Genomic DNA, 72,089 nt, shown 5'->3' with positions numbered 1-72,089 from the left:
AAATCTCTCTGTAAATAGATTTACGCAAGATGTGGCCGATGCAAGCATGAATACATGTTGTAAGCTGCAGTTTGTATTTTTGGAAAAGCGTCTTTAGTTTTCGGGCAGACAGTATTTTGAAATCAGAAGGGGATTTTATATCAAACTGAAATTTTCCTGACTGCCTGCATTTCCTTGGTACATGAGCCAGACAAGCCGTAATCGAGATAATAGCCTTCGTGTACAAGCGCAGGAAAGGACTCAGGAGATGTGTTCGCTGATTGGGCACAATAATACAAAGCATTTTTTGTGCCCAATCAGGAGCCGGCATCCGCTTAAATCTTTGGAAATGGTCCGGTGAGAGTGGGTACCTAGGGGCTCTTCCGCCCTTACTTGAAAACTTTCGTGCCGCCTTTTCTCCTGACCCGACTGACTGCCCCCCGGTCTCCGAGGATGAGTCATCCCACTCACCCTGGTCATCACAGTCATCCCAGTCACCCTAGTCATCACAGTCATCCTATGTCATCCTAGTCATCCCAGTCACCCTAGTTATCACAATCATCCCAGTCATCTTAGTGTCCCAGTCATTCCAGTCACCCTAGTCATCCTCGTCATTCCAGTCATCCCAGTCATCCTAGTCATCCCAGTCATCTAAGTGATCTCAGTCATCCCACTCACTCTAGTCATCACAGTCATCCCAGTCACCCTAGTCATCAAAGTTATCCCATTCATCCTAGTGATCCAAGTCAACCTAGTCAACATAGTCATCCCAGTCATGTTTGTACTCCCACAAATCCCAGTCATCTTTGTCATCCCAGTCATCTCAGTCATTCCAGTTATTCCACTCATCCCAGTTATTGTAGTCACCCAAGTCATCCTAGTCATCCCAGTCATCTCAGTCACCCTAGTCATCCCAGTCATCCCAGTCATCTCAGTGATCTCAGTCATCCCACTCACCCTAGTCATCACAGTCATCCCAGTCAACCTAATCATCAAAGTTATCCCAGTCATCTTAGTCATCCAAGTCACCCTAGTCATCCCTAGTCACCCCTAGTCATCCCTAGTCATCCCTAGTCATTCCTAGTCATCCCTAGTCATCCCTAGTCATTCCTAGTCTTCCCAGTCATCCCAGTGATACTAGTCATCACAGTCGTCCCAGTCACCCTTGTCATCAAAGTTATCCCAGTCATCTTAGTCGTCCAAGTCACCCTAGTCACCCTAGTCATCCCTAGTCACCCCTAGTCATCCCTAGTCATCCCTAGTCATTCCTAGTCTTCCCAGTCATCCCAGTGATCCTAGTCATCACAGTCATCCCAGTCACCCTTGTCATCAAAGTTATCCCAGTCTTAGTGATCCCAGTCATTCCATTCGTCCTAGTCAACATAGTCATCCCAGTTATTACAGTCATCCTAGTGATCCCAGTCATCCCAGTCATCTAAGTGATCTCAGTCATCCCACTCACCCAAGTCATCACAGTCACCCTAGTCATCACAGTCATCCTAGTCATCCCAGTCACCCTAGTCATCACAGTCATCCCAGTCATCGTAGTGATCCCAGTCATTTCAGTCACCCAAGTCATCCTAGTCATCATCCCAAAAATCTCAGTCATCTCAGTCATCCCAGTCAGTAGTGTCATCCCAGTCATCTTATTTATCCCAGTAACAGTAGTCAACAAAGTCATCTTCAGGGGTTTCAATAAAAATTGAAGTATCCAGCAGGTTTGAATAGAGTAACCGACTGTATCAAAAGGGGACCATCAGTCCCCTTTTTCAAGGGGAGGGGGGGCGATGTCTGGGGACGTGCTTCCCCAGAAAGTTTTGAAAATGCGATTTTGAGCATTCTGGGGACTAAACTGAGGACAAAAGAGCGTGTGTTTCATTCAAGAAAATGTACCTTTCATTCAACTTTTGATTTATCAGTCACAATTGATCAATTCCTACACGCAATGGACAAAATAATGATGAAAACTAAATTACGTACTTTTGTCCGTTGACAAATTCTGCATAAACCTACATGTATTAAGAAACTTGTGAAAAACTGACTGAAATATAGGGTTTACATGACTAAAGTTTGACATAAAACCAGTGGGCCTTTATGAAGACACATCATAATTACGTTTTCATTCAGATTTTACAATATATATTTTTGTTCACAAAGTTGTTCAAACTAGTTCCTTCTTCCTTCTAGATAAAAAGTAACCGACTTCTATGAGCAAGTAGCCGACGCATTTCATCGCCCGTCGGTGCTTATTGAAACCCCTAAATCTTATTCATCCTAGTGGCATTAGTCATTTCAGTCATCCTAGTTAATTTAGTCAGCCCAGTGATCCCAGTTATCCAATTCATCCTAGTCATTTTAGTCATCCCAGTCATCCTATAGTCCCTGTCATCCCAGTCACCCTAGTCATCCCAGTCGTCCTAGTTGTCCCAGTCATCCTAGTGATCCCAGTCATCCCAGTCAACCAGTCATCCCCGTTTTCTTAGTTGTCTTATTCATTCCAGTTAGCCTAGTCACTCCAGTCATCCTAGTCATCCCATGCCAGTCATGTTAGTAATCCCAAAAATCCCAGTCATCCCAGTCACCCAAGTCATCCTAGTGATCCCAGTCATCCTAGTCACCTTAGTTATCCTAGTTATCCTAACTATCCCAGTCATCCTAGTGATCCCAGTTATTCCCTAGTCATCCCCATCATCCTAGTAATCCCAAAAAATCCCAGTCATCTTTGTCATCTCAGTCATCCCAGTCATCCCAGTCATTCGAGTTATCCCAGTTATAGTGGTCATTCAAGTCATTCCAGTTGTCCTAAGTCATCTCAGTCATCTTATTCATCCCAGTCATACCAGTCATCTGAGTCATCTGAGTCACCCTAGTCATCTGAGTCACCCTAGTCATCCCAGTCATCTTTGTCATCCCAGTCATCCTAGCCATATGCATGTTAGTAATCCCCAAAATGCCAGTTATCTTTGTTATCCCAGTCATCCCAGTCATAGTAGTCACCCCAGTCATCCCAGTCATGTTATTCATCCCAGTAATTCCAGTCATTCCAGTTATAGTAGTCATGTTGGTTATCCTTGTCATTACAGTCATCCCATTCAATTGTTAAGTTAGTCATTTGAATAGATAAATGTGGTAAGAAATTTTAAGGGTACAATATGGATTGCATATCTGCACTAACAGGTACTGTACTATAATAACAACCTTATAATAACAATTATTATAATTATAATAATTATTATTATAATAATTAATATAATAATTATAATAATAATATTATTATTATAATTATTATTTATATTATTATTACTATATCAGCAGAACTTGGCTATTGGTTTAAATGTTGTGACACAGTTGAACAAAGCCGATCAATGCTAATCCAGGAGAAAACTAATAAAGACCACAGTTTTTGCATTTAAGTTTTCTGATCATGAGTACTTCACCAACAAGTGCATGTCTCTTGGAATTTTCAATCAAATCAATCAAATTATTTTTGTTCCTGAAACCAAAAAGATTTCAATGCGTTTCAGCTGTCCTTGTATTGTGATTCCCTGCAGCCATACATTGTAAAACTGGTGATTGTAACCATTTATTTAATGTAAAATGTCTGATTCATACAAAGTTCAACAGAAATGCTGAATGCATCTCTTAAAAATAATGATTTTATTTGCTTGGTCATAAAAATCTTGAAGTCAATCATAAAACATTTTGTTCGACCCTGTTGATTCCTTTTATACACTATTGACGTGCCAGTCACTGAATCACCAACAGCTGTAGCTGTTTAGGACAACACTCAATTGGATGATCATATTCTGCAACTTTCTCACTAATAATAATATCTGATGATCCTGGGCTCAATTCAATAATGTTGATCAAGCTGTACAACTGTACTTGATTTAATTTATTTTGGAATTTTGCTCTCCTACATTGTATATTGCATTCTATTTTGTACCTTTTTTGTTTAGTTTTTATTGTTGTTGTTGTCATTGTTTTATTGGAAAATTAGTAAGATTGATAAATTTCTACTCCTAGAAGTGGTACACTTGATGGTGAAATAACTGTGAAATGAAAGAACTTAGGTAAAATATAATCATGTTACAACAGCTTTCCCTGGACTAGCTTCATCAAACTTTGAAATCACCTGGCCAACAATCCTATTTATCTGGTTCACTCAAGAGCTGGATTACAAAGCAAAACATAAAGCACATACAGTAATGAAGATAACAGAGGCTCTTTGCTCGTGAAAGTCCTTGTCCAGTCTTTCTGTGGCATCTGATCTGAAAACAAAAGTTTAAAATATTCAATGAAGTTCATCAGTTATTTTCAGAACAGACAAATTTCCTATTACATTCAAACCTTGCTTAATTTACAGATGCCCGCTTAGTTCGGAAAGCTTATTATTATGGACAGTTTTGCTACTGTCAGGTGTGAGTGTTTTTAATTCCTTTAGTTTATTTATTTAGGTTTTTCCCTACAGTGTAAATTTCTTTGTTTTGTATTTATTATTTGGTATTTATCTTTTGGTTTAATTGTGGTTATCAGAAACCTCTGTACAAGAAAACAGACAATTAAAGTACATTGGAATGGAGTACAGAAGTTCATTTGTTCAGGGTGTGATTAACACAGACTCTTAACAATGGATACACTTGTTATTACACTTCTAAAAGTTTTATTAAATTGACCCCTGCTTTACAGACCCCAGTCAGTCCCTAACTCAGTCAGTCAGTCAGGCAGTTTGCCACTCAGTTCTAAGTCAGTCAGTTGCTTGCAGTTAGTCAGTAACTTGGTAAGTTACTCAGTTAGTCAGTCATTCAGTCAGTTGATTAATCAGTCACTCAGTCAGCCAATCAGATACCCAGTTGCACAGTTAGTCAGTTGCTCAATTAGTCAGTATCTTGGTACTGTAAGTTGCTCATTCAATCAATCAGTCAGTCAGTTATATTATCAGTCACGCCATCAGCCAATCAGTCAGTTATAAGTAGACAAAGGAGCTAGATATTACCATGTCTTCCTGTCATGCATTGTGATCAAACTATATTATCAAAGGCCGAAACCCAGAGCGTGACTTATTTCAAAGTGTTGCCACACAGGAAACACAAGGGCACAAGAGAGATACATGAAATAATCCAGTATACTCCACATAAAGTGTCTCAATCGAACGTGATAGATTTCACAAGATAGCTACGAATGCCCTTCTCAGGTCTAAGATTTTGTTTACCGTTTAAATTCTCCATCAGGATTGTTTGACTGCTTGTAAATAAATGCTGATAAACCCTTTTTACGGGAATCAATGAAGAAATAAAAATTTAATAATACTTTCTCAAATACTGGCTACACAATAGTGTAGTAATAAAATATGCATTGAGTATCAAAGGTATCAAAGAATTTGGCTGTGAGAAACTCAGTACCTGATTTTTAATACAGTCAAATTAAAATGACCAGTAGATATCTTTTTCTGAGCTGGTTTATAAACTGACATGTATGCACCTTTCGCAACTTCAAACACTGTTGACTTCCAACACTATAACTGCCGCGAAACAGTAAACTAAAGATACAGTAATTTCCTGTCTGAATATATGAAAAAGTAAATTAATGCTTTTTCATTGGAAACGTGTTGAAAATATTACAAAATGCACTCCGCGCACAATGGGAGCTTCAAAAATACCATGACTGTATACAACAGATAAGCAGTGACACATGACAAGAGAAAGGTCACACGGTCAAATCTTACAAAAAACAGGATAATTTATCACAAAATCATTCTGTCATCCTAATGAAAGATGCGAAATTACGCTTAGTCCTACTTTACAGGTCTCTGAATCTTATCCGTAAAGCAGCAAACATTTCTCCGAAACTTTAGGTAAAATTCATGTTTTCATCTCACAGACAGAAAAAATCACCCCATAATAGGCACAAGGCACGCTGGGAAGGTGGTAGTATCCTCCTTTCAAGTAGACAGTCAGCCAGTAACTTAGTTGCTCAGTCAGTCAGTCAAAATGGTTAGCAAGCAAATTAATCAGTTGATCAGTCAGTCAATCAGTCAGTTGGTCAGTAAGTAAGTCAGACAGTCACTTAGCTAGTTACTCAGTTAGTAAGTCGGTTGCTCACTCAGTCAGTTAGTTAGTCACTAAGTAATATTGATTTGTCAGTCTGTCAGTCATGTAGCCAGTCAGTTAGTCAGTGCATTGCTTGGTTCAGTCAGGCACCCAGTCAGTTGCTCTGTCTGTCAGTCAGGTAGCAATTCAGTTGCTCAGTTAGTCAGTCAGTCACTTATTCAGTTGAGCATCAAGATCATTATTAGTTACCCTTAAAGGCAAAATTTATTATTTTAATTTGTTCCTGCAATTTGTATAAACCAGTCTGACTCTTCTTTTTCATTAATGAGGGTTATACGGGATAACAAGGAAGTAGAGAGGGTGAAAAGGGGTTATGAGGGGTTACAGGGGGGCACAAGAGAATACAAGAGGTTACAGAGTGTTACTGGTTGAAGGGGGCTACTACATGTACTGGTGGTTACAGGGTACTGGGAATTAACTGTTGGTTTTATCTATTTTGGAATTATTGTCTTTTATTTTCCATTTTAGTTACAAAAAATTTATATATTCAGTTATTAAAGATTGATAAAATTCTAATCTTCCAACAGTGACACACTAGATGCTGAAATAACTGTTAAATGAGAAAATTTAAGGTATATGGTATAGCTTAATGAAACTTTTAACCAAACAGTTCTGTTTCTCTGGTTCACTTGAGAGCTGGATTAAAACACAAAACATACATGTACAAAGTCATGAGCACTTACCGTACTGAAGATAACAGAGGCTCTTGGCTCATAAAGGTCCTTGTCCAGTGTTCCTGTGGCATCTGATCTGGAAACAAAAGTTTCAAATATTCAATAGAGCACACCAGTTGTTTTCAGAATGGACTGATTTCTCATTACATTCAAATCTTGTCTTACAGACGCCCCCTTAGTTTGGAAAGTTTATCATTACGGGCAGATGGTTTGTCCCTGGGGAAAGAAAGCCATTACACTTTCTCTAAATTCAACAAACTCAATACCGACAACCATGAGTTAATACGGACACTTTCTTAGTGCCCATATTAAAAAGGTTTGACTCCATCACATTTCATGAGTACCAGTGAGCAACCATGTTGGAATATTTTAGCACATACTGTATGATTACCCACCCCTTGACAGTCCTAGCAAAGGGCACTCCTGCTTTGATTTCTTTACCCTCCCCTCCTTACACAATAACTTAGTCAGTTGATCAGTCAGCCTGTCAGTCAGAGGAATAGCCAGTCAATTGCTTTTTCAGCTCAGTCAGCTAGTTGGTTTATTGCTTGAGATTAGTCAGAGACTTGATAAGGTGTTCAATCAGTCTGTCATTCTGTCAGTTATTCAATCAGTCATTCCATCAGCCAGTCAGTCAATCACTTAAACAATCAGCCAGTAAGTCAGTTACTCAGTCAGTCAGTAAGTTAGACAGTTACTTAGCCAGTAACTAATTTGCTCAGTTAGTCAGCCAGTTAGACAGTTAGCCAGTTAGCGAGTTGCTCAGTTATCTTGTCAGCTGATTAGTAAGTAAATTAGTCAGTTTCTCAGTCAGTCAGTAGTTCAGTTTGTATGTCAGACAGTCAATTAGCTAGTTTCTCAGTTTGTAAGGCAGTTTCTCAGATAGTCCTGAGTCAGTCAGTCAGGAGGTCAGTTACTCAGTTTGTCAGTTTGCAAGTTAGTCAGGTACTAAGTCTTGGTACATGTAAGTCAGTTGCTCACTCCGTCAGTTAGTAACTGTTACTTAGTTAATTTGTCAGTCTGTCAGTCAGGTGGCCAGTCAGTTAGTCAATGTGTCACTTGGTGAGTCAGTCTGCCAGTCAGTTGTTAAACTAGTCAGGAGGTCAATAAATCAGTCAGTTACTCAACAAGTCAATCAATGAGTCAGTCAGTCAGTCAGTCAGCCAGCAAGTCAGTCAGTCAACACGTTAGCCAGTCAGTCAGTCAATCAGCCAGTCCATCAGTAAGCTAGTCAAATTGACAGCCACTCAATTGGCAAGAAAGCCATCCAGTCAGTCAGTAAACCAAGTCAGCTGATCAGTCAGTCAGTTTTCCAGTTTGTCAGTCAACTGTAAGTCAGTCATTCAGTAAGTAAATTAGTAAGTCAGTCAATTACAGTGTACTCAGTCAGTCAACAACAAGTGAGCCATTTTGTCAGTCAATGAGTCAGTCAGTCACCAATTAAAATAAGTCAGTCAGTCCATCAGTCAGTTATTCAGTCAGTTAATCCATCAGTTAATCAGTAATATAATCTGCAGTTAGTTGGTTAATAAGACAGTTAGACAGTCTGTCAATCGGTCAGATAGTCGGTCATGTAATCAGCAAGACAGTCATTCAGTAAGTCAGCTATTCGCTCATTTGGTCAGTTGGCCAATCAGCTAAGGACCACTCCTTCAAGGAAAAGGTCAATCAGTCAATATTCAAATCAGTCCACTCAATTGGCATCATGTAGCTATAGATAGATTGCAGAACTATCATAAAATAAAAAATGATTAAAAGAAGAACTTGGCATTATTATACCAACATTGTAGAACAGCTTGTTCAAGGCAGATCACGTATAATTGGCATTTGTCAGAAAAAATCTAATCATTTTAAGATTTGATTATGACTCGGTGCATGTGATTATTTGAAACAATTATGCTGGAAACAAAAAAAACCGAAGTGCTTAATACTATCATAATGCCAATAATACAAAATAATTTCTAAGTGAATTTGAAAATGATCAATTTCTTAAGTCCCATTTGCACATGTCCTACTTGTTGGAAAGAACTGTACACTCTGACCTCAAACTGTCCTAGAGTTTTTAGCTGTCCTTCATGAAAAAATCAAAACAAACATTCATTTGATTTCAATAAATGCATTTAAAAAATATGAGCAATATTTTTAACAAAACTGTTTTATATTCTTCCTTTGAGTTTGAAAATTGTTATGAATCTTTGTCTTCTCAGTAGTAAACAACAAAACAGCTTGCCAAATATTAACAACAACAAGAAGCCAAGCCACTCAATTAGTAGTGTTTTTTCTTTCACTTGTCTATTATATTAGACATGTATCTCTCATTAATAGAGACATTCAATTTGAAACAGTTTTGACTTTGTGTGAAATTAGGCCAGGTATGGCCACTAAAAGCTGATGAAACTGTACGTCTATCTTTCTTTAAACAAGCTGCAAAGTTTATCTGGTTCACTCAATAACTGGGTTACAAAGCAATCTATACAGCACTTACAGTACTGAAGATAAGCTCAAAATCCTTGCTGTTGGAGTCTTGACACATCTTCTGGACAAATCTGATCTGAAATGAAATATCAGTCATTTTGATAAGCAATCACAGTAATCTTGATTCACATCATGAAGGCATTGAAATTAATGCCTTTTCTTAGCATGAATCTCAATATAATTTATATCAGCTAGCAAGAGAGTCAAGCAGTCTATCAGCCACAGTCAGTCAGTCAGTCAGCCAGTCAACTGGACAGTAAGTTGGTAAGCAGAGAAGTCAGTAAGTTAGTCAGCAAGGTGAAGTCAGCAACCAGTTAATCAGTCAGTTGGCCAATTAGTTGGAGTTGTGTGAAAGTTAATGTTGCTCCGCAGACATATCTAACCTAAGTTAAATTACATCTACAACACAGGCTACAGTCCACCAAGTACTCAAGTATTAGTGAAGTATTGGCGGAATGTCAGTAAGCCTATTGCTCAACATTTTGGCCGACAATTGGACAAGCATAATCAGCTAACATATCGACCGACACTCGACCGACCAATATAACCAATATGTTGGTCGATATATCAAACGACACATTGGGGTCACTTTTCAGTCAATATATCGTAATAGACCAATATGTCAACCGAGTGCCGGTCGATATGTCGACCGAGGGGTGCACAAAATGCAAGATCCAGAAATTGTCAGTCAGTCAATAAATCAGTGCACTAAAATTTAGGAATCAAAGCAGAACTTGGCATTATATACTTTCGTATCTAACAATGTGTCACAGATTGTTCAAAGCAGATTGTGTCGCTACACCAAGTCCATACTGCTACTCCATATCAGTCAGTCAATAGGTCAGTCAGTCAGTCAGTCAGCAGCTCAGTCAGTATGCCAGTTTGTCAGTCCATCAATGAGTCACTTAGTTAGTCAATCAGTCACTCACTCAGCATGTCAGCCAGTTGGTTATATTAATTTTAGTTAGTAAATAAGGCAGGCATTTAGCAGGTTAGTCATTCAGTCAGTCAGTTGGAGACAATCAGTTTGCAGTCAGACAAAAAGTCAGCCATTTAGCCAGTCACTGAGTCAGTCATCTAGTCGGTCACTCAGCAAGTCAGCCAGTCAGCAAGCCAGTCAGCCAGTCAGTCGGCAAGTCACCTAGACAGTCAGCAGGTCCATCAAAAAGTCAGTCAGTTGGTTGGTCAGCCAACTGTAAGACATCCATTTAGTCAGTCAGTGAATCAATTAGTAAGTCAGCCAGTCAGTCCGTCAGTCAAACAGTCACTAAGTTAGACAGTTAGGGAGTCAGTCAATCAGTCAGTTAGGTAGTCAGAAAATCAGCCAGACAGTCAACCAGTTAGTCAGTTAGTGAGGTGGTCAATCAGTTAAATAAATTGAACAGATCACTCTGAAGATTGTCAGTCAGTAAATAAATCAGTCCACTCAAGAAAATAATATCATGTAGATTTCCAAACTACACTAAAACCAGAACCTGGTAGTATATACTTGTTATTTAACAATGTGGCACAGCTTGTTCAAAGCAGATTGTGTCTGCTACTCCAGGAAAAATTACTATTTGTCAGAAAATCTTTAAAGACTTAATTTTGACAGCATATTATCATTTGAACCTAAATATTTAGTAAGTTTAATAAAAACAAACTTAATGAGCTTGATGCCATCAATCAAGAATTAATTCCACACTGAATTTGAAAAATGTACTCTTTGACCTCAAACAGTCCAAGAGATTTTAGATGTCTTGCATGAAAAGATCAGAAGAAACGTTTCTTTAACTTTAGATAATTATATACAAAAAAAATTGAGCAATTAACAAAAAATCTTTTAGATTCTTCCTTTAAATCTGAGAATGTTGTTGAATATTTTTCCCTTCACTAGTGTATCTTTTGTTTTTCAGATACATTAAATTTGAAAAAGTTCACCCCCAAAAAATCTCATGAAGCCACGCCTCAATCTTACTTTGAACAAGCTGTACCAGCAGTTTAGTTTATCTGGTTCACTCAGGAGCTTGATACATAGCAATACATACAGCAGTGGCAGATCCAGACCCAGACCTTCAGATTTAGGAGGGGGGGGGGGAGGGAGGGCAGTCATCCAGACCCTGAGATCTGCCCTGGATCCGCCACTGTACAGCACTTACATTGCCAAAGATAATAAGCTCAAAATCCTGGCTGTTAAAATTAAAGTCTTGACATATGTGCAGGACCCATCTGATCTGAAAAAAAAATTGATCATCTTCATCAGCAATCAGCAATCTTGCTTCTTCAGGCACAAACTCTAGGGTTGCGTTAGACTGGGAAATCCGGATTTCGATTTTGAAACCATCATTTTGGATTTTGCAATCGCACACTAAATCTGAAAATGGATCTTGATCCCTTCTAGTTCTTATGATCAACTTCATCTCCAAAAATCTCAAACTTTCACCCACTCCCAAGTCAAAGGCCTGGCTACTAAGCATACAAATAAACAATTTGCTACCTTGCACTTTTAATAAGACTTTAAGAAAGGGCTAATTCGCAAATAAACCCTTCATACGCTGTTGGAAACGCACCGGTTTGCCCTTAAAAATCAAAGCGTTGAAAACTACCCGAGGGGTGAGATTGAACTATTGAAAGAGTTGTGCATAAGCCTGATAAGCAATATTTAAAGGACATGAGCTTCGAGGGTGAGGGTCAAGATCTTACCAAATGCAGAGTAAAACATTTCCACAAGCAATCGTAAAACTGTTTTAAAAGATAAATAATACGGGTCTTACTGTCTGATTTACCTATAATCGCTACTAACCTTGCAAAGTAGATGAAAAACGGCAGAAAAACAACCATGCCTTCCGCGCGCCATCTTTGAAAGAGTGTTAGTTTCCAGTGCCCCAAAACGTCTACAGTGCGCGGCCTCCTTTCTCCTTGCGGAAAAATAGGGCCCCGATGGGTGCATGTGTTTGTTGCTAAAATAGCGCAATAGATTTTCTATCTTTTTAGCGACTTTGTAGCTCAAATGTGAAAAAAAAGGTCCATTAATAAATTGGCAGAAAAGGCAAAAAATAGTGGGCGCTTGCTCGTTCTGGTGTTTCCTTTCTTTTTTTGTTTTGTTTTGTTATTTTCTGGGTTTAGTTAGAATAACAATTTAGCGGCGTCAATGAGGATAAAAAACCGTTAATTGAATTGTTTTTTTCCTATTTTGACTTGGCATCTCAGTTGTAGATGCCGCTGTTAAACTAGCGATTGAATCCTACAAGTTCATATCTTTAGAGATTCTGCCATTTCAGTCTGTTTTTCTTTTGCTTTTTACCTTACTGAACTCGAATAAGCGCCCCGGCGCTAATTAATTTTTTTCACACCCAAAATTCGGCACTAATTGGAGGGCGGCGATTATTTGCAAGTTGGACGGGAAAAATAATTGTTTTCACTAGGTATTATAAGTATCCGTATTAAACTTACAGAATTTTAAAACGGGACCAGGTCGCGGCGCATATTCAGGTGCATAGCTTATAAACTAATATTTGTCCCATATGCGGCGCTTATTCGAAGGCTGCACTTAATCGAAGCAAGAGCCATAATGGCTCTTGATCGAAGCGCTTATTCGAGTAGATAAGACATTTTAATTTTGGTTGTCCGAGTTTGTAGTTTTCAATGTTGCAGTCAGTAATTTACTCCGAATGTCATTTTTGCTAGCCTGCACTGATTGTCTTGTCGGCGCAAGAGTCATCCGGTATAGTGTAGACAGTCTTAACCCTTTAAACCCTAAGATCAAAATTTGAATTCTCATTGTTGCCCCCTATTCATTCCTACAGATGTAGTGGGAGAATTTGATGAAATATCAAGCAAATTTATCTTGTGTGATCATGTCAGTAATTCTCATGACCACTTTGTTTTAAAAAGCATTGATATTACAAGGAGAACTTTGATGCTGATCACTCTTAAAGCTTAAAGGGTTAAATCTGTTCTTTGTTCTGTTGAAAATCTGTTCTTTGTTCTGTTGAAAAGCACGCAGGAAGCGGCTTGAGCACGAAAGAATTGTCGAGGGAAACACGAGACGTAGTCTTGTGTTTCTCCCTACTTCGTTTCCTTGATGCTTTTCAACAGAACAGAGCACAGTCAACGCTTCTTTATTTGTTTTATGATAGAGAATCCATTAACGTCCCTACGCATTATTTCACTCTTTTTCAACCAGTCGGAGAGCGTGATTTATCTGAATTGTATTTTATAAACAGATAAAGAAATAGACCTCATACTAAAGGCCGTTTTAATTGGTTTTATTCGTTTAATTGAAATACATATTAACTAATAACCCTTAAAAGTCGATTCATCACAAAGTACTCTTGGGCTATCTGTGCTAACTGCAGTGTTTTTGAGCAACGGCGACGGCAGTGAATACTCCTCTTATAAAGTGATAAGCATTCTTTTAAGCTTATCACTGATTATTTCGACTCGCTCAGTGGAAATGAATTCTTAGAAAATTGGATAATACTACTACTAATAATAAATGCGTTATATAAATTTCTCAATGTACAGTGGGTTGACCCCAGATTTACGAAAGCGTACGTCATCATCCTAGACCACCAAGAGAGGATAAAGGGGACAGAGAAGGCGTCCCCCATACACACCCTATTCCATAGGTAATTCTTCTCGAGTTATTTTCAGAATCGGGATCTGAAGTTACCTCGCGCGCTACGTGGATGTTTCGTGGAGGTTTCGCATGACTAAACGCAGTGCAAAACATGTCGGGCGAAAGGCAATGAAAGCGTAAAGAGATTGAGAGCATTCCTGAATATTGACGCGAAATGAGTCGGCGCTCACCTGGGAAAAGGGAATCGCTAGACTGTTTGACAACCTGTGAAATCAGTTTAACTCGAAGTTGTCGTAACCTCAGTGCTTTAATAAAATGAGAAATTTCGCCGGTCTATTGAAACCAGTCGTTTGCACAATAAAGCAAGTAGGACGGCAAGTGTTATTTTTGTTGAATAATAAAAGACTATTAAGAATAAATATCAAACCAGAAATTGCTCTCTTCAAAGTGTAAATTATAAATGATCCTGAGAGAATATTCAGTGTGTTAAGGATTTCCCTGCTGTACTGTTAGCTCTATACAAGAGAGAAAGGGCGATTCTTTTCTCATTTCCGTTTCGCTGAGAAATCTCTCTGTAGTCGTTTTCGTCGACAAAACGAATAGCAATATCGCTCTCCGCGTCTTCCGCCACTTTGTTCTGCGTCAATTCGTGAGGGACGCGTGGCTCTGAGCGTGGGTCATCCACGCGGAACACATTCGCGCTATGTGATTGGCTGTTGTCTAATCCCACTTGGGATCTGTGGTCTTAAAAATAACTCGAGACGAATTACCTACGGAATAGGGTGTGTATGGGGGATGCCTTCTCTTTCCCCTTTATCCTCTCTTGAGACCACTTAATTCAAGAATTGTGCTCCTTACAACAACAGGCCTTTGTTAAGGGACTATACTTAACAGTGCTTAAAAGGCCTTAGAAAAGTATATCCCGATGGCCTCTATTTACCCTAGCCACAAGGGAATTACCTCTTTCTGGCATAATTCTCGGCAATATTCTTGCCGTTTGAGAACAATAGGATTTCTAGAGGGCTAGTAGTCATAAGCAAAATCACACTCACGTTTTAATTGTCATAATTAAAACCAAAGTTCTTTAACAAGGGTGGTTTCAAATTGAGGTGCTTGTTTAAATTTGCGGGCATTTTCTATTGATTCCAGGTCGCTGACTCTTTTGATTACTTTGGTCAGGAGGCTAACGAGGTGGTCGTGAGCAACATGTGCTCGGAAAACTTTCACAAGTGCACGAACAAAATTGCTTCCTAGGTTAGGAAATCTATATGACACGTATCCCTCAACTGTTGAGTACGCAGTTAGGAAATCTGTTTGCCCAGCCATCCTTTCCGGTGAAGGACTTTTCGTTTGATCGATTGGCGAATCAGGACAGGGAGAAGGCATTTGGACAGAGGGCGAACCAAATGCATTAGTCACGAGGTTAACCCCTTCGTCTTCTTTATCCCCTCTGCATGCTTGGACAAAAAGGAGCTTTGGTTTTCCCCTTAGTGTTGTACAGCTGGCGTTGGAAAGCATGTCTTTTATTGCCTGGATTGGCAACGGAACACCATCAGAGCCAAACACTTCGCCACTCCTTCCATGACTCATGAGCCAGAGCACAAAACAATCGTAGTCACTGTGGTCCTTTTCGTATGCAAAAAAGTCTACCTCGTTCAACATCTCTGTTTTAGTACGATTCTCTCTAATGTGTACCTCAAATCCCAGAGCGCTGAACATTTCTTTTACTTGACGGACATCTTCTTCAGAGCCGTGGCGTGGTGTTTGTTTGCCATGTTTAGTATTATCTGCAAACAACTCGTTATTAATGATCAGTGCAATCCCTCTTGGAAGAGCAGTCATTTTGTAGACAAAGTCTGTTCCAGGATGATGACCTGGGCGAACATCTACATAAAAAAAATGTTTATTAAAATTATAATACTCCAAAAGGGAAATATCATACGCTATAAACTAAGAATAATACAAGAATACTTTCAGCCTTAAATCGGCAAAAAAGTAAGAATATTTAGCCTGAGGGAAACGAAGCAGGGCACGCTTCATGGTGGTTGACTTAAGTTCTGGACCTGGATTCATCCTCTGGCATTATCATAACTGGCGTTGCGACCTTCGCCTTACACCTTGCTGTGAAACAATGTTTGGGTGTACTTATAATTTTCCCTGTCGCTTTTCATTGCGGAGTTTTCGCGGAAGGGTAACATGACCTAACAGAATAACTAGTGGTAGGATTTTTTAGCAAGTTTAATAAAGTTTGTCTTCCGACAAAAGTAGGAAAATTTCAGATTCTTGACTGCGTCATTACAAGCGTTTCCTCTACAATTGCAACGTAACGCCTTTTATCACTCGTCTGTCTGTGTATCTAGACTTTGAAGAAGGGGGGGGGGGGGGGGGGTGCGACTCTCACAATGGCGTCTTGGAAGGACAACCGTGGTAACTGAGGCATCAGCAAAAGGAATAATCTGTTGTTACTGCCCTTGTTGAATTAAGACAGTGCCATATACAACAAAAAGTTCCCGATAGGTAAGCCTGATAAGCAAGAAACTGATCAAGAATATAGTAACTTTGTTCCTTGTGCTACAGACTCATATCCAAATTCGATTTGTTTATCGTTAAATATATATATTATAGGGTGTTGTGTACTGATCCACCAATGGCGAACATCATTATTGAAATATGGGACATCCACATTTAATTTGGGCCTCTACTGTTAATTGTGTACTTGCTTTTAGGGAACAGTTTTATATAACCAAAATAAATTATTCATTGCTAAGACGACCTAAACGAAAAATACCGAGGTATTTGGAGCAATGCAAGTCAGGCAAACATGCAAATTTCTAGTAGTTACAGATAGGTTTTCCTCACCTTTGATGGGAAACCATTTTTCTAGTCCTGGAACATTCGTGGTTTTATTGCCAAGGCTCTTTGGGCAATTATTCATTTGCCCGTCTTGCAGAATTTTAAGAAGGCACGAACAATCATCGTACTTGCATGCCACTTTACCATGGCTATCACACATGACGTGCCCCTCTGAACAGTCGGTACATGCGACGCACCAATTATATTCCAAACTGGTCAAGTAGGGCCACTCATCCAACAAAGAAGTCATTGTCTGTTTTAGAGATCTCCACACGAGAGCGGCCATTTCTTCAATTTCTGTCAGTGGAGCTGCTTGACACGGCTGTGTTTGAAAATGACGCAAGAGAAACTTAATAAAGCTTTTCTTGCGAACACAGATTAGCTGGTAGGAAAAATCCTTTGATAGCAGCGTAAACCTGGCTACCCCATCAAAGAGTCTGGGCGCCTCCTTGAATTCAATTTTGGAACACCATCTGGTACAACGAGATACGAGTTGCGTAAAAAGCCCGTGTGGAACAAATCCAGATGGAAACTGAAGATATAACGGGCAAGGGTCTGTCGGGGCTGGTTTCAAATGGCAAAGTCGTCCAGGTTGTGAACGTAGTTGAGCTGGAACAAAGTACTTCACATCATTTATAGGAAATGCACACTTGGCAATCAAACCAAACTGTTCCATCAAGTGTAAGATGTTTTCTTTTGCAAAACTTTGCTGACAAAATTTGGAAAACACGTGATCGACGAGTTCCATGGAGAGAACACCGGTTATCTCCATTTTTTTCCACAGAAGGGAATGTTTGGATTCCTGCAAAAATAGAACGAATATGTTACCACAAGAAAAAATGAAAATGCAGATCTGTTGTTCTTAAATTTAAAACGCTTCCACACACCATCGCGCGCCTCCTCAAACAACTCCTTTTCATCTGTCGTTTGAAATATTGTTTTTTGAAGAGCTTTAAGTAAGCTCATAGACGTACGGGCACCTTCGGGCTTTGGCTCGGGGGCAGCGGCGTCGGCGACCTTGCCCGAAGAAACTGTACACAATGCCCCAACGTCTTGGTGTTGTTAACTGGATACAAAAGTACTTAGATCGTATGAAAAAGAAAAACGTTTAAAATTTTCACGCTTAATGAAACAATAATAATTTCAAAATAACTTTAAAAAAGCTTAAAAAGTTATTTTGAAACGTCGCATAGTCTATTTGATCTGGCAAAATCAGAAACATACTTCCTCAAACTCATTAATAATTCATTAAGAAAATACAAAGGAAATTAATGTTTAATGAGTGTTTGGAAATCGGATGAAACACTGCTTAGTATTTGCATCCTTAATTTCTCCTTCAAAAATGATTTTGTTTGAGAAGAAATATCAAACATTCGACACAGTGTTTCATCACCAGATGAAACACCGAGAAGTTCGTCAAAAATACTCCGCTGCGCGTCGTATTTTCAACTCTCTTCTCGGTGTTTCATCTGGTGATGAAACACTGCATCTCATGTTTGATATATTACTTGAAAATTAACTCCTCCCGTGGCGTTGTCCGTTTCAGATCTATTCACAATGACTTACACTCATAGGAGTGCTCAATATGAACGTTAGCGAGCACAATCTATTCTGTCACATCGTGCTACGAAGATAAGTTTTCAGTATCGAGCTGATCGCTTTAAACTGAAATGTATCTAGAGATCTCGGATTCCCAGCTCACAATGGACGTCACTGACAGAAATCAATGAAGATACTGGGATAAAGAGTGAATAACAGGTATCCACACCATGCATCTAGATTTGACATGTGCGCATTTAGACTGACGTTTAGAAACGACTGGCGTGGTTACATTAATAATTATCCTTTGAAATCGAGGTAAATATTCCTAAAGCCACTATTCACCGAGATTGAAAAGAATAATTGTTTTAGTATATACACACGAAGTGATCTCAACAACATCAGAGAGGAAACCATTGAAAAGAAGGGTATGATTTGATTGGCAGATCAAATCACGCGAAAGTTTATAGAATTTTCAAACATGGTAATTCACATACAAGCTTATCACTTCGCAAACAACAGCGTAATGGCTTAAATGGAACCGTTAAAAGTTTGAATTGTTTCCTTACCTGAGAAGAAAAGTAAAGCTTTGTGCTTTTCTGTTGACTCGCCAAGTTTATGGCCGAAAAGGTTTGTTGTGTCGTTCTTTTAAAAGATCGTTCTTTAAAAATTAAGAAAAAAAACGAGTTCACACATTATCCAATCGCTAGGAGGTGAATATTGTTGAATAGTTCGAGATAGCGAACCAATCAGATTGCTTAAATCACCAAGATCACTGAGTGTGTATATACTAAAACTCTGTGTTTTGACTTCCTTTTTGTTTTTAAGTCTTATCCCAAGTGCTGTTTTCCCGAATAATGGAGCGTTTTGTGAGGAATCTTGCCCCCTTCCCCCTCCCCCTTAGCCCGTGCGCCTACGGAGATAAGCTGTGTGTTGGTGAATTTCTGCGATGTTGAATAGATTTTTATGTAACCCCAAAAATATTCAAACTAATAAATCCTAAGGAAATTACCCCATTTATCCCAGAAGTTTTACTTTTAAATTACCATATCGTTGAAATGACGGATGGTTATAAGTTTCCTGAAAATATCAATTAGCCATTGGGACTGCAGTATAACTGTGTTTCGGTGTTTAACAATGACGCCAAGGTCATGATAAAAATCAAGCATGGTGTCCATCTCCTTCTCGTCTTCGATGAAGCAGACTTTCCGAACAATGGTTCGTAGATCCTTTAGGCCCAAGTGCTGAATGTTCGCTGCAACCAAGCTTTTAATGACCTTCTCAAAATTGAACCACCTGCAGGAAAAACGAAGTTATGAACGAAAAAGGCATCCAAATGGGTGAAGGAATGTGGGAGCGTCAGAAATATCTCCGCTGAGGTTATTCTTGAGTCTCAGTATCGTCATTTTAACCTGTCCGTAGGTTAGGTTTAGCGTTTAATTGAACGGCATTCTGAATGAAAGTTTGAGACAAGGTAAAAGGCGCATATGTATAGAAAAGCTTTTAAATTGGATGTAACTAAAACAAGCAACGTGGACAGCGGAACGAGCACGGGTAAAGGGACTTGAAAAATGGTAACAAAACTTAACGTCCACCCTAGCAGTATCAGTAAATTGATTACCCATTGTCTGCTTTGTTGCAATTTTGGTTTAATTTTCCCTTTCTCCGTGCTCGTTACTAGTTCTTCGTTCCTCGTCTTAGTAACATCCTAGCAAATCAAGATTGAACATAAAGTTGCACCTGGAATGGTGTTTTGAAGAAGCTACAACCATTTGCAAAAATGGTTGACACACTACCTTGTTTGGCCTGAACATGATCTTGTGCTTGTGATCCTCTTGTAAAATGCTGAAAACTTGGAGGAAATACTTTCAATGGAGGGGAGAGAGGGGCTAAGTGTTATTTCTCGGAGATATGAGCCTAGCAGCCATTTGATGTAAAAAGGCCGGTTTTCGTCGAAGTGCCCCAGTAGCTTTGCAATTGGTTGTAGCTTTCAAGATCATCGAAAAAAATTCACAACGTGGAAATATGATATTATACAGGACGAAACTGCTTTGGAGCAATCTTTTATGACAAAACTTACCGAAGTGGCAACTCCTCTCCCATGTATGGCTCCTGCTTTAACACCTCGATTATCTTGTCTTTGAGATCGACGAGCTGCTTTTCGTCTGAACCTGACTTGTTAGAAATTGAAAAGAAAGGACGAATCACGTGGTTTGCAAAGCTTTTTCCTGAAATCGCCTTCTGGATCTGTGATTCAATATCCTTGATATTACTTTTATATGGCTCATCAGCATGTGTTCCTACAATGAATACTGGAGGACGCAGGTATACGAGCTCCCTCTCTTCCTCTTTACCAGCTTTCCTTTGTTGTGAACACATAGTACTTACTGAAGCAAGCCATGACATGAGGTTGTCTAAATTTGTCTCGGAATTTGGATTCCTTAGACGAACTTCGCAATTTTCTCGTTTAAAAGAGGGTAGTGCCTCCGCTTCAAGTGGCTTGTTCAAGTTGTAGACCAACAGATAAATTGCTCTTTTTGTCAAAAACACAGGATATGAAGCGTAATAAAGATGTTGTCCTGCAAAGTCCCATAGATCTAGCGTCGTGTGTTGTTCAGCTTGTTCCGCATCTTTTTCCAGATTTAATCCCTTTAAATGCTGAACAAGTATTTCTGTGAAGTCTTCTGGAGGATGGGCTGGATCAATCTTCAATTCGGGTATGGAAATTGTAGGTTCTGCAGTCACTACTTCTGGTACGTCTTCTGGAGGGGAAGCTTCTTCCATCTTTCCGTCGATCATGCACCTCGTAGTTTCTTCAACCTCGATTTCCAAATTGCTAGCTATGTGAGAATGAAATCCAGGTTCTTCGGTATCCTTCTTTTTCGTTTGAGTTAAAAAATTCTAAATATACAAAGAAAGAATTAATAAGAGGAGGAAAGGGTAAGTAAAACATTTCGCCAAAAACTATCTTGTTAGTTGTTGAAAGAGGAGCCTCTTTACTATAACCCACATTGATGTGCACGAATGGCGCGCCAAAATTCAGTGAAGCGGAACTGGCAGTTACGTTAATTACCTTTTAGTGATTGTACGTTAATGAAAGTTTAGCGACTATACCCTCGTTAGAAATGGAAAAATAACTAAAAACCTGAAACCAGTGAAATCGGTTAAACAATCTAAAAACGAACGCGACGTTATCATAATGAGATTTTTCTGCGCCCTGATTTTTGGTCATGAGATAAGGACAAAAGGCGATGACCTCATTGGCGTTAAGGTGGCTTAACACAGTTTTGCGAGCAGTCAGCGGTAACTCGCGTGACGGCGCGTGTTTTAAATTAGACAAACAAACATGGCGGCGAAAAAAGCAATGGTACACAGAACACGATTTCTCAAAATCTATTCATCAAAATTTTTGTGATATTTGGCAGGATTTTGACTTTTATCGTATTCTAAATAATGCGAACTTTAAAATGAAAGTTGAACAGACGAATTTTGTGATACATTTAATAATTGTAATACAATTATTAGTTATTGATTATCTGAAAACCCGTCTCTTAAAATTGGGTCAAATAAGTTTCAAATGGTAATGATTAATTATAGTAAGCTGTACGCAAGTTTATAGGAAAATCTAATCAGCGAATTTTATGTAAACTGAGCAAAAGTGAAATTTTAAGGCTGTATTCCATCGTTCATGTTGCCATGGAAACAACGAAAACGTCACATTTTACCTGTCGATCAAAATCTTTCATGAGTATATTTTTCACTTGCCAAGTTTCAGCTTGTGAGCTGCAACCCTTCTCTTGCCATGATTTGACAAATGACGTATACTCACAAACTGCCAAAACTGTGTTCAGCCACCTTAATGTATAATTATACTTCTCTCCAATGAGCACAGATTCCACTTAAAAAAAGGTAGAAAACTGCCTTAAATCTGCGCCCTATACTACTTTCTGGAGCCCAACTGTATCGCTCTTCATAACTAAATATGATGAACACTGATCTGATTTTTTAACGACTGGCGTTTGGCAACATTATATTGTTATTCTTTATTTCGGAGAGAGCAATTTACGTGAGTATCCTTACGTGTGAGGTTTTAATTAGGTCAGGTTTCTTCAACCCAGTACGTAGGACGGCAAATTACGTCAAAAAGTGAAACTAGTTCTTTCGAGATGATTGCAGGACATTTTGCTAACCTTAATATTCTTTTCATCTTGACCTTCCCGGTTCATGTTAGTTTTCTCTTCCTGAAGTTTTCCTGCCACTATTTTTGCAAGCTCGTTGGCAAAATGAGAAACACTGAGCTTTTCATTGGTGATCTTCCAATTCGTAGCGTGGTCGACGTCAAATTCAAATGTAGATGGGTCAACTTCCACCCCGTCTGTACTCTGTTCATCAGGGTCAAATGGCAGGCCAAGAAGATGTTTTTTTAAACTCGTCTTTCCCGCTCGATCTTGGCCGATGAACATGATTCGACCACGATACACCTTTACCTTTCCATTTTTCAAAGCATTTTCATAAGCACGTTTTGCCCCTGGTCCTCTAGCTATGATTTCACTTGGTACTATCGGAAACAAAATCGGATAAAAACAGGTGTTTTAAAAATTTCGTTATTTTCTGTTATGGCGGGAATTATGCCAAATGTGCCAAATTGGTACGAAAAGAAAAAAAGAGAAGGGAGAAACAGAGGAAGAGAGAGAGAAAAGAAAGAAATAGGAACAGGAGCATGTAATTGTGATCGTTCGATTTTTCAAAAAAGAAAAAGAAATAATACAAAACAGAAAGTGCCAAGGAAACCTCGAGAGAACCCAGCGGGCCAATATACAGTCGAACCTCCCTGTGCAACCACCTCTTGTAAGCGACCACCTCCAATAAGCGACCGCCAACCCAAAACACCAACATTTTCCTAGTCAAAGCCTTACAGCTGGAACCTCTAGTAAACGATCACCTCCCGTAAGCGACCGCGACCACTTTTTGGGCCTGAAACTTTAATGATTTTCCATTGTTTTTAAGCTCTTGTAAGCGACCACCTGACGCACTCTCTGATCTCTGTGTACGCTATGTGCACTATGCTACTTGGAATATACGACATGTACGAAGAATATAGTAACAACATGGAACTACACATTGTGTAACTTAGAAATCGCATGCAATAAATTATCTTCCATAAAGTAGATGTGCTTGGACCTCTTCTCGGAAAAGACCCACTGTGGTTCGATTCTTGTAAGGGACCACCACCTGTGAGCGACCACTAAGTCTTTGCATTTTGGGTGGTCGCTTAATATAACAATAAACACAAGAATATTCAGCCTTCTCTTCCCAATCCCCTGCTTGGTTCGCCTCGTTTTTCGCGCTCAACACATATGCCGCCCATTCATTTTACACACAAAGGAGGCCGGTGCCACGTTTTTTGGCTATAGCACCACTGGTTAGTATTACTGCTACCATATGAGAAGGCCCTACTACAGTTGAACCTCCTGTAAGCGACAACCCAAAATGCAAAGACTTAGTGGTCGCTCACAGGTGGTGGTCCCTTACAAGAATCGAACCACAGTGGGTCTTTTCCGAGAAGAGGTCCAAGCATATCTACTTTATGGAAGATAATTTATTGCATGCGATTTCTAAGTTACACAATGTGTAGTTCCATGTTGTTACTAAGTTCTTCGTACATGTCATATATTCCAAGTAGCATAGTGCACATAGCGTACACAGAGATCAGAGAATGCGTCAGGTGGTCGCTTACGAGAGCTTAAAAACAATAGAAAATCATTGAAGTTTCAGGCCCAAAATGCTATTGGGGTATCATTTTGAGGTGTTCTAGAACTGGCTGTTATTCGCATCGAACGTTTAGCTAGTGCAATTTGTAATCGTTTTATTGGCTGGTTTTGCAATTTCTGTTTAGAGAAAGGAAGAAGGTGACATACGCTCCGCGGAATAGGTACGTACACGGCCTTTTCTCCACGACACCGTTGATCTCTTTGCGCTCCTTTTCCTCCACGCGCACGGAAGCGAAAAAAGAAACACTCATAGAACACATGATTGCAAAGGCCTAATGCAAATGCATTCACGGACGTTCAAGCAGCCCTGGAGTCGGCATCGTTCCGGTCATTGGATACCCTGGGGGAGGTCTCCGCATATGAAAGGGGTGGGGATGCTCGTCGTCTCGCTTAGGGGTTTAAATTTCGGATTTTGGTCTCACTTAGGGTGTCCTGGGCAAAACGCCATCATATTTAGCCGTGGAGGTCTCGTTTAGGGTTGTTCTTGAAAAAATATAAAAATATGTGTATCGTCTGTGTTTTAACATAGTCTCTTTTAGGGCTCAAAAAAGCTTGGGCTACGCCCAAATCGGTCTCTTTTAGGGGTTTAATTCAAAATTTTCGACGAGCATCCCCACCTCTTTCATATGAGGATTCCGCCGCGGATTAGATGTGCATTTTGTACAGAAAATAAACATCCAGCTATTTTGCAAACAAGACATAATTTTTCCTATAATGCCTTGTTTATTTTTTGGTTAGTGAGGAGCCATCTCAGTGTAATTGAAATTAAGATGTTGATCAAGGCGTAAATTTTACCTTTTCTGGTTTGTGGAGAATGTTTTCTTTCTGCTGCATGTTCACGGCTTTCAACACCGTCTTTACGTTCAGCTGATATGAAGGAAACTTCCTCAAAAGCTCGCTTAAGCACACTCACTTTACTTGGCTTGTCATTCAAATCTGTTTGGAAACACACACATACAGACATACGATGATGTTTTCTATATTCTAGAAGTAAAACGTATTTACTGAGTAATTTTTTAGCTTTTGTTTTTGTTTTATGTCAATACGACTACATGGCCATCATTCAACTTAGCCAGAAAAGATATTTGGAAACCGCTAAGTCATCGTCAATTTATTATTTCCTGGAGATGACTATCCTGCTAGGTAATAAGGGACATCCCGTTGCAAGTTTCAAGTGGGTAAGTTGAAGGGAAATTAATATCCAGACTGCTATTTTACAACTAGTTTTAGGTCACATTTCCTTTCTAAGCTATATACCTTCGACATACCTGGCGGTACTGACTGACACTTTTTCCGGTATAATACGCGTATGTTGTGCGGCATTTTGAAAAAACTCACGACGCATTTTTTGTGGCAGTTTATAATGAATCAGGGGCACCCAATGGACCTGTTCCTCAAAATATCTGTTCTACAGGCAAATTTTTGCTGGCTGGGAGATTTGGAAAAAATGATAGACGTTTAGATTCTAAGACGAGTACGACTAAGAGTACGAGATTCTCTCAATAGTAAGTAGTGCTCGCGCGTGAAAGAGCGTCATTTTGACGGGAAAACGTCGTAATCGTCGTCACTCTACTACGAGTTTAGGTGTGAATGTCGAAGTAGCAGAAACAGGTTATCAAATGTTAGAAGTTTATCATTTTGCGATCGAGAGAGGGTGTAACCTCCTTCACTAAAGGTAATAGTGCTAACTTTTCTAATGAAAAATGGTAAAATGAAGCTTTCCGAGGAGTCTATATTCAGTTGAGAATATGCGAAAAAACTGTAAGCCAAATCTCATACTCGTAGTCGTTGTCGTCCTTGAATCTAAAAGTCTCTAGTACGTTCTTTGAAGTGTTGCTGGGAAGTGGGAACTAGGCAAATCAGAGTGTCTGAGGGGATTTGATGTCCAGAATAGCTGCTATGTGCTATTTCTCAGACATCCCCCCCCCCCCCCCCCCCCAACTGAAAGGCAGAATTTCGTCCTTTGACCACACCCAAACTGTTCAGTAATGTCTGGATATACGTCTGCTGGGAGAGTTCCCTGTAAGTCGGGTTGCAGGTTGTACTAGATACACCCTTCTGGCTGGGAACCCTTCGATCAGTCTTGCTGGGACTGAGGAACAGATAAATTTTTCCCAGCAATCTCCCAAGATGCTCCAATTTGCACACGGCTTTTTTTGTTGTTGTCATTCTCTTACGCATTAGCTGGTTTTGGAGTAACTTTGCCTTAAGCAATATGAAATACACGCACATTTAAGGAATAAAAGAGAAGTTCATGTTTGTCCATACCCTGTGGTTTAACAGGAGGTTTGCATAAAAGGTAAGGCACACACTCATAGACTTTTACACCCACGGCTAGAGTACAAACGCTTTTCAAATCAGTTACTGTATAGATAATCAATTTCCTCCTGCTATCAGAAAATGGCGTCAGTAGTATACTCACCAGTTAATCGCCAAAAAAGGGACGGTAACGGAGAAGCCCTGATTAGATTTGGCTTTTGTATAATCTGAACAATTATGTACACCGTAATTTTTAGGGAGTTATTATAACTCCAAAAATGGACTAAAAATTTTAGGTACAGGATAACCCCTTTTTTGGGGTTATTTTAACTCCTAATTTAACTCCGAATTTGAGGTCATTTTTACTCCTGAAAAAGAGTTCTTTTTACTCCCAGTCTGGAGTTAAAATCACTCCGAAATGGGGTTACTCGTACTCCTTACATGGGTTGTTTTTACTCTTTTTGGAGTTAATTTAACTCTGAAAGTGGAGTAAAAATTTTAGGTACAGGATAACTCCTTTTTTGGGGTTATTTTAACTCCTCAATATCTGGGGTCATTTTTTTTCCTGAAAAAGAGTTCTTTTAACTCCTTTTTGGAGTTAAAATAACTCCACTGTAAGGAGTTAAATTAGCCCCACTAGAGGAGTTATTATAACTCCCTGAAAATTACAGTGTACCCAGATCTCCATGGATATTAAACCTTCCTCAATCCCCTTATAATTCTTCAGGTCACACGAAAGCAGAATCCAATAATTGCTCAATTGTTTACTCTCCTAACGTGCCTTCTGTATCGAACTGGAAAACCCACCTCACGCCTAGGTCAAACGTCGAACTTTTCATGAGACGAACCAAACTTAGTGAGTCAAGTTCGTAAAAAGTTCGATGTCTGGCTCACTTAAGTTCGCCTGAGTGAGTTTGGTTCGTCCAACACGTTCTACCCGTCTGCTCCTAATTCGAACACGTCGACTTTCACATGCGACGAACTGAACTAATAAATTAAAAATTTGAATGAGAATGTATATTTAGCCTCACTCGGCTAAAATTGCTAAAATTGCTTTTTGGTCTCATTCAGTTGATTGGTTCGACTAAGTTCGCCGTCGTAGTTGTCCTTTTCGTAAACTGTCGCTGCCATTTTTAAGACACTAAGAAAATTTTTGTCCTGTTATTGAAAGTGTTTCTATTAAAAAGAAAGAAAATCGCCAGGCAGGGTAGAACCCGTACCTTTCGTATCCTTATCTCTCTCCATCACCACTACACTACCACTCCGACACGCCACGAAAAATGTAAGTACATAAACTAACAAACTGTTTTTCTTAACTGATACATCAATAACAGGTAACCCTAGCCCTTTCCATAACTTTTAACGTAAATTCAACTTGGGCGTCAACGTCTGTCTTTCTCAGACTATTGAAAAACGTATTATTTTCCTTGTTGTAACTTAATCCCGCGAATATATTGCATCTATCATGACTAAGGGCTTGGTTACCAATGGTGGCATCGACCGTTTAAATGGCAAAGACCGCTTACGAAAGGGAACTGATTATAGGCTTCGCCGTCTGACCCAACAGACGATCTAAACTTAAATTTAGATCGACCCTAATTAGAGTTTGGTTCGTCTCACGAAAAATATGACGTTTGGCCTTAACGTTACTCACCATAATCTTAACCCTATTCAGACTGGGCTTTTTTAGTCAATCTGTGACTGGGGGGGGGGGGGCTCCTCGGACCCCCCCTCTGTATCTCTGGAACCAATAATGCTAGGGTCATGAAGTTTACACACAATGATTATCTCCGTACAAAGAAGCCCCACACCCAGTTTTGACTTGCCACGCCCAATGATGACGTCAAAGTGACGTCATATTCCGATTTTTCAATGTTTCTTATTATTTTTCCACTTAGATACGTAAAATATCAATAATATTGGTAAAGTCATCTCTTTGTTATCCTTTCTTATGAACTAGTAACAAGGAAACACTTGTACAGCGAGAAAAAGCAATAGGAAGCAATAAAATTTAAAATTTGAAAGGGTTGTCCGCCATCTTGGATCCGCCATCTTGGATTTCCGTTTTTTTGCTAAAATTATAATTTAAAGCAACTTTCAGAATGTGTAAAAGAAGTATCAAACTAATGTTTATTACCCAAACAAATAACTTTGGAAGTGTTATTTGGAAAATAGAGCAGCATATTTGTCAAAGCAAAAAAGTGACAAATTTTACCCCACCCCTCCCCCCCAAATATTCGATGTTGAAACATTTTGATGCAATTCAAAAACTAGTCCCAAGCAAAGACCATTTTAACAACAAAAAGCACTATAAGTGTAAAAACGCGATCTTAAAACAATAAAATCACCATTTTCTAAATTTTCCAAAACCTATGTGTCAGAAACTGGTTGCCATGGCAACATGATTAATCGCATGGACATGGTAATTATACCAAAATGTTCCTAGATAAATTTTAGGAAAAGTCAGAAAATTTGAACGTCATAGCTCTTTCGGTGTAGGAGTTGTCACGATTTTGCCGGAGGGGGGGTTCGAAAAGCCACCCCCCCAGTCTGAATAGGGTTAAAATTCGACTCATAAGGCCTGTAATTGATGCCTTTTATTTTTTTATTATATATTTTTCTTAAATTACTTCCTTATTACCTGTCTTTTTATATGAAGTACGTATTCGTTTTGGTGTAAGTTCACGGCTTTCGTCTCCATTTTGCGCTTCAGCTCTTCTGAAAGAACCTTCCTCAAAAACTCGTTTGAGTACACCGGTCCTTGAATGTGAAGTACGTATTCGTTTTGGTGCATGTTCACGGCTTTCGTCGCCATTTTGCCCTTCAGCTCTTCTGAAAGAACCTTCCTCAAAAACTCGTTTGAGTACACTAACTTTACTTGTGTCCTCACGCAAACCTGTTTGATAGAAAGCAAAAAGGAATAGTGTCTTCGATATTTTATTCTAAGGAACCGTTAGCAGAAGATATCCCGGCCCACGAACGTAAATTCAAGGAAGAAATGATTATCTAAGTAGAAAATCCACTGCATTCTAGGTGTGAAGTCGACAGAGGTTCAAGTCAAGGGGACTCGTTTGCTCTCTTTTTTCCCAACTAACGATACATAACTGCCGACTATAATGGCACGTAACTTATTAGACGTCCTGGGATGCTGGAATTCAATAGCCTTTTGATGGGGCTTGTTATGAAGCAAGAGTGTAGCGTGATTGTGAGATGGCGTGATTTTATTCCTTTGATTTTGATATTAATAGTTTCACTCGTCTGTCAGAGCGACAGAGAACTTGATGACAGATCGCATTAAAATCTAAAGCTTATAGATTCAAGAAAGCCACGATTTTGTGTAGTGTGTGAGCGAGCCGTTGTACTGTGAGGATCGAAGCTGTGAAATAAACCCTGTTTGCTTTAAAACTGTGATATCGTGAAGCACGGCCCTTCGGCATTCACGACAGGGCTGTTTCGGCTTAAATTGTGATCAAAGGGCTCCAGGAGGGACTGTAAATACTCCGCAACTTATTAATTGATATTTTCAGGAATTAAAGAAGATGTCTATATCGAAAAGCCCACTTTAATTAAAACAGTAAAATCACCCAAAAATGTCGTAAAATATATAATTTATATATATTTTTTGCTTAATTGATTCTACTTTAATTTACAGTTTGTTATATTTGTTTAATTCTTTCTTCTCTGTCGTGTATTAAGTCCTCAACCATGTTACGATTTTTATTTCATTTGATTGGTTAACTTTAAAATTTTTCTTAGTTAATTAACCTTAACCTTATTAATTTTTTTTGCACGCACCGTTCCGCCTGGAATAGCCTTGCTAGCTGCGGGCAGTGCTTCAAGTATCATCTGCCTTTTAGTCAAAATTGTTGTTGATGTTGAATTAGACTTTGGCCTACAGGCTGAATTGGCACTTTGGGGCTGAAACAGATCTTTTTTTTTAACTTTCAGAGTAATTTTCCTTTTGTCCAAAACAAAATGTCAAATTGTAAAACGATAAAAAAAAAAATTAAAAAGAGTGCTCGATTAAGCTTAACCTATTATATTAACAAGCAGCTCCGTTAACTTCTACGAAAAAAAATACATTTGCATTCCATTTATTTCCTCTGTTGCTGCCTACAAGTCTTGCTTGACAAGGCACGCACAAGGATTAAAACTAAGACACATTTTTAGCATTATTAATATTAGATCAACTGCATTTGGGCTTAACGATTACTGTTTAAAAATTTTTTCGTTATAAACGAAACAAAAATGCTGTCAACGGTTTTTAATAAATCTTTTTACCTGTGCTCTCAAATAAAAATCTTTCGGCCTTCGCTGCTTGTTCTTGGCTTTTACTATCTTCTTTTTCTTGAGCTTGTGGTAATGTTAGTTCGGCTGAAGCAGGGGCCATAATTGAGGTGTAAACCCGATTAAGGCTCCTGCCTGATGCTTGTCCTTGTGAATTTGCCTTACTACTGCTCTGGTGCAAACCTGGGTAGCGGATACACGAACAAACAGATACAAGAAAAATGTTTTTAAAAATGTTTGCCCATACGCTGCATTTGAACAGTGAGTGGGGGAACTTAAATTTGTTTTTGTTATCCCGTGATGAAACATTTTTGTTTTCCATGAATCATGATGTGCTGAAAACCGTTATGTATTGTAATTGAAGTGATTGAAGTGGACTCCCTGAAACGAGAACTGCTGCAATCCTTGATTGTGAACTGTGAATACACATACATTGAAGAAGTTAAGTCACTTAAACAGTTTTTTTTGTTTTGCTTCAGCGCGAAGTTGAGCGTCAAGTGCAACATATATTTTGTAAAAGCATCAAATTAAAATTAATAAGACTAAAAATATGAATCACCTTATTCATTTAAAGTAACTTTTTATAGACTGTAATGCAGTGTGGCCAATAAAGTCAAGTCATACGGATTCTTTTCCTTTTGTTTTTCCCAACTAACGATACTTAAACTTAATCGACTTTTTCACTATAATGGTGCCTATCTTACTAGACGTTCTATATATTTGATGGTGGCATGAGTGTATTCCTTCGTCATGCGTAAGAAATTTAATTCTAAATATGCTGAATACATAAACTGAAATTCAAGTCGCTAATATAGGTATAATCCCATTACCTGTCCGGTTATATCGAGCAGGTCTTCGGTTTTGTGCATGTTCCCGACTTGTATCAGTGTCCTTCGCCTTGTTTTCGAAAGCTAGTCTCCGCCATTTTACGTTTACTGTACTCTCACCTGTCAAGAAACGTACGTGATTTATATGCTGCGAGGGACGTTCTGTCGCAATTTGTAAAAAATCGTGTCGCACTTTGTAATCAAAAAGCTGTCGCAACTTGCAATAACTGCCCATCGCACTTTGTAATAAACTAAGCTGTCGCAGTTTGTAATAATTCCATTGCACTTTGTAATAACTTTTTGAGAGTGATTCAACTAATACTTCTTCAACATTAATGTGATACCAGAAAATAGACGGTACTTCATAAACTTAACAAAGATGATGACGTCTGCAAGCAGGTAACTTACAAAATTAATTAAATATATAATTCACATAGTATCTCCGTTCATTCAAGCTATTTAACTTTATTCATAATTCTAAACATTTTTTTTAATCAATGTTGATTAGTTATCTGACTTACAAACTTCTGTGTTCTTAAACCTTGCTATTTTACTAGGTGGTTTGAATGCAATGGTTACCCGGGCGAGGGAATACTCCCTTAGATGGCCAATATGGAGATGTGCCACTGGACAGAGCACTGTCAGAGAACAGAATCTAGACACACTAGACACAAACTAGCCATTATTAAAATGCATTTAATTTGCACAAATCGTAACATCCATCCTTACATCATTCGAATAAGGGCACCAGGAAAGTTCAAGCTTTCCTTTTTAGATGTTATAGCAGGTCGACACCACACCGTCCTTGAACGCGCAATCTTAAAAGAAGTAATTATAGTTGTTTCCATATTTAACACTTTTGGGGTCACACTGAGCCGGCTGGCCATTTGGTCCATTATTCTCTCTTGATTTGGTCCCATATAGGAACAAAGGAAGTCCTCATTCTATCTTAAAACAATTTTTTTCTATGGGGCCCTCGAATAAAGCAAATACCGTGTGCGTACAACTCGTAAGACCTTGCAATTCTTCCGAGTGTGTTCAGGATTACTTTTTTCCATAAAATGGAAAGGATAATAAACCATCTATTACTACCTGAGTTACCCTATCTAAGGATCAAACCAAAGACACAAAGCCAACATGCATGTTTGACCAAAACCAAAAATTTGGGTCTATAACAAAGTGCGATGGAATTATTACAAATTGCGACAGCTTAGTTTATTACAAAGTGCGATGGACAGTTATCACAAATTGGGGCAGCTTTTTTTATTACAAAGAGCGACATGGTTTATTACAAATTGCAACAGGCATTACAAAGTACGATGGATTTATTACAAATTGCTACGGGTATAACAAAGTGCGGTGATTATTCCAAATTGCGACAGTACAACTGTGAGACGTTACTCTGTAAAGGACAAAAACCTGACTTTATACTTTATATATATAACAACACTGCCCGGTGTAAAAGAGTCTTTCAGTCCAAAACAACATTCTAAATTCAGTAGCCTCGCAGGACTTCAGAACCTCTGATTTAATAGGACCTTTATGGTCCCAGCCCTTTTGTTTTCGGGCTAGGTTCTATTTTAAAGTTTGTTGTCATTGTTTTCTCAGCCAATCCCGTGAGGTCTTTTAACAGCTGTAAGGTCGCCTCATGACTTTGCTACCAAATCGCCTGGCAGTTGTTATTCGTTCTAAGCGGAGAAGAGTCGAGGCAGGTCCAGACAGAGCTATAAAGCTAATTTTGATTCTGATTCAGTCCTAGCAAGAGAGGATAAAGGGGACAGAGAAGGCATCCCCCATACACACCCTATTCCATAGGTAATTCGTCTCGACTTATTTTTAAGACCACAGATCCCAAGGGGGATTAGACAACAGCCAATCACATAGCGCGAATGTGTTCCGCGTGGATGACCCACGCTCAGAGCCACGCGTCCTTCACGAATTGACGCTGAAAAAAATGGCGAAAGACGCGGAGAGTGATACTGCTATTTGTTTTTTCGACGAAAACAACTAAAGATAGATTTCTGCTAAAGCTTTGTCAGCGAAACGGAAATTAAAAAAGAATTGCCCTTCCTCTCTTGTATAGAGCTAACAGTACAGCAGGGAAATCCTCAACACACTGAATATTCTCTCAGGATCATTTATAATTTACAGTTTGAAGAGAGCAATTTCTGGTTTGATATTTATTCTTTTATTAGTCTTTTATTATTCAACAAAAATAACACTTGGCGTCCTACTTACTTTATTGTACAAACGACCGGTTTCAATAGACCGACGAAATTTCTCATTTCATTAAAGCACCGAGGTTACGACAACTTCGAGTTAAATTGATTTCACGGGTTGTCAAAGAGTCCAGCGATTCCCTTTTCCCAGGTGAGCGCCGACTCATTTCGCTTCAATATTCAGGAATGTTCTCGATCTCTTTACGCTTTTATTGCCTTTCGCCCGACATGTTTTGCGCAGCGTTTAGTCATGCGAAACCTCCACGAAACATCCGCGCAGCGCCTAAGGTAACTTTATCCCGATTCTAAAAATAACTCGAGACAAATTACCTATAGAATAGGGTGTGTATGGGGGATGCCTTCTCTGTCCCCTTTATCCTCTCTTGGTGCTAGATGTTTGTCAAGAGGCGAGCGTAGGTTAAACAGGTTGGCCTTCAGTCTTTGGAGGCTGGTAAAAGCCGCGCAACTCATCAAGTGAAAGTTAGGTTCATCAACTAAGGCGAGTTGCAAGCCAGCACCCAAGCCGCAAATTTACAGTGCGACTACTTGAACCGGGTCACTTGGAAAAGATTATCTAATCCCAACGTTTTTTTGAAAACAGAAGATTCTCAATTTTTTTTGGAAACGACCGCGAAAATTCAAGGTTCAGCCATAGGACCGTTAATTAATATTTAACTGTTTTAACTTACCCCGCCTCTGAGGAAGCAGGCCTCAAATTTTAAAAGTTATTGTTCCGTTTGCAAAAAACCTTGAGAATCTTTTGTTTTTAGAAAACGTTGTGATTGCATAATCTACTTCCAGGTGCCCCGGTTCAAGTACTTGCACTTGACTTCCGGCAAATAATGTATCACTGAATCCTGGGTCAGGTTCTGCTCCTTGAACCAGCGTGAAAAACTTAAGAAGGTTGGGCTTTTGTCTCGCATTTGATCGATTATTAACCTCACACTGGAAATCTCTTAACAGGACACTTCACTCCTAATGTTAATGGCAATTTGTAGGATCTTGCATCCACAAGAAGGAACACCCTGAAAATTCAGCTGAATGCACCCACCAAAGCCAAACCGTAATATGGATAAAAAACAAACAAACAAACAAACAAAGAATACTTCCCTTAAAACAAACAAATAAAGTTAATATAGGCTTGGCGAGTCAACAGTTTTTAATAAATCTTTTTACCTGTGCTCTCAAATAAAAATCTTTCGGCTTTCGCTGCTTGTTCATGGCTTTTATTATCTTCTTTTTCTTTAGCTGGTGTTAATGTTAGTTGGGCTGAAGCAGGGGGTATAATTGAGGTGTAACCCCGATTAAGGCTCCAGCCTGATGCTTGTCCTTGTGAATTTTCCTTACTACTGCTCAGGTGCAAACCTGGGTAGCGGATACACGAACATATAAATGCGAGAAAAATGTTTAAATATGTTTGCCCATACGCTGTATTTGAACAGGGAGTGGGGGAAAATATTTTTGGGACCCCGTGATCCAACATTTTATGTTGTCTATGAATCGTGATGTGCTGAAAAACCGTTGTGTATTGTGATTGAAGTGGACTCCCTCAAACGCGAACTGCTACAATCCTTGATTGTGAATCGTGAATACACATACCTCGAAGAAATTAAATCACTTTTAATAAACACTTTTTAAAATCTTTTTTTTTTTTAAAGCTAGCAAGGGCAAGCGCGAAGTTGAGCGTCAAGTGCAACATATAGTTTATAAAGGGATCAAATTAAAAATTAATAAGACTAAAAATATAAATATATCTTTCATTTAAAGTAACTTTTTATAGACTGTAATGCATTGTGCTCAATAAAGTCAAGTCATGCGGATTCTTTTCCTTTTGTTTTTCCCAACTAACGATACTTAAACTTAAACGACTATAATGGTGCCTATCTTACTAGACGTTCTATATATTTGATTGTGGCATGAGTGTATTCCTTCGTCACGTGTAAGAAATTTAATTCTAAATATGCTGAATACATTAACCGAAATTCAAGTCGCTAATATAGGTGTAGTCCCATTACCTCTCCGGTTATATGGAGCAGGTCTTCGGTTTTGTGCATGTTCCCGACTTGTATCAGTGTCCTTCGCCTTGTTTTCGAAAGCTAGTCTCCGCCATTTTACGTTTACTGTACTCTCACCTGTCAAGAAACGTACGTGATTTATATGCTGCGAGGGACGTTCTGTCGCAATTTGTAATACCTGCCGCAATTTGTAAAAAATCGTGTCGCACTTTGTAATCAAAAAGCTGTCGCAACTTGTAATAACTGTCCATCGCACTTTTTAATAAACTATGCTGTCGCAATTTGTAATAATTCCATCGCACTTTGTAATAATTTTTTGAGAGTGATTCAACTAATACTTCGTCAACATTAATGTGATGCCAGAATATGGACGGTACTTCATAAACTTAACAAAGATGATGACGTCTGCAAGCAGGCAACTTACAAAGTTACTTAAATATATAATTTACAAAGTATCTCCGTTCATTCAAGCCATTTAACTTTATTCATAGTTCTAAACATTTTTTTAAATCAATGTTGATTAGTTATCTGACTTACAAACTTCTGTGTTCTTTAACCTTGCTGTTGTACTAAGTGGTTTGCGTGCAATGGTTACCCGGGCGAGGGCATACTCCCTTAGATGGCCAATATGGAGATGTGCCACTGGACAGAGAACTGTTAGAGAACAGAATCTAGACACACTAGACACAAACTAGCCATTATTAAAATGCATTTAATTTGCACAAATCGTAACATCCATCCTTACATCATTCGAATAAGGGCACCAGGAAAGTTCAAGCTTTTCTTTTTAGATCTTATAGCAGGTCGACACCACACCGTCCTTGAACGCGCAATCTTAAAAGAAGTAATTATAGTTGTTTCCATATTTAACACTTTTGGGGTCATACTAAGCCAGCTGGCCATTTGGTCCATTATTCTCTCTTGATTTGGTCCCATATAGGAACAAAGGAAGTCCTCATTCTATCTTAAAACAATTTTTTTCTATGGGGCCCTCTAATAAAGCAAATACCGTGTGCGTACAACTCGTAAGACCTTGCAATTCTTCCGAGTGTGTTCAGGATTACTTTTTTTTCCATAAAATGGAAAGGATTATAAACGATCCATTACTACTTGAGTTACCCTATCTAAGGATCAAACCAAAGACACAAAGCCAACAAGTTAAAGTTCCATGTCTTTCATAAAAGCGATTCTCGTTGGTCACGTGGTTGATCAAGGCAGAAAAATTTATAACGGAAGACATGCATGTTTGACCAAAGAAAAAAATTTCGGTCTATAACAAAGTGCGATGGAATTGTTACAAATTGCGACAGCTTTGTTTATTACAAAGTACGATGGACAGTTATCACAAATTGGGACAGCTTTTTTATTACAAAGTGCGACATGGTTTATTACAAATTGCAACAGGCATTGCAAAGTACGATGGATTTATTACAAATTGCTCCGAGTATAACAAAGTGCGATGATTATTCCAAATTGCGACAGTACAACTGTAAGACGTTACTCTGTAAAGGACAAAAACCTGACTTTATACTTTATATATATAACAACACTGCCCGGTGTAAAAGAGTCTTTCAGTCCAAAACAACATTCTAAATTCAGAAGCCTCGCACGACTTCAGAACTTCTGATTTAATAGAACCTTTATGGTCCCAGCCCTTTTGTTTTCGGGCTAGGTTGTATTTTAAACTTTGTTGTCATTGTTTTCTCGGCCAATCCCTTGAGGTCTTTCAACAGCTAGCTGGAACGTCGCCCCCTAACTTTGCTACCAAATCGCCTGACGGTTGCTATTTGTTCTAAGCGGAGAAGACTCGAGGCAGGTCCAGACAGAGCTATAAAGCTAATTTTGATTCTGATTCAGTCCTAGATATTTCTCAAGAAAGCGGCGAGCGTCGGTTAAACAGGTTGGCCTTCAGTCTTTGGAGGCTGGTAAAAGCGCAACTCATCAAGAGAAATTAAGTTAGGTTGATCAAGGCCAGTTGCAAGCCAGCACCCAAGCCGCAAACTTACAGTGCGACCACTTGAACCGGGTCACTTGGAAAAGATGATCTAATCCTAACGTTTTTTGAAAACAAGGGATTCTCATAATTATTTTATTATTATTTATTTATTTATTTATTTATTGCAAAGGACTACCAAAATTCGAGGTTAAGCTATAGGACCGTTGAAAAGCTTAATATTTAACTGTTTTAACTTACCCCGCCTATCAGGAGGCAGGCCTCAAAATTTTTAATGTAATTGGTCCGTTTGCAAAAAACCTTGAGGATATTTTGTTTTTAAAAAACGTTGTGATTGGATAGTCTACTTCCAGGTGCCCCGGTTCGAGTACTCACACTGAAATACATCTGGCAAACAATGTCTCACTGAATACTGGGTCAGGTTCTGCCCCTTGAACTAGCGTGAAAACTTAAGAAGGCTTGGGCTTTTGTCTCGCATTTGATCGAATATACCTCACATTGGAAACCTCTTAACAGGTATACACTTCACTCGCAATGTTAATAGCAATTTGTGCGATCTTGCATCCAGAAAAAGGAACGCCCTGAAAGTTCAGCTGAATTCACCCACAAAAGCCAAAACGTAATATGGATAAAAAACAACGAGCAAACAATGCTTTCCTTAAAACAAACAAAAAAAGGAAAAATATTCTTAGCTGGTAAACGGTTCTTAATAAATCTTGTTACCTGTGCTTTCAATTTCGGCTTTGGCTGCTTGTTCTTGGCTGTTGTTATCTTCTTTTTCTTGAGCTGGTGTTAATGTTAGTTGAGCTGAGGCAGGGGGTATAATTGAGGTACCCCGATTAAGGCTCCTGCCTGATGCTTGTCCTTGTAAATTTTCCTTACTACTGCTCTGGTGCAAACCTGGGTAGATAGAAAAACATATAGATACAAGAAAATGCTTAAATATGTTTGCCCATACGCTGTATTTTAACAGGCAGTGGGAGGGAAGAGGGGCGGGGGACTTATTTTTGTGACCCCGTGATCTAAGATTTTTGTTGTCTATGAATCGTAGTGTGCAGAAAAACCGTTGTGTATTGTGGTTGATGCGGACTCCCTGAAACGCGAACTGCTACAATCCTTGATTATGACTTGATCGTCAATATCATACATTGAAGAATTATTAAGTCATTTAAAATGTTTTTTGTTTTGCTTTATTTTTTCAGCCAGCAAGAGCAAGCGCAAGGTTGAGCGTCAAGCGCAACATATATTTTGTAAAGGCATCACATTAAAAATAAGACTAAAAATATGATTATCTCATTCATTTAATTAAGTAACTTTTATAGACTGTAATGCATTGTGGCTAATAAAGCCGAGTCATGCGGATTCTTTTCCTTTTGTTTTTCCCAACTAACGATACTTAAACTTAATCGACTATAATGGTGCCTATCTTATTAGACGTTCTATATATTTGATTGTGGCATGAGTGCATTCCTAAATCACGTGTAACAAATTTAATTCTAAATATGCTGAATACATTAACCGAAATTCAAGTCGCTAATATAGGTGTAGTCCCATTACCTCTCCGGTTATATGGAGCAGGTCTTCGGTTTTGTGCATGTTCCCGACTTGTATCATTGTCCTTCGCCTTGTTTTCGAAAGCTAGTCTCCGCCATTTTACGTTCACTGCACTCTCACCTGTCAAAAAAACGTACCTGATTTACATGCCACGAGGGACGTTACTCTGTAAACGACAAGAACCTGACTTTATACTTTATATATATAACAACACTGCCAAGTGTAAAAGAGCCTTTCAGTCCAAAACAACATTCTAAATTCAGAAGCCTAGCAGGACTTCAGAACCTATGATTTAATAGGACCTTTATGGTCGCAGCTCTTTTGTTTTCGAGCCAGGTTCTATTGTAAACTTTGTTGTCATTGTTTTCTCAGCCAATCCCTTGAGGTCTTTTAACAGCTGCAGGTCGCCCCCAGACTTTGCTACCAAATCGCCTGACAGTTGCTATTCGTTCTAAGCGGAGAAGTCAGTAGAAGCAGGTCCAGACAGAGATATAAAGCTAATTTTGACTCTGATTAAGTCCTAGATATTTCTCAAGAAAGCGGCGAGCGTCGGTTAAACAGGTTGGCCTTCAGTCTTTGGAGGCTGGTAAAAGCGCAACTCATCAAGTGAAAGTTAGGTTCATCGAGGCCAGTTGCAAGCCAGCACCAAAGCCGCAAATTTACGGTGCGACTACTTGAACTGAGTCACTTGGAAAAGATTATCTAATCCCCACGTTTTTTTGAAAACAAGAGATCCTCAATTGTTTTTGGAAAGGACCGCGAAAATTCAAGGTTCAGTGTTAGGACCGTTGAAAAGTTTAATATTTAACCGTTTTAACTTACCTCGCCTCTCAAGAACCAGGCCTCAAAACTTTAAAAGCTATTGGTCCGTTTGCAAAAGACCTTGAGAATCTCTTGTTTTTAAAAAACGTTGTGATTGCATAATCTACCTCCAGTTGCCCCGGTTTGAGAACTCGTACTTGACTTCTGGCAAATAATGTATCACTGAATCCTGGGTCAGGTTCTGCTCCTTGAACCAGCGTGAAAAACTTAAGAAGGTTGGGCTTTTGTCTCGCATTTGATCGATTATTAACCTCACACTGGAAACTTCTTAACAGGACACTTCACTCCTAATGTTAATGGCAATTTGTAGGATCTTGCATCCACAAGAAGGAACGCCCTGAAAATTCAGCTGAATGCACCCACCAAAGCCAAAACGTAATATTGATAAAAAACAAACAAACAAACAAAGAATACTTCCTTTAAAACAAACAAAAAATGTTAAAAATCTTCTCATCGGGTAAACGTTTTCTAATAAATCTTATTACCTGCGCTCTCAAATAAAAATCTTTCGGCTTTCGCTGCTTTTTCTTGGCTTTTATTATCTTCTTTTTCTTTAGCTGGTGTTAATGATAGTTGAGCTGAAGCAGGAGCCATAATTGAGGTACTCTGATTAAGGCTGCTGCCTGATGCTTGTCCTTGTGAATTTTCCTTACTACTGCTCAGGTGCAAACCTGGGTAGAAACACGAACATATAAATGCGAGAAAAATGTTTAAATATGTTTGCCCATACCCTGTATTTGAACAGGGAGTTGGGAGAACTTATTTTTGCGACCCGGTGATCCAACATTTATGTTGTCTACGAATCGTGATGTGCAGAAAAACCGTTGAGTAATGGTGATTAAAGTGGATCAAACGCGAACTGCTACAATCCTTTATTATGAATCGTGAATACACCTACATTGAAGAAATTAAATCACTTTTAATAAACAGCTTTTTTTCGCTTTTTTTTTAAAGCTAGCAGGGGCAAGTGCGAAGTTGAGCGTCAAGTGCAACATTTATTTTGTAAAGGCAACAAATTAATACCTAATAAGACTAAAAATATGAATATCTCATTCATTTAAAGTAACTTTTTATAGACTGTAATGCATTGTGGTCATTAAAGTCAAGTCATGCGGATTCTTTTCCTTTTGTTTTTCCCAACTAACGATACTTAAACTTAATCGACTATAATGGTGCCTATCTTACTAGACGTTCTATATATTTGATTGTGGCATGAGTGTATTCCTTCGTCACGTGTAAGAAATTTAATTCTAAATATGCTGAATACATAAACCGAAATTCAAGTAGCTAATATAGGTGTAGTCCCATTACCTCTCCGGTTATATGGAGCAGGTCTTCGGTTTTGTTCATGTTCCCGACTTGTATCAGTGTCCTTCGCCTTGTTTTCGAAAGCTAGTCTCCGCCATTTTACGTTCACTGTACTCTCACCTGTAAAAAAACGTAGTAGGTGATTTATATGCCGCCACGGACGTTACTCTGTAAACGACAAGAACCTGGCTTTCTACTTTATAATTATATATATAACGACACTGCCGCGTGTAAAAGAGCCTTTCAGTCCAAAACAACATTCTAAATTCAGTAGCCTCGCAGGACTTCAGAACCTCTGATTTAATAGGACCCTTATGGTCCCAGCTCTTTTGTTTTCAGGCTGGGTTCTAGTGTAAACTTTGTTGTCATTGTTTTCTCAGCCAATCCCGTGAGGTCTTTTAACAGCTAGCTGCAAGGTCGCCCACTGACTTTGCTACCAAATCGCCTTTCAGTTATATTACTATTCGTGCTAAGCGGAGAAGTCAGTCGAGGCAGGTCCGGACAGGCCAAAACGTAATATGGATAAAAAACAAACAAACAAAGAATACTTCCCTTGAAACAAACAAAAAAAGTTAAAATCTTCTTAGCGTGTAACGATTTTTAATAAATCTTGTTACCTGTGCTCTCGAATAAAATTCTTTCGGCTTTCGCTGCTTGTTCTTGGCTTTTATTACCTTCTTTTTCTTGAGCTGGTGGTAATGTCAGTGGGGCTGAATCAGGGGCCATACTGATTGAGGTACCCCGTTTAAGGCTCCTGCCTGATGCTTGTTCCTGTGAATTTTCCTCACTAATGCTCTGGTGCAAACCTGAGTAGCGGATACACGAACATACAGATACAAGAAAAATGTTTAAATATGTTTGCCCATACAATGTATTTGAACGACGGGGGGGGGGGGGGGGGGGGGGAGGGTAGGAGTTCTGAAGCGGATCTGTTAGCTCCCATTTAAGGGTTAGCTAAATGAACAATGTCTAGTCTTACACTTACACTTCAGCTGATACGTAGCTTACTGCCGATGCCTTCTATACCCCCCACCTGTACAATACAATGATCAGCTGACTAACATTTGGCAGAAACAGGTCTGAGTACACGGCAAGACAATTTACAGCAAACCTATGTGTACTGAAACGCTCTTTAATACCTGGATGTGACGCATATTTATAAAGACTCGTCTCCTTTGATCTTTTTTCTGGTGTAAGTTTTTTACATGACGAAGCAAAAACAAGGTACGCATCCAATTGTGCTTCTTTAACTGACTCTTCTTTTGCTACTCTGAACTCTTCTTTCCCGAATTTAATGCTTTCTTCGTAGTTTTCCAGATAGTAATATGACCAGCCTAAAATTTTACAGGCTTCTATTTCTTCCTGTTTATTACCAACACTTTTACTCCAAAGCAGCCATATTTTGGCATTTTCGATGCTTTTAAAGTACTTCTCCTGTCGATAGTATTGCAGTGCCTTGCTTTTTGCGATTTGCCATTCCATTTTCGTAAATCCGTTGGTGCTGTTATTTTGTGGTCCCTTAATCTTTGGCCTTCACCAATAACTCGAATGATGCTCCGAGGCCTATCGAAATAAAAAAAAATTGATGTTACTCAGTTGCGAATGCTCGAGCCCATAGGTCAAACTGTTGCGTGGGGAAACATATTTTACGGTTAGAAGTAGCTCAGTCAAATATTTGTACACAGTGATGAGTTCCACCGTTCTACGGCAACTTGAACTTTTCTAGTTTTTCCTCTTGGAACTTCGTTGATACGTTTCTTCCTGGTATATTTTATGTGTTTTTTAATATCTTGATTCGAATGCGCAAATCAGTGCTTATTTTCATAGGAGGGAAGGGTGGTGCAAATAAAGTGGGCCTATGTAAAAATTCTCCTGACCCTCTGTCGCCTCATACCCAGTCCCTTCTCAAGAAAATTAAGCCATGGGTCTTTTATTTAATTCCTCAAAAACAGTGGGGGATGATCTAACTTCTTAAGCTTTCAATACAGCACAAAATAACTTAAGGACAGACTTCCTGGGTATAAGTTTGATAACTTTGAATAATGATTAGAGTCATTAATTGTCACGTGACCTATTAAGACTATTTTTAGCACAAAACTGGAATATATTAGGCAATAATTACTTTCTGGAAGTTGCAGTTATCGTCATAGTTATGAGACTAGTGGGTACATCATTTCTGTGTCCGGGCATTTTAAGTTAATCTTTTAAACAGGAACGAAATTCGAAAATCGTTTGATAAGGGGACTGGGTACTAGTAAAAAATTATGTTTATTTACACTTACATAAAATTATTCAACAAAGCCCGGGCACAGATGTCTAGTCGTTCATCTAGGGACATGTTTGGTGCCATCTCTAATTTAAGCTTTTTTCGCGCAAAATAGCCGTTAAAGGTCACGTGACCTAATATATATTTTTTCACCTGGAATCGCATGAACTTTTGAGAGTCATTATTTTACTCAAGTTTTTTCGCTATAGGCCTTAATCCTCAAAATTTAGACCACCCCTCGACTTTTTTAGTGAAATTGGAAAACACTCATCTCAGTATAATTTATGTTTTGATGTTTCTAATTATAAATAGCCTGTGTACAGACGTCCCCCCTCCCTGAAGGGGTGGAGACGTCTGTACACAGGCTAATTATAAAGAGCAGTAAAGTAAAGAAACAAAATATTTCAGTGCAAATAGAAAATACGACTGACGGCTGCAATATTTCCAGAGTTTTTTTTGTCTAAGCTCGTCCCGCTCTCATGTGAATACACTTGACACCATTAGTTCGCTTAAGGTGATTCCCTGGTTTTGCGCTGCGCATCTCTTACTGCGCATAACAAGATGGCCTCCGTAAAAAAGAGCATGTGAAGTAACATTATTAAAATGAAGTTGACCGAAGAGAAACGCTATTTCAATTTTTGCTTGCGGTTGTTTCTTGCCGAGGTGAGACTCAGTGTGGTGGGAATGTGCATAACGTAAGCAGTACGCGTGTTGCTGAGTTCGACTTCCTCACGGAGAACCGCGATAGTGGATGTTTAATTTGTGCTTATTCACTTTGATTTTCATTTAAACGCTTTATTTATCAGATTGTATCCTAAATGTGATATCTAGATGTAAATTTTGTAAAAACGGATTTTTCAATACTTTCTTCCCCCTTTCACGCACATTCTAGGCAAGTATTTCATGGCAGTCTCCATATAGACTCCCTCATCTGTTATCTCTTGCACCTAGTATACCACTATATATCTTATGAGTACCCATGTTTACCCTAGTAATACTGTATACCCTGTATACCCCTATATATCCTGTGTACCCATGTTTACCCTAGTAATATTGTATACCCTGTATACCCCTATATATCCTGTGTGCCCATGTTTACCCTAGTAATACTGTATACCCTGTATACCCCTATATATCCTGTGTACCCATGTTTACCCTAGTAATACTGTATACCCTGTATACCCCTATATATCCTGTGTACCCATGTTTACCCTAGTAATACTGTTTACCCTGTATACCCCTATATATCCTGTGTACCCATGTTTACCCTAGTAATACTGTATATCCTGTATACCCCTATATATCCTGTGTACCCATGTTTACCCTAGTAATACTGTATACCCTGTATACCCCTATATATCCTGTGTACCCATGTTTACCCTAGTAATACTGTATACCCTGTGTACCCCTATATATCCTGTGTACCCATGTTTACCCTAGTAATGCTGTATACCCTGTATACCCCTATATATCCTGTGTACCGATGTTTACCCTGGTAATGCTGTATACTCTGTATACCCCCATCCTGTGTACCCATGTTTACCCTAGTAATGCTGTATACCCTGTATACCCCTATATATCCTGTGTACCCACATCCTCGGAGACCCAGGGGCAGTCAGTCGGGTCGGGAAAAAAGGCGGGACGAAAGTTTTCAAGTAAGGGCGGAAGAGCCCCTGGGTACAGACTCCCACCGAACTATTTCCAAAAATTCAAGCGGATGCCGGCTCCTGATTGGGCACAAAAAATGCTTTGTATTATTGTGCCCAATCGGCGAACAATTTCTCCTGAATTCTTTTCGTGAGTTTGTACACGACGGCTATTTTCTCTCCACACTTGCCCGGTTCGTTCACCAAGCTTCTGCGTGCAAGGGAAACTTTTATTTTCTACTTTCCTAACTAGAAACAAAGGACCTACCGATGAGTTGAATAAACGTTTGGGTTACTATCAGCAAGAGCAATTGAATTTGCCCCGAGAATCTGTTTTCGACGAATCACAATAAAGATTCAGCGGCGATGAGAAATTCAAATGAGTAACAGCTTGACAAGGCAAAACAACAACTTTGCACGTGCATCACGCTTTTTTGTACATTTCTTTGCCGTCAACTGCACGATTACTCGTGCAAATGCCAAATTTCACGTTTTGTGAAGGACGTAAACAAGCAATAACAAAATTCATTCTCTTTTCATGAACTTTGATATGGTTCAGAAGAGTTCGCTTGCATTTGTCAAAGTAAGCGAGTTGGATCAGATGGGGATTTTATATCAAACTGAAAGTTTCCTGACTGCGTGCATTGCATAAGCTACAACAGACAAGCCGTGATCGAGACAATAGCCGTCATGTAAGAACACACGAAAAGAACTCATTGAAATGTGTTCGCCGATTGGGCACAACAATACAAAGCATTTTTTGTGCCCAATCAGGAGCCGACATCCGCTTGAATTTTTGGAAATGGTCCGTTGAGAGTCGGTACTCAGGGGCTCTTTCGCCCGTAATGAAAACTTTCGTCCCGCCTTTTCTCCCGACCCGACTGACAGCCCCTGGGTCTCCGAGGATGGTGTACCCATGTTTACCCTAGTAATACTGTATACCCTGTATAACCCTTTATATCCTGTGTACCCATGTTTACCCTAGTAATACTGTATACCCTGTATAACCCTATATATCCTGTGTACCCATGTTTACCCTAGTAATGCTGTACACCCTGTATACCCCTATATATCCTGTGTACCATGTTTACCCTAGTAATACTGTATACCCTGTATACCCCTTTATATCCTGTGTACCCATGTTTACCCTAGTAATACTGTATACCCTGTATACCCCTATATATCCTGTGTACCCATGTTTACCCTAGTAATACTGTATACCCTGTATACCCCTATATATCCTGTGTACCATGTTTACCCTAGTAATGCTGTACACCCTGTATACCCCTATATATCCTGTGTACCATGTTTACCCTAGTAATACTGTATACCCTGTATACCCCTTTATATCCTGTGTACCCATGTTTACCCTAGTAATACTGTATACCCTGTATACCCCTATATATCCTGTGTACCCATGTTTACCCTAGTAATACTGTATACCCTGTATACCCCTATATATCCTGTGTACCATGTTTACCCTAGTAATACTGTATACCCTGTATACCCTTATATATCCTGTGTACTCATGTTTACTCTAGTAATACTGTATACCCCGTATACACCGTATTCACAAATGGCGGACACGCGGGAAAAAACTGGTGCCTAGTCATGAAAGCGAGGCGTTGGAGGATAAACAAAAATTGCAAATGAAGACTTTCAGTGAACTTGCGGGGTGTTTAGCACGGATTCCACCTAAAATAACTTTGTACGGACTTCTTTTTAAATACAGTTACGTGGGATGTCTTCTGCTTTTAATGTTTAGTAATGATTTGCTGTTTGCAATCAAAAGGGACGCGTATATCTTCAAGGAAACAGGATGATTTTGTAGGTTTCCGAGGCGTCAGAAGCTCAACACGACAAGTGGGCGATGGCTTGAGAAAAGCGGCAAACATGTTGGCCCAAACTTCACACTGAAACCGAATACGAAAGCCAAATCACTACAATTCTGTAAAACAGAAATAAAAACAGCTATTGGTGGCGAGAAAAAGAGAAATAAGCGACGGATATATGGCCACAAAACAGGTCAAGCTGAGAGCGGGTGAAAGATTCATTCACGAGGCTCATTCATTCATGTCAGTGACATTTTATACGTATTTGTCTGTATATATGTATGTCTGTATTTACAACTTCCTTTGGATCATATTAATTCCGTCGCTTTGGAGCGAATTGTTTAATAGAGGTACGTTGGCAGACCTTAGCAAAAATCTCATGATTTCTTTGTCATTGCGAAATAATTAAAAATAATTTTATCAAAATTAGAAGCTGTAATGTGTGAATCTTATGGCTTCCTATTTGCCTGGTCTCCTTTAGGGCATTATCTCAGAGAGCTCTTGGTAAAAAAAGTGTTTGTGTCAGGACTGAACACGGCAAGCTTCTGTTTCGAATAATTAAATTCGAGTCTGGATCCGTTTAAGAAGACCATCATTTTATTTATTTATGTATTCTTCAACTTTAAAATATAATGGAACATAAAGTTAAAACTCTTAACAGCCAAAAATAAGAAATACGAAATTACTCGCTAAAATGCAGTAAAATGATATGTGTCCGGCTTACCGAGTCTGCCGAGTAACAAGTTGAAATTTTGAGCGTACTCCACTCGATCGCTCCTGCATTTATAATAAAAAAAAATAGTTGTAATTGATGTCCTTCATCGATAAAGACCAGAGAATAACGTCCTGGCAAACAAAAATCAAACATAACTTCATCGAAACCTCAGTCACCTCTTCTTTCCTGTCTTCCTTTTTTCCATCTCGACTTGAACTGCAGACGGTTGTTACGAAAACTAAGACCCCCGAAAATTAAGACCTAAGATTTAAGACCCGAAAACTAAAAACGGCAGACGTCTCTTGCGCTAACAAGTAGGCCATGTATCTGTCGCTTATTTCCTTTTTTCTTGCCACCAAGATTTGTTTATATTTCTGTTTCACCGAATTGCAGTGAGCTGGCTTTCGTACTCGGTCTCAATGTGAAGATTGGGCCAACATGTTTGCCGCTTTTCTCCAGTCATCGTCCACTTGTCGAGCTTCTTATGCAGCGGAAACCTACAAAATCATCCTGTTTCCTTGAAGATATACGCGTCCCTTTTGATTGCAAACAGCAAATCATGACTAAACATTAAAAGCAGAAGACATCCCACGTAACTGTATTTAAAAAGAAGTCCGTACAAAGTTATTTTAGGTGGAATCCGTGCTAAACACCCCGCAAGTTCACTGAAAGTCTTCATTTGCAATTTTTGTTTATCCTCCAACGCCTCGCTTTCATGACTAGGCACCAGTTTTTTCCCGCGTGTCCTCCATTTGTGAATACGGTGTATACCCCTATATATCCTGTGTACCCATGTTTACCCTAGTAATACTGTATACCCTGTATACCCTTATATATCCTGTGTACCCATGTTTACCCTAGTAATACTGTATACCATGTATACCCTTGTTTGTACTACAGTTTTCATTAGCGATTAGAATTTTGCTTGTTAGAGACTAACGCATTTTTTTATTGAGCATAAGATGAAGTTAAATCATAAAGAAATGGTTATAAATTTCATGAAATATCCCAATAATACCATACAACCTATTTCCTTTGGAAACCATCAGTTAGAGCGGCGTGTTTCGACATTTAAAAAACTTGGTGTAAAAATTACATGGAACTACCACATTGATTATATTTATGGTAAAGCCGCCAAATGATTGTATTCCTTAATGGTGCTTAAAAGAGCTGGTGTAGCTGGCAGCAATATTACCAATATTATATTATAAGTGCTCTGTGAGATCATTTATACTTGCATATGCTGTCCCGGCATGGCAAGATATTCTGAGACCTTAACTGTTGTTCTTACAAATAAAGTGAAGACGAATTCTCGATATTTTGTGGGAGTTTTTAGTAAAACAATTACTCTACTCGCGCTTGTTGGATATGAGATTATTATAGCCAACTCGTCGCTACGCGCCTGGTTGGCTACAACCATCTCATTGCATAAGCGCACTCGTGGAATAATTGTTTAATCTCCTGTTTACCCATGTATATCTAGTACTATTGAATACCCTGTTATACTCTGCAATATTCTGTTTACCCATGTAAACTCTAGTATTCTGTATACCATGTTTATCCTGTTTACTCATGCACACCCTAGAACGGTTGACTCTATGACAATATGTCGATAGGGCAAGAAAACAGTGTCCGTTGTTGGCATTAGTGGGTAAATGTGAAATAAAGATGTATGTATTTCTTGGGCGATTATCCGTGGAGCGGCGTCTGACCTAACTGAATCATTGAAACGAGCATATTTCAGCGTACAGTTGGTATAATTAAACACCAAAAAAAAAATTGAAATTGAAATACGCTATTTGTAAGAGTAAATGTTAAACACGGTTGCTGTTTTCAGGGGGTAAAACAAAACAAACATAAATAAAGAAGAAAAAGGAGAGGATGACAAAGAAGAAGATGGTGATGAAGTTGTTGTTTCCAAAATCACATGTCCTGATTGAACAAAATTAGCTATCACGACTTTTGCCTGTCGATATAGAGTATAGAACGAATCTTCCAGCTATTCTCCATTTTATAATGGAATTTTTTTTGATAATCTATACTAACAGTTTCCACGTTATATTCAATCAGATGGAAACACAGACCACAATGTTTGATCAACGAAGTTTATTGGTTAGCAGATCAAACTGTTGGCTAGCTCCGAGCTGACTGAAAGACTGAGTGATGTGAAAGGCGATTTTATTTTACTAGGCAACTGACTACTATACAGACAATTAAGGGGTGTGTTGCCCATTGCCCATCATATCTCCGCGTGATTTTATTGCCTTACAAGAATAATATGACTTTCACACAATAAGCCTTTAAAATTATTATTTGGATTCTTAATACACTGTAAATTGTTTCAAAAGCTATTTTTTTTCTAAATATAACGGCCGAGGTCAAGATTGCTCAATGTTTACTATATTTCTCTTGTGGATGGTACCATTTGATACGGTAATAGAACAATCAGTCCGAATTCCCTTGGTTATCAAGAACTGAAATACCATAGTAAAGATTCTTTAGAGCTAAATGTTTTCTTATTACAAATTCCAATTTTCCTTGAATCTGCCCCTCTGTTTTAGCACAGGTAGCCCAAGCTCGAAATATGGGCATCGGCGAGCATCGGCATTGTTGCGTAACATTCAAAATATAAGGATTTGTATGGGAAAAAAACCTATCGTTTCCGTAACATACGAAATGAAAGGATTTCAATAAAAAACAGCTTACCTTACTTAAAATGTGTGTTACGTCTCTCCTGTGTTGTCCACGGGCCGATTTATGGCCGTTTTATGGGTTTTTATGGCAACGGTTTTCTCTCTATATAAAGGTAAACCTACTGCGATGGCTTTAATGGACTATAGTGGTATCCATAGGTCTCGAGGTTGCCTAACCGGTCGAGCTACACTGTCTGTCTCAGGTTTCCTGGTATATGCCAACAACTGACTGAAAACAAAACTTAGTGCGTTCTGGAAAAACTAGTGTTAGAAGGAACTGAAAAGGGCGTATTAAAATTACATAACCTGCAAATTTTCAGTCGTACATTTCAAAAGTAGCGATTGTAACGGCCGAATAAAATTGGAATGTTCGTACTCAACCATTTTAAATACGCTGTATTGCACCTTGTTGACCTCCCAAATTTTTGAATAACCATTGTAAACCATTGTAACCATTATAGTGTATGTGAAAGTAGCGATTGGAAAAATAAACTGTTGCCACCCAGTCACGGTTGAATGTTTCTACCATACAAATCCTTGTACTCTCGGTAGGCGTTGCAATCGCGCCTTTTGAACATATTCGGAAGAAAGTCGATCACGTGACCAACTATTTAACATAAAACCTATTGTTAGCCCCACTTGAGTAATTATAAAACTTATAAACGTCAAAATAAGTCATTATTATGATAATGACATGGATGATAAAAGTTTGGTCACCCATCCGTTCGAGACCCTTAATAGTTCAGTAACAAACTGGTATTTACAACTCTTGATTTTACGGCTGCCCATACTATAACGCAGTTCCTTGAGTTGACAGACTTATCCCTGTTAAATTTACCATTCACTTCAACTTACCATTGGTTATGCCCTCCGTAGCATCGTAATGGACTGCGGTGCCCCAAAATATTACTAGGGTATTCATGGGTACACAGGATATATAGGGGTATACAATATTGCACTACTATATTAGGGAGTCTATATGGAGACTGCCATGAATGACTTGCCACATTCCATTTAAAAACTCGCCCCAGTCCTCTCTCAAAAATCAAGCAAAATGCATTTGGTGCGCACTTTCTGCAGCTCTACCGCAAAAACGAGTACGGTGACCCCCATTTTTTATTTCATGATTTTAATAAGAACACTACTTCCTTTCGGTGAGAAAAAAATTGGCACAAATCTATGCTCAGTTTTTTGGCAATTTTACTAAATTGTACTGATTGAACTATCACGTGTCGAATAGCGCGTGTCTAATTTAATTCTACTTTGGAGCGTAAAGTAAAAACAAGGGCATTAAAAGGCATTTTTATGGTACGTAAGTGGATAAACAATACATTAAAGTCAAATTCCGTGCGATACCACATGCATCATTGAAAAAATCTTTCCTGTTTGTCTAGTTTTGGGCTGCGCGCGGTTTTTGTTAAAGGGTCCAAAATAGCCGTATTTGCCAACATTGTGACGTCAAAACGAGCACGGTGACCCCCACTTTTTATTAGTTTTTTATCGTCAACTTGACTTGTTACATCAGTGTACCAAGTTTCAAAAACAATCTATGTTAGGTTCTTTTACTAGGGAATCACCTTAAGTTCAAACTGGTTAGGTTTCGCTCTTCATCTTTCTTTGGCTATCATGCACTCCTTCGACGCAAGCGAGACAACAGGTAAATGTCTCTCCGAGAAAAGATTGTGTGATGGTTAAGACGCACCGCTGAGTTTGGGCGACATCGGGTGCACTGTCACGCAATAAACACGGCACAAAAAATACCGTAAGTAGTTAGTAAATGATGCCATCCCACTCACTCACTTTTATTTCTAACTCATCTCGCAACATCGCTCTCTTGTTCACTCATTTCACAAAACTCATTCGTCAAACTCACTTCATTCACTTCATTCAATTCGTTCGCTTCATTCAATTCGTTCGCTTCATTCAATTCGTTCGCTTCGCTCACTCATTTCATTCATCTCTCTCATCTCTCTCATCTCACTCATCTCACTCATTTCATTCAGTTCATTCAGTTCGTTCAACTCATTCGTATTGTTCCATTCGTTCTCAAGTAGTCGCTCATATTGCTCGAAGAGTTAGAAATAAAAGTGAGAGAGTGGGATGTCATCATTTACTAACTACTGTATAATAAAGTAGTGATAGTGAAAGTGAATCAGAAAAATAAATTTGATTTAAAGAAATAAAATAATAATAATATAGTAAGTTATGTCTCAACAAATTTTTACCGATAAACAACTTCAAAGTTTGTCTTTGGACGAATTAAAAAAGATTGTTTCAAAAGAAAAAAAAGATCTTAGGAAAGATTATAAGGAATTACAAAAAAAGAGAAGATTGATTGAAAAATATAGAAAATTGACAGAGTTTAGAGAAAAAGTTAAACAAGGAAAAGTTGATAAGAAACCCAAAGTTAATACAAAACCCAAAGTTAATACAAAACCCAAAGTTGATAAGAAACCCAAAGTTAATACAAAACCCAAAGTTGGTAAGAAACCCCAAGTTGTTTCAAAACCTCATTCTAAAAAGATAAAATCATTTGAGGATTATTTTGAGGAATGTATAAAAAATAAAAAAATTCCCAAAGATACTCCAGACTATTTACGAAAAGCTCTTGAGAGAGCTATAAATGATCATGAACAAGGAACTGAAATTGAAAAATCAGCTCTAGACGAATTTGCTAAAAAATATATTATCAAGGCGTAACCAGGTATTTTACCTTATATGTTTTTTATAAATAAAAATCATATTATTAAAAAATTTCTTAGAAATAATCGTAATATTAAAGTAAGGTTTGTTTTAGTTTGTAATATGGAAAAAAAAGAAAAGGAAAAAGATAGTAGTTTAACTTTTAAAGTTCAGAGTAAATCATATTTTAATTCTCATACTTTTATTAATTATATGTCTACTGATGTAAAAGATATAATAAAAAAAAGTATTAAACAAATTGATGAAAATTTATCTATTTATCAATCAAATGGAAGTGGGTGGTATTTAAAAGAAACTCTACAACTAGAAATTCATACAACTCAATTAAAACCAATGAAAGGTTCTTCTTATATTCCTCTTCCAGATTGGATTATGAGAAAAAAAGCAATTGTTAGTATTAGAAATAAAGATGATAAATGTTTTATTTGGTCAGTACTTCGTTATCTTCATCCAAGAGAAAAGAATGATAGTCGTTTGTCAGATTTAAAAAAGTATGAGTCTGATCTTAATACTAAAGGAATTATATTTCCGATGAAAGTAAAAGACATTACCAAATTTGAGAATCTTAATCCAGATCTTCCAGGAATAAATGTTTTTTCAAATGATGGTATGACTATTTATCCTTTGAGAGAGGTAAAGAAAGATTGTAAAAATACCATTGATTTATTTTTTTATGAAGAAGATGGTAAATTTCATTATTCACTAATTAAAAACTTTTCACGACTTGTACGTAGTCAAATTACTTCAAGAACAAATGAACCAATTCATATTTGTAAGAGATGTTTTTGTCATTTTACAAAACCAGAATTATTAGATAATCACATCAAGTATTGTTCTAGTAATAAAACAGCATTTGTAAAAATGCCAGAAAAAAACAAAACTTTACATTTTACTAATTATGATAGACAACTTCCTGTTCCTTTTGTTGTATATGCAGATTTTGAATGTTTTACTAAACCAATGAATAGCTGTTCCCCCAATCCTAAAGATTCTTATAACTATAACTATCAAAAACACGAACCATCAGGATTTTGTTTTTATACAAAGGGTATTGTTAATAAAAGAATTAAACCAATCATTTATACAAAAAAATCAGATGATGAAGATATTGCTAAAATATTTGTAGAAAAACTTACAGAAATGACTAAAGGGATATATGAAGATTTTTATCGTAAACCAAAACCTTTAGTAATGAGTGAAAAATCAAATAAAGATTTTAATAATGCGGTTAATTGTCATATTTGTAGTGGTGAATTAGGTAAAGATAGAGTTAGAGATCATTGCCATTTTACAGGTGAGTACCGTGGAGCAGCACATAACAAATGTAATCTTATGTGTAAAAAACCAAGAATACTACCAGTTATATTTCACAATCTTCAGGGTTATGATGCTCATCTATTTATCAAACAACTTGCTAAAATAGATGGTGATCTTAGTTGTATTCCATCCACTGAAGAAAAATATCTTTCATTTTCTAAATCTATTAAAGTTGGAGAGTACAAACATATTAATGGTGATATTATTCCAATAAAATTTGAAATCAGATTTGTGGACTCATTCAAGTTTCTTCAAACATCACTAGCCAATCTTGTTTCAAATTTAAACCAAGATGACTTTCATATTACAAAACATACTTTTAAGCATAATACTTCATTATTAACTCGTAAAGGAGTTTATCCTTATGATTATGTATCATCAATTGATAAATTATCTGAAAAACAATTACCACCAAAACAGGGGTTCTATTCAAAATTAAATGATGAAGATATAAGTGATGAAGATTACCAACATGCTATTAAAGTTTGGAATACATTTGGGTGTAAAACAATAAGAGACTATCACGATCTTTACCTAAAATCTGATGTATTTCTTTTGGCAGATGTGTTTGAAAACTTTAGGAAAACTTGTCTTAAACATTACAAATTAGATCCAGCTCATTACTTCACATCTCCTGGATTAGCTTGGGATGCATGTCTAAAAACAACAGGACAACGTTTAGAGTTATTACATGATTACGATATGTTAATGATGTTTGAGAGAGGAATTCGTGGTGGAATAACACATATATCAAAAAGATATGCAGAAGCAAATAATAAATATATGAAAAATTATAATCCTGAAAAGAAATCATCATTTATACAATATTTGGACGCAAACAATCTTTATGGTTGGGCTATGTCTCAGAATTTACCAACAAATAAGTTTAAGTGGATGCCAAATATTACAAAAGAAAAGGTAATGGAAATTTTAGAAAAAACAAATGATAGTATGGCAAATACTGGTAAGAAGGGATATATTTTTGAAGTTGATTTGGAGTATCCACCAGACTTATGGGATCTTCATAATGGCTATCCTCTTGCACCTGAATTAATGAAGGTTAATGGAGTTGAAAAACTAATATGTCATTTTAAACCAAGAAAAAATTATGTTATTCATTATAGAGCTCTTAGACAATGTCTTGAGTTGGGTATGAAGATTACTGCTGTTCACAGAGGAATATCATTTTATCAGTCTCCTTGGATGGAACCATATATAAGAAAAAATACAGAACTTCGAAAATGTGCTTCAAACAATTTTGAGAAAGACTTTTTTAAACTAATGAACAATTCAGTTTTTGGTAAAACAATAGAAAATATTAGGAAGCGTCAAAATATAGTACTTGTTGATGATCGTAAAAAAGCACTAAAATTATCAAGTCGTCCAAACTTTGATAGATGTATAATATTTGATCGTAATCTTATTGCTATTCACATGAAAAGAACAGAAGTGTATTTTAATAAACCAGTATATGTTGGTCAATCAATTTTAGACTTATCAAAAACTCTAATGTATGATTTTCATTATGAATACATCAAAAGTAAATATGGAAAAAAAGCTGAGTTATTGTTTACAGATACAGATAGTCTAATGTATCAGATTAAAACAAAAGATTTTTACGAAGATATATGTTATGATATAAAAAATAAATTTGATACTAGTGATTATCCATCAAATCATCCTTCTGGAATAACTACAGGAGTTAATAAAAAAGTGATTGGTATGTTTAAGGATGAAGCATCAGGAAAACAGATAACTCATTTTGTTGGATTAAGACCTAAACTATACAGTTATAAAGTTGAGGATGAACTAGAATTAAAGAAGTGTAAAGGAATAAAAAAAAATGTTGTAAAAAAGACATTAATATTTGATGATTATGTTAGATGTTTATTTTCTGGTGAAAAAGAAATGAGAAAGATGAAAATAATAAGAAGTGAGAATCATGATCTGTATTCAAAAGAGGTTAACAAAGTAGCTCTAAGTAATCAAGATGATAAGAGACATGTTTTAAATGATCATATACATACTCTAGCTATTAGATAAAAATATTAGATTTAAGATTTAACAAGTATAAATAATAAATGTCATATACAGAAGAAGAAATAAAAAAATATCTCAATATTTTACATAATTATAAAGTAGAAGAAAGTGAGGGGATTAAAAAGTCAACAGTAGCTTCATGTTTAGGATGTAAAAATACAGAATCTTTTTTCATTGATTTTGGTCAAAAAATATGTTATGAATGTGGAACAGTAAACGGACATGTATTAGGATTTTACGATATGAAAGATTATGATAGGGTACATTATAAAAAAAAGAGTATTTATCACAGGAAGTATTACTATGATAAAAAGATTAAACAAATTTCTAAACTAATAAATCTTACTTATGAAGAAAATTTTGAACTTTACAACAGACTATTAAAAATAGATAATTACATTATGGAAAATATTAACAAACAATATTTTAGAAAGAGAATGATAAATATCACTTATTTAATAAAAAAAATTTTGGATGAAATGGGGTGTGAAAAGTATAAGATTTTAGAGCTTAAAATAAGCCCTAAAACTTTAGAGATTTATGATAGTTGGTGGGAAACTTATAAAGAACTGATAAACTAATTTTATATTAATCTCATAATATAAAATTTAATAATCATCATGTAAAAATTTATAAACTTCTTTCATTGTTTTTCTTCCAAGATTTTCAATATCTTTTTCTCTAATAACCAAATCTTCCATTTTTATTATATAATTATATTATTCCTTTATGAAAAATCCAGTATAATATTCCAGTTAGATAACCAAGTACTTCACTCTTTAATGGTGAATCAAATACATATACACATCCTCTCCCACGATTGTAAAGTTTATAGAAAGATTTAAAAGCTTTATGGAATATTAAATGATTACGTAATATTTTACTTTCAGTATTAATAGGTAAACCTTGTATTTCATAAATTATTCTTTCTAATGTTATATATTTTTTAAAAGTAGTCTCATATAAATATCTATAAACTAATGTTGTTTTTATTTCATCTTCTGAATAATTATTATTTTTGAAAGGAGTGGGGTAGTAAAAGTTAACGTAATTAACAATAGTATTTATCATTTTTTTATTAATGACATATATTAAATTTATTATTATATTTAATCTCAAATTTATCTGGTTCAGGAGATTGATCAATTATCATATCATCTATTAGTTTCATTCTATCTACGAATTTTTGTTTATCCCAATCATCTCCTCTAAGTACAGCTCGAAGTTCAACAAGAACTTTTTCATAAGTGGTGTATGCAATTCTTGTCATCTCAATTTTTCTCTTATAATTATTTTTCTTTCCAACTCCAGCAACAATAACACCAGCACCATTTATTACTCCGAGAATAATAGGATTAAGTGTAATTCCGCCAATAATAGTTCCTATTGATACCAAACATATTCCAGTAATTGTAAAAAAATTATCAAGAAATTTATAACTTTTATAAGATTTCTTAAAACACCAATATTTTTTATGGTAGTAACTGTAAAAATCTTTTAGTGTTTTAATATCTGATTTTGATATAGATGGATCTATGTGATTAAAATAAAAAATATCCTTCATTTTATTATTTTATGTATATAATCTTAGGTTAAACTATTCTATATAAGTACCATTTATCTTTTCTTGTAGTAATATTTGATGATGTACTGAAGAGTCAATGTCGTAAAAGTTTGGAGAGTACATAAATTTTTCTATCACTGAATCTTTACATAAAAATTCAAATTCAAGGTTAGCTGAAGTTCTTACAATATTAGCATCTAAGTCTGTGGAATAGTTACTTATATTAACTTTTGTAATATTATCACTAATACTTTCTGTTAACCATAAAACTATTTTTTTCCACTAAAAATAGATGGTATTGCTAAATTTTTTCTTACACTACCAATATTTATGTTTAGAAAACGAGTTATAGATAAATAGTATAAAAATAAAAGTTGTTGTCTTGAATTTGCATTAGACACATCATATTTCTTTATACTAAAATTTTTACTTTTAAAATGAGAAAAAACAATACATAAAGTGTAACTTGTATTTTTAACTGGTGGTTTAAAAGAAATATTATAATCATTTATTCTTAATCCACCTTCTTTTATGTTATCCATTGTTTTACTTGGAAATGTAATATTTTGTGCAGAATTTCCTGTAATAGAGGCTAAAGAATTAAATACAACACCCAATGAAGATTTATTTAAGACATAATTGTTTGAATCGGTAAAGTCAAAAAAATGTTCAAAATATTTTCTATAAACATAATTTTTTATAAAAGGTAAATTTTTATTTACAATTCCAACTGTTGCTGTATTAAACTCATTTACCATTCCAACTGTTGCTGCACTATTATTATTATTTTTATCAAGATTAATGTTTAATATTTTTTTATTATTTGCATTTATGTCAACATTGTATGTAACTTCTGTTGGTTTGATATCAAATGCTGTGTGATAGTCATAAACTTTATCTGGGTCGATATTGCTTACTTTACCCACAATCCCATAAGTAACAAAATAAACTCCTGAAAACTGTCTTGGATAAACAGCCAGGTCACTTCCTTCTTGTGGTATATTAACCAGAAAATGAAGAAAGAACCTATTACCAGTTGTCAACTTTTTAAAATTAACTATTATTCTATGGTAATACATATATTGTGATTGATTTGTTGCATCTATATAACTATGACTGAGTTTTTTTACACTTACATTTTCAATTGATAATCCTGATGAAGTTCCTTTGTCTACACTTATTTGAGATTTATGCCAAAGTTGATAGTCAGTGTTTAATATTTCCAAACATAGTGTGTAATCAACATTAGCGGTTAATCTGTAAAAGTTAACTGACATTTTGTACTTATATCCACCTTGAGAATTTTTGTTTATTTTTACATAAATTACTTTGTGGTTATAGCTATGAAAATTACCTTTTGAAGGAGGTAAGTCTGCTATTTTTGATATAACAAAACTAGTTCCAGTATCTATTTCATCAGTCCATTGTGCTGCATTAGACATAAGAAAAGTAAACTGATCGTTGTAATGACTTGGTTGAACTGCAGTGTGATGAATTAGTTTGTCAGCGTAATCTTTATTTACAGCATCATTGTCTTGGGTTGGATTACTTAAACTAATAATTTTTTTATTGTTCATAATTAAGTTTCCACTCATATAATCTGTTCCATCTTTTTTTAAGTAACCTGTTGTAAATCCTTTATCATCCACATACTTTTTAGTTGCAGCATCTGTATCATTAAACGGTGCTCTTAGACCAATTATAGATTTATTATTCATGTTAAGTGAGTTTAACATTTTATTTGTTCCACCAACATGTAAATACTTTATATCTGTAAAGGCTAATGGTGTTGGTTGTCTGGGACCTGATGGAGTTGGTATATTTAAAATTCTATAATTATCCATATTTAGACTACCTTTCATTGGGTAAGATCCATCTCTATCAAGAAATGTATTGTCTACATATTCTTTTGTAGGAGGTTCTTTTCCATCCAGTGGTGTGCTTAGATTTTTAATTCGATATGTATTTTTCATATCAATGTTTGAATCAATTGTTAGCTTTGATGTCGAGGTGGGTTTATCATCCACATACTTTTTGTTTGCTACATCATCATTTGCTGTTGGTTTAGCAACTTTAATTATTTTATTATTATTCATGCTTAAATTGCCAATCATTGTTTTTGATCCATCTCTATCTAGAAATTTAATATCTGCGTATTGTTTTGTAGCTGGCTCATCTGCATCATTTGGATGTTTAAGGTTTAAAATACGAAATCTATCTTTCATATCTATGTTTGAATCAACTGTTAATATTGATGTTTTGGGTGACCCGCTAGAATTATCATCAACATACTTCTTTGTAGCAGCATCAGTATTAGCAGTTGGTGTACCAACATTTCTTATTTTTTTATTTATCATATCATAATCACCATCAGAAGTAAGATTAAATCCAACTCCTGGTGCTCCTTGAATTCCTTTTGCAAATGAATTTTTTGATTGTTCATTAAAAACTCCCATTTATTTATTAGTTTAGACTACTAGTAAAGTTTTTAGCAATACGTTTTTTAGGCTTATCAATATATAAAAAAGTAAATGGTTTTTTTGTTGCTGTACGATATGTCTCTTTATCAACTCCTAATTCTGATGATATACGATTTGCTTCCCTCGATGATGGAAATTCGTACAGACAGTAATGAGAACAATTTAATCTAATATCCTTTGGAGTTTTGTAAAATGATTGACTTAGGTATATTACAGAACAATTCTTATGACGTCCTTGGATGAAATAATCAATAAGTTGTCTCTGGTTTTTATCACAAACGTAATCATCAAATATCACAAGTTTTTGATTGTCTTCATACTCCATTTCTGTCACTGGAATTATTTCATCATTACTTACATTTAGTATTTCATATTCCATTTTATGACTTAATTTTCTCATTTTTTGAATTAACTTTTGATACTTATCTTGTTCTAAATTACGTGCGTAAAGATATATCTCATCGTAATACAGTAGTGGTTTAATTAACATGTGATAAACCAAATTAGTTTTACCACTTCCACTGTTTCCACAAATTAACATTCTAAAAGTATCTGATGGCATATAAGGAAATAACTGTTTATATTTTTTTTCTGGTTCATCGACACTATCATAGTTTGGTATTTCCATTTCATATAATAGTTATATATTTAATATATAAAAATGGATATTGAAGAGTATAAAAAACTTGCAAGAAATAAAATTGAGGCTGACTCTTTGACTCGTCAGGTGAGAGATGTAATAAAAATAACAAAATGGCAAAAACAAGATATGAGAGAGGGGTTTACAGAAACATTTAAACCACTTATAGAGACTCAAGAGAGTGTTAAAAAAAGTATTGATGAGCAGCAAAACGCAACTTTAGCTCAACTTCAAGCTAATCAACTTGCTCTTACTCAAGGACTTAATCAAAACAGACTTGCTCTTACAGATGGTCTTAATCAAAACAGACTTACTCTTACTAAAGCATTAAAAGATATTAATACAAGTTTTATTCCTAGTACAAGTGATCCTAGTACAAGTGATCCTAGTACAAGTGATCCTAGTACAAGTGATAAAATTAAACAATTTACTTTTAGTAGTGATTCAGTTACTAAAGAGTTAGAAAAAATTAAAGAAGAAGAAAAACAAAAAAAAGAAGAAAAAAAAAGACAAGAGGTTTATAATAAATTTAGTTCATTTGCAGACCAATATTTAAATAATCATTTAAGACAAACTATTCTATCTGAAAAGGGATACAGTAATTTACCTTCTTTTTTTTTGATCGATGATAAATATCTTGATGATACAATTAGTGATGTTGGTATTGATATTACAAATAATTATAAAAAAATTTCACATAAAGTTAATTTAGTTCCTAATAATAGTGGATATGTTCTTGTTAAATCAAAGGCAGTTAATCCACAAAATAAAACAGTAAAAGAAATAGAAGAATATAACGCATTAGAAACTTATTACAAAAATTTAATTAATGTTAAAAATATTTTAATTAATATATTTGGAAAAAAAGGATATGGAATTACTCTCTTTAACAACCCACATCAACTCCTAAAAAGACTTGAACTACTCGGTGGATCAATTCTTGCTGGGAATAATGGTGTGATACCTGAGTTTTCTAAAATAGCACATCTTCTAAACCAAATGAAATTAATTACAAAAAAACAACTAAATGATTTAATAAAAACTTATATAACAATTAGATAAAAATGGAAGAACGAGCTATTCATATTTCTTCAATAAATAGGGAAAAAAGAGGAACAAGCAGACCCGGTGATTTTACTATTAAGTTTAATCCATCTTTGAAACTTGACCCTGAAAAAAAACATCAACTTGCTCTTGATCGGTTGTCCATGACTTACTCTTGGTACAACATTAGAAGTGATTATAAAAACAACAAAATCAAATACACTCATGATGGATCAACCTGGCAAACAATTACTTTTACAGATGGAATGTATTCCTACTCAGATATAAATGATTATATTCATCAGTATATGGAACAAAAATCTCACTCATCAGGTTCAAGTGGAAATAAAACTTATTCAATTAATATAACATTTATACTATCTACTTACAGAGTTCTCATATCAATTGAGGGTGATTATCAACTTGATCTGAGAGGAACAGAATTTGGAGACCTGATTGGATTTGAAAAGAAACTTATTACAAAAACAGAGTATGGAACAAAATTACCCAATATAACAATTCTATTGATGTGTTAAATATTAACACAACAGCAATAACTGATAGCATTGTAAATGGAATAAATACAAATACTATTGCTGTGGTACCAACTGATAATTTAACAAGATCTTTTCCATTTACATTCGAACCTAAAAGACCATTGTATTGCCCTTTATCATCATTTTACATTGATGAAATGAGAGTCTATGTAACAGACTCACTTGGAAGACCTGTAAATTTTAATGGTATTGATTGGTTTATGTCATTAATACTTCACTCGATGAAATAATTTATATTTTATATAAGTATTAAAATAAAATGATGCGACAATCAGAGTTTAAAATGAGATTTGACCCTGAATTGGGAAAATTTACAAGACAACATATTTATGGAGAAGGAATGATGGATATGTTTAAATCATTTGGTAATAAAATATTTGGAAAGACAATGAAAAAAGCTGCTAAAAAGAGTGGTGAAAAATTACTAACAATGTCTGCAACAGAAACTGGTGAATATTCTGGTAAAAAGGCTGGTGATAAAATAGTGCAAATGCTGAACAAAGAAAAGGATGCACCCTCCAAAAAAAGTTCTAATAAAAAAGTTACTTTTAATAAAAATGTTGAAACAATGACTCAAAAAGAGATAGATCAAACAATGAATAACCTTCTTAGTGGAGGTTCAACACGTAAGAGAAAATTATATAATTATTAAAATAAAATGAAGTCTTTTAGAAATCCAAAATATTTAGACAGATATGAAGATGTTGTTTTTGACTTGGAACAGACTTTAGATGCGGCTCCAGCAAATGCTGCACACCAAACTAAAACAGGTCTTAGATTTGTTGCTGATAATACAGGAGAATCCACTCCTTTTGACTGGTATAACGCACGATTATCAATGGATTTTAAAGTTAATAAGTTGGCAGATGGAGGAGCCATTGCAGTTGCTGACCATAACGGAATTGTAAATGGTAGTAACTCATTTATAGAAAAATTAAGTATCCTAGCAAATGGTCGAGAAGTTTATAGTTGTAATTATGCAAATCATGTTGTAAATATTAAAAATCTTCTTGAATATAGTCCTTCTTATGCACAGAGTGTTGCTACAAACGAATTTTATTTTCTTGATACAACAAGAGCCGCAGAGGAAAGGCCTGCTCAAGCAACTTATAATAAAGGTTTTCATCAAAGGAAATTACTATTAGGTGCATCAGCCACAGTAAACTGTGAAATTCCTCTTAATAGATATTCTTTCTTTGAAGCATTGGAAGACAAATTACTTCCAAATACAAAAATTGAACTAAATATCGAAATTGAAAAAGATGCAAATTTAATTTTTAAGGCTGCTGATAATTGTAGAGTTATTATAACAAGACTACAACTTTTTATTCCAAAACTTACGTTTAATTCAGAAGGGCAAAAGATGTATATGGAAAATTATCTTAAACCTTACAAATGGACATATTTGAATGAAGTAGTAGAGCGATCAAATAATACACAACAACAGACAGGTCATTTTAGAATTACAAATGCTATTTCAAAACCACGCCATGTATTTATTTTTGGAATTGATACAGCTAATATTGATTCACAAACAGCAAATCCATTTTTATATGATACTTTTGAACTACCAAATAATGCTAATATATCAAGATGTTACCTGGAAGTTGCAAATGGAAACGAATACCCGGATATTCACTTTAAACCTTCTACAGATATGACAAGAGTTTTTAGAAATGTAATGTCATACGTCTATGCAAATAATGATTATCAAGGTGGAACACTTCTTAACATAAGTAATTTCAAAACTTTATTTCCTTTTGTTTATTTTGACCTAACAAAACAAAAAATGGATATCAAAGATGGTGTTACAAAATTAGCATTTCATTATGAATTATCTGCTAATCCAGACGCTGATTATAATCTTTACGCGCTAGTATTACATGAAAGAGTAGCAGAAATATCACAACAAGATGGAAAACTATTGCTTAGGGCTTGATTAAGTAACAGGCATCGATGATTGCAAAAATTTATATCTTATTTTGTTATTAAACAAAAATTATACGACGTCTTTTGTAATAATTTTTATTGGTTAAAAAAATCACCAGTAATACCACCAGTAATAAAACAAAAAAATTTAATATAAATATTATAATAAAAATGACATCTTATATTGAATATGGAGTAAAACTTACAGATGGACAAAAGTCTAAATTGGCTTCTGCAATATTAAATAAATCACCACTAACTCTTCGTTTAAAACATGGACATCTTCGAGGTTCTGATGAGTTAATGCTTACCCAAAGACAAATTTCTAAAATAAAAAAAGCTATTGCAAATGGCACAGGATCGGATATAAAGATAAGTGAAACACAGATTAGACGTTCTGTAAAACATGGTGGAAACTTATTTACATCACTCGCATCTCTTGGAGCAAAAGTATTACCTTACGCAATAAAAGGAGTATCAAAAGCTGTTCCCGCATTGGCTACTGGTGCTGCCACTGCACTTGGAGAAATTGGATTAAATAAAATTTTTGGAAAAGGAATAACAATACCACATAAGTTTTTCCCAATGCTACCACCTATTGTAAGAGAATTTACACAATCACAAATAAACCAAATTAACAAAGCACATCAAACAGGTGGACGATTAATTATTAAACCAACTCGTAAACAAATAGAAGGAGGATTTCTTGGAACTCTTGCATCTATTGGAATCCCAATGGCAATTAGTTTAGTATCTAAGATGTTTGGATCTGGACTACAAGTAGATAGAAGTAATTCATCCAATACATCAAATGTTTACGTTCCACCTCCTCCATCTACTTATGGTGAAGGTTATCCTTATCACTCACCACCTTTTATTGGTACATGGTCAAACCCAATAGGAATGGGAGTTAAAAAAAAAAAGCCAAAATCCAGGGGAAAAGGAATATTACTAGGAAAAAACAGCCCATTCAACTCAATCCCCATTCTAGGCACCATTTTGTAATTAAACCTTTATCAAACTTTGACCTTATGAAATGGATAAAAAAACTTGGTATTAAACATTTTAGAGGAATATATAGCCGTGATAGACTACCAAAAAATATTAGAAAAGAATGTGGAATAATCAATCTCGATGATATTACAGGTCCTGGCACTCATTGGGTTTGTTATAGAAATATAGACAACGTAGTTGAGTACTTCGATCCATTTGGACTAATAATGCCAAATGAAGCATTAGAATATTTTAATACTTCTGGAAAACAAATAGTTTACTCAATGGATGAAATACAAAATCGCAATACTGTTCTCTGTGGTTATTGGTGTTTATATTATCTGTTTGAGAGACAGAGAGGTAATAGTATTTTAGATGTAATACATAACCCTCATTTTGATGATGACAATAGTGATTTTATAAAAGCATACTTTGGAGGATAAATATAAATAATATAATATAATATTTGTAATAAATATTATATTTATACACATTTTAATCACTATCAACTGGTGTATTCTTTAGTAGTTTAACCTTCTCAACTTTTGTGTTTAAATCGCGAACACTATCAACTATTTCAACAAAATTTAAGTAAATGTCAATAAGACGATAAATTTTCTTCTTTTTATCACTATTTAAACTCAGCCATGAATATTCCTCATTTCTAATTTTTTTCCACATCTCACATTCACTAACCATTAGCACTCTTGAAAGATTATCATTTTTCTTTCTAAGAGACTCCAACTCATTATATATTTTTGATCGCACTTCTTTTTCAAAATCCTTGATTGTTTTAACATCCATATTTTTCTCAATCTCAGAAAAGAATTTAGTCTCCATTTATTATATAAATAGATAATTACCTTTTACAACTTTATTAAGAGTATTTGATTTATCACTTATTTCCATAAGCAACTCAAATATCTTTATAAATCTAGTGTCATTTTCCAATCTAGAAAAATCAGCATATTCATAACTCATGTTTAAGTTATCGTATATCTTTTGTAGTTCACTTTTAAGAAAATTAGATCTAGTAGACATATTTTAGTATAAACATTATATAAAATGAAAGAATCATATTGCATTAAAGATAAAATGGTAACTCCTTGCACAGAACCAAGTGGTTACCAAAAAGATAAAAGAGGTAGAACTCAATTCTTCTGTCATTGTGCAGTTTGTGGGATTAAAAAAGTTAGATACGTAAAAACTGGAACAGCTACTCAAACTGGAAGTGGAAAAAGAAAAACAAAAAAAAAGACAAAAAACTAGTAAGCCCGTCTGAAGGGGCGGGCGTATTTGATACTGTTGTTGGTACAGCAGTTGATGGATTTGTTCATTACGGTTTACCTTGGATGGGTAATAAAGCAGTTGAAATGGGGGGCAGCACTAAAACACGGAATCCGGAATCCGGAAACGGAAACGGAATCACGGAAACGGAAACGGAAACGGAAACAGAAACGGAATACGGAATCAAATATAAATGATAGAAAATTAAAGAATTTCACATTACACAATTTAGTACAATCCAAAGAGAATTTGTCTTAGTTTTCTTGGCAGTTCCCTTAAATACCGTAAAATTCCGAAAATAAGCCCCTCCATGTATAAGCCCCTCCAAAAATAAGCCCCCCAAAAAGGGCCTTTGTAAAAATATAAGCCCCTGGGCTTATTTTCAGAAATTTACGGTATATTCTTGTTATTGTGTCTTGATAAGGTTTGACGTAGTGTGGGTTACTGCACTGCAAGGCCGATCAAAGTAATTTTACGAGTAATTTTTATTCACAAGTTCATGGGTTGAATAATACAGTGAAATATTACTTTTGTGGCTAATTGTCAAGAATAGTAGTAGTTAGCCTCAGACCACACCACGTGATTGTCCCCAAACTGAATACGCCAAACATGACCGACCGGTGACGTGACCACAGTTCCGGTGTTTTAGCAATAAGTTCAACTTTTTCGCCAAGCTGAATACTGATGGAATACTTGTGTACCGGTAATTGAGTTTACGTGGACGTCCGTATTTTTGTTGAAGAGGCTTATTAAACATGGCGCATTATTTTGATGTAATCGGTTGCGGAATCAAGCAAATGCATGCACAATTCTCTCTTCTCTTTGTACTCCACAATGCCATGGTTCTCTTGAGTAAGTTGTCTTGATAAATAAAACTGAACACTGTTGAAGACAACCCAGAAAAGACACTAAGAAAAACTTGACGGCGACGCCTTTCAGTTATATAAACGACGCCTCTGACGATTCAAACGAAGTCTGTCTCCATATAACTTACCTTTTTCTTAAGGCACTAGTTTTTGTCAGTAACGTTTTTCTCCTCGCTTTGCTGTCCCATGAGAATTTTTATTCATTGCCGATAGTGGTATCAAGCGTCTTTTCACCGGAATCGACTCCTCTAGTGATACAGCAGTCTCTTCTCCTCTACTCAGCTAATTTATTCATTTGTGTCTTTTTTTTATCTGTTTATTTATTTTATTGTCATTGCTAATATATATTTTTTCAAATCGATCGCTTGGAACCTTCTTTCACAGATTCCGTATCCGTTTCCGTTTCCGTTTCCGTGATTCCGTTTCCGTTTCCGGATTCCGGATTCCGTGTTTTAGTGCTGCCGTGAAAGGGGTAAATATGGAGCAAGTGAGTTAATGAGAAATAAAAATGTTCAAAAGAAAGCTGTAAACTACGGAATAAATAAACTCACCCCATTTATTCAAGATTCTGTTGGAACAGCAATGGATCAACTGTCAACAAAAGTTAGACCGAATAAAAAGTATAAAACTGATCGATTAGAATTAGATGGTAGATCTGGAAAAGGATTTGATGTTCACAAATTGATTGGAAAACTTCCAAAACCAAAAGCAGGATGGACTCCAGGAAAATATAAGTATATGGGTCCATACAATCCTCTAGAAAAACAATTAAGCTATGATCCTGAAACTGGAAAAGTGACAGATTGGAAAGTTAAACCTTATAACAAAGTTGATGAAATAGCAGCTTATCACGATATTTGTTACGACATGGGTAGAAGCAAAGGTGATTGTGATAAAGAAATGGTAAAATCATTAGACGACTTACCATATGGTGAAATGCCAAAGTGGGGTTCAACTGCTAGATTCTTGATTAATATAAAACAAAAACTTGGACTTGGTTTAAACTCGATTCAGCGTTGAGTAGTGATTGGTCTCAACAATTAGCTGACGAACTTCACAAACCAATCACACGAAACTTTCAAAAGAGATCAGTAGTTTCAAATGGAATTGATGATATCTGGGCTGCTGATTTAGTTGAAATGCAAAAGTTTAGTAAGTGGAACAAAGGGATTAAATATTTGTTAATGGTTATTGATGTGTTTAGTAAGTATGGATGGATTATAGCTTTGAAAGATAAAAAAACTGAAACTGTAAGTAAAGCATTTGATATTGTGTTTAAAAGTAAACGTAAACCTCAAATGTTATGGACAGATAAAGGTTCTGAGTTTATAAGTAAAACGTTTAAAGATTTTCTTAAAAGTAAAGGAATCAAGTTGTATCATACTGAAAATGAAGAGAAATCTAGTGTTGTTGAGAGATGGAATAAAACAATGAAAAACAGAATGTGGAAGATGTTTACTGTAAATAACAATACTGTTTACTGGGATAAGATAGATAAACTAGTTGATGATTACAATAATACTATTCATTCTAGTATAAAAATGACTCCTGTTGAAGCAAGTAAAAAGAAGAATAAGCGTAAAGTTTGGTCTAATTTGTACGGTGATTTGATTTACTTAAAACCTGGTAAACCAAAGTTTGCAATTGGTGATCGTGTTAGAATTTCAAAATATAAAAGGCGAGTATTTGATAAAGATTATACACCAAACTGGACAGAGGAGATATTTGTAATTGATAAAGTTCTTCCAACAAAACCTATTACGTATAACATTGTTGATTTGATGGGAGAAGAGATCAAGGGTTCTTTTTATGAACAAGAATTACAGAAAGCAAAACAACAGACGTATAGAATAGAAAAGATTATCAGACGAGATAATAAGAAAAAAATGGCATTAGTAAAATGGAGTGGTTATCCTGATAAATTTAACTCATGGGTTAGTTTAAAAGATTTGGTTGATTTTTAATACAAAATAATGTATTAAAAATAAATACTATTATTACTCTTCATCACTAACTTTTTCAAGTAATGCTTCAAGACTCTCACTCTCACTCTCTTCCTCTTCAATTGCTAGTAAAGACTCTCTAGGTTTGAGTGGTTTAACATAGCACTCATGTACTTTTATTTGTAAAGATGTCACAGTTTTACTTATGAAGATTCCTTCAATTATAAGAGCCAATTTAACATTACAGTATTGATTAAGATATTTAAAAGGATTTAGATCACGACCACCCTTTCCCTTAAACAAAGACAAAATTTTTTTTGTTTTTTCTGAGTAAATAAGTTTTGCATAAAGAACTGGTGCTGATGATTCATCAACTTTTGTTTTCTTTTTTCCTTTATTGTCTGTGTATTCTATTTGTTTATGGTAAAGTGGTGAAGATAAACTTGATGCCATATCAGGACCATATTCATTTTCTAAATATTGTTGTGATGCAGTTGTTATATTATTAATAACATCAAAAAATTCTTTTTCTTTAGTACTGGGTTCACTATCGCGAGACCAAAGACATACTGGTATTGAGTAACCTACTAACTTTTTGGTATCTTGGTTTTTCTTCTCATTTACTCCAAAAGAGAAAAGAACTGGAGTTTCGATTACAGGTGGACCTTTTTTCTTATTTGTATACTTAATCTCAATTGGAATACGTTTATATTTAATTTTGCTATCTTTTACTTTGTACTCTTTGCTCTCATTAAAGATAATATTTTCTTGGGTAATATTTTCGTAACTTGACAACTGCATTTTATTAATATTTAGTTAATCCTTAAGCCTCATTTAAATATTCAAATCTGTATTTATTCCCATCTTTTTTTGAAGTAGCTGATTTACAGTATATATACTTATCCTCACAAATCATTTTAACATGACCTGCATTAATTCCTAATAACTTGTTAACTGAGTATAAACTATTGTAAATCACTTCTTCATTTGTTAACAGTTTAATTGCCTTAACTTTTTTTATATTTTTATGATTATCCTTAACAAAACTATAATCTCTATTATTTGCTGATTTTTTATTATTTTCACTTGTTGTTACTACTTCCAAATTTTCTAACCTATTATCTTTTCTATTAAAATTAATATGATTAATGTATTTATCACTTTCTATCACCCCATAAAAACACTCATAAATAAATCGATGTATAAGATAATTTTTTACTTTATTTTTTGATACAGATATACAGAATCTCAAATAACCATTATTATTAATATTTCCTAACATAGGTTTTCTTATTCTAACATTCATAATTTCACCATATTTATTTGCTGCATATTTTTCATAAATAGGGTGAGTATAAAACTTTTTATTATTTTCTAATATGAGAACCATTTTATATTAAATTTTATTTCTTTAAACATAATATTTATTTTTTAGGCCAAAGTAAATTTACTGACCAGAAGTTACTCGATTCTGGATTAGTATAGGTTAATTCTCCCTTTTTATTTTTAATCTTCATAGCACGAGACAAATATTTATCTCTTCTCTCTTTATCCTTGTGAATAGTAAAGTCTGGATATTTAGGTGACCCAAAATGAACTTTCTTTCCACCTGGAAGTGTAGCCATGTATTTACTATTTTTACGTGTTGAATAATCAAGTGATTCAGCACCAAGTTTTTTAGCATTTTTGGTTAATCTTTTAAAATCTTGTCCTTCAAGAATATAAACTGGATCCTTATCATGATGATAACCATCATCAACTATAAATTCCAAATCCTCTTTTGTAGGAGTAGTTTCTTTCGATTTTGATTCCATTTTTTTTATTTAACTGATTATATTAATTCTTGTTGGAAATATCCTCTAAACTTTTTTCGTTTAACACATATTTCTTTACTTGTTCATAAAACTTTTCACGGTCTTTCTCAAGTTCGATGTTATCAAACTCTTCTGAATATAACACTTCATAAAATTCATCACTGTTAAATATTTCAGGTTTTACCAGCTTAATCTTTTTAAGAATATTTTTAGTTTGTTTTACTTCTTCATTTTGATACTTATCTTCGGATGAAATAAAAGGATCTCCTCTATCTATTTCATCTAAAAACTTAATCTCATAACGCTCTGTGTCTTCCATAGGAATGGTTATATTAATAGTTTTTCCATTTTCATCAATTCCATGAAATGTTGGTTGGTCAGGTTTCCTACAAACATATTGATACTCTTTATTAACAAAAATAGCATCACTTCCATTAATTTTTTTGATATATTTATGTTCATCATAAAATAAGTAACCAAATCTTTTTTTCATATATCGTAAATGTAGTAAATCATCATCTATAAATTTAGCAACATCTTTCCAATCTGAAAA

General features: G+C 36.1%; 3 protein-coding genes and 1 long non-coding RNA gene across 4 annotated transcripts; 1 reads left to right on the top strand and 3 right to left on the bottom strand.

The window, feature by feature from the left end:
- Positions 1 to 14,863: 14,863 nt before the first annotated feature.
- Positions 14,864 to 20,994, bottom strand: LOC140946984 (uncharacterized). Its single transcript, XM_073396068.1, has 4 exons — positions 20,272 to 20,994; positions 19,238 to 19,487; positions 16,659 to 17,454; positions 14,864 to 15,685 (listed from the first exon to the last, which is right to left on the bottom strand). Exons 1-4 carry the CDS (start codon positions 20,988 to 20,990, stop codon positions 14,868 to 14,870), a joined length of 2,583 nt encoding a protein of 860 aa, XP_073252169.1. The 5' UTR covers positions 20,991 to 20,994; the 3' UTR covers positions 14,864 to 14,867.
- A 10,368-nt stretch (positions 20,995 to 31,362) lies between these two features.
- On the bottom strand, positions 31,363 to 38,419 carry LOC140945793 (uncharacterized). Its single transcript, XR_012166753.1, has 4 exons — positions 38,247 to 38,419; positions 35,570 to 35,686; positions 34,731 to 34,919; positions 31,363 to 31,455 (listed from the first exon to the last, which is right to left on the bottom strand). It is a non-coding gene; the product is annotated as an uncharacterized lncRNA (long non-coding RNA).
- Positions 38,420 to 39,445: 1,026 nt separating this feature from the next.
- Positions 39,446 to 42,689, bottom strand: LOC140945127 (uncharacterized). The gene is made up of 5 exons (XM_073394189.1): positions 42,347 to 42,689; positions 41,825 to 42,013; positions 41,211 to 41,327; positions 40,385 to 40,570; positions 39,446 to 39,528 (listed from the first exon to the last, which is right to left on the bottom strand). The coding sequence occupies exons 1-5, from the start codon at positions 42,687 to 42,689 to the stop codon at positions 39,446 to 39,448; spliced, it is 918 nt and encodes a 305-aa protein (XP_073250290.1).
- A 12,641-nt stretch (positions 42,690 to 55,330) lies between these two features.
- On the top strand, positions 55,331 to 56,422 carry LOC140945126 (uncharacterized). Its single transcript, XM_073394188.1, has 2 exons — positions 55,331 to 55,529; positions 55,692 to 56,422. The coding sequence occupies exons 1-2, from the start codon at positions 55,331 to 55,333 to the stop codon at positions 56,420 to 56,422; spliced, it is 930 nt and encodes a 309-aa protein (XP_073250289.1).
- Positions 56,423 to 72,089: the final 15,667 nt, after the last annotated feature.

This window comes from Porites lutea, chromosome 8 (genome assembly GCF_958299795.1).
Source record: "Porites lutea chromosome 8, jaPorLute2.1, whole genome shotgun sequence".
Taxonomy (NCBI): Eukaryota; Metazoa; Cnidaria; class Anthozoa; order Scleractinia; family Poritidae; genus Porites; species Porites lutea.
Note: the sequence above shows the minus strand (reverse complement) of the source record. Positions and strands in the feature narration are given on the sequence as shown.

What these genes read in the sequence shown, in the direction of transcription:
- LOC140945127 (XM_073394189.1), bottom strand. Translation starts at nt 42,689, where the DNA reads ATGGAATGGCAAATCGCAAAAAGCAAGGCACTGCAATACTATCGACAG. An exon ending in TGCTCCATATAACCGGAGAG is followed by an intron (nt 40,571 to 41,210) that starts GTAATGGGACTA and finishes GTTTCTACCCAG; the next exon opens with GTTTGCACCTGAGCAGTAGT. An exon ending in ATTTTTATTTGAGAGCGCAG is followed by an intron (nt 39,529 to 40,384) that starts GTAATAAGATTT and finishes TTCTCCGCTTAG; the next exon opens with AACGAATAGCAACTGTCAGG.
- LOC140946984 (XM_073396068.1), bottom strand. Translation starts at nt 20,990, where the DNA reads ATGATCGACGGAAAGATGGAAGAAGCTTCCCCTCCAGAAGACGTACCA. An exon ending in TCCGTCATTTCAACGATATG is followed by an intron (nt 17,455 to 19,237) that starts GTAATTTAAAAG and finishes CTATTTTTGCAG; the next exon opens with GAATCCAAACATTCCCTTCT. An exon ending in AAAATGGTTTCCCATCAAAG is followed by an intron (nt 15,686 to 16,658) that starts GTGAGGAAAACC and finishes TTTTTTATGTAG; the next exon opens with ATGTTCGCCCAGGTCATCAT.
- LOC140945126 (XM_073394188.1), top strand. Translation starts at nt 55,331, where the DNA reads ATGGCAAATACTGGTAAGAAGGGATATATTTTTGAAGTTGATTTGGAG. An exon ending in TAGACAATGTCTTGAGTTGG is followed by an intron (nt 55,530 to 55,691) that starts GTATGAAGATTA and finishes GTAAAACAATAG; the next exon opens with AAAATATTAGGAAGCGTCAA.